This window comes from Miniopterus natalensis, chromosome 2, assembly GCF_054644295.1.
Source record: "Miniopterus natalensis isolate mMinNat1 chromosome 2, mMinNat1.hap1, whole genome shotgun sequence".
In the NCBI taxonomy this organism is placed as follows: Eukaryota; Metazoa; Chordata; class Mammalia; order Chiroptera; family Miniopteridae; genus Miniopterus; species Miniopterus natalensis.
Window position 1 is genome coordinate 22862037 of NC_142082.1, and position 72089 is coordinate 22934125.

At 42.1% G+C, this 72089-nt stretch overlaps 1 long non-coding RNA gene across 1 annotated transcript; it reads right to left on the bottom strand.

Moving 5' to 3' along the window:
• Nucleotides 1-2024: 2024 nt before the first annotated feature.
• On the bottom strand, nt 2025-20304 carry LOC107523947 (uncharacterized). Its single transcript, XR_001601914.2, has 3 exons — nt 20252-20304; nt 10734-10787; nt 2025-2097 (listed from the first exon to the last, which is right to left on the bottom strand). It is a non-coding gene; the product is annotated as an uncharacterized LOC107523947 (long non-coding RNA).
• Nucleotides 20305-72089: the final 51785 nt, after the last annotated feature.

Here is a 72089-nt window from a genome sequence, read left to right on the forward strand (position 1 = left end):
CCTGGCACAGTGCCAACTCTATCACATACCTGAGATACTTCATTTAATCCTTATAACAACCCAGTGACATAGGGACTGTTACTCTTCCCTACAGATAAAGGAAAGTGGGGCCCAGAAAAGTAACCTTCTCAAAGTCACACATCTAGGAAGTGGCGGAACCAGCATTTGAGCCCCACAGGGTCTGGCTCCAGAGCCAAGCACCGCAGGCATGCACCTCGGGGCCCTCTGCATCGTTGCACCCATGGCTGCAGCCAAGAGGAGCCCCCATAGCACTGCCTTGGGGGACCCACAGTGGGTAAACAGTTCCTATATATTCTTCCTAATTCTCACAGTGAGCCTGCACAGTAAGTATAATTTTCCCATTTTGCAGATGAGAAATACAGACGGAGGTCCAGAGACATCAAGTCAAACTGCTAAGTCACAGAGCTTATAAGAGGCCAAGCCAGATGCATCTGGCCCCACAGCCTGCAGCTTTTCCACTGCACTGGATCAGACTATCTGCTCCCAGAGGTTGGTGTCGGATACACAGAGGAAGCTGAAGCTGAACATGCCAGTTTGAGAGGTAAGGATACCCCATCTGTCCAAGAGCTGCCCCTGACCCACAGCTACAAACTGAATCCCAGCCCCAGGCTTTGCTGCTTCAGAGCCTTCCCGAAGCCCAGCCTAGTATCTACAGTAATGAGCTCTGTTATCTGGGACGGGAACACTCGCACTAAGACAGATTAGTGGGGCTGCCGTTATCTGGGCTTAGCTGTCTGTTGGTAGAGAACAGACCCCAAAAGGATTAAGACAGGGTGGGGACACTTTAATTTGGGGAGAGGGACATTGCATGTTCAAGGGGCTGTCAGGGTGACCGGAGTGGGGGAAGCCTGACAGATGGAGGTGGGAGAGCCCAGAGAAAGGGGTGACAAATATAAATTCTACATTTTCTTGGCCCAAAGCAGGCATGCTTAAGTGCTATGAGTTCCCTCACTTCCACTCACAGAGCTTGTAATGCTCTGATCCTGGCTGAAGAACTATATTCCGTCAATATCATTTATTTACGTATCATCATCACTTATTCATCTTCTTTGCCTTCTTCGAAGTACCAAACACAGTGTTGACCCTTTTCTACCCCTACAAGTCTCCCCTTCATGAATGCAGGGACCACTGAGTCACAGAGCACTCTACAAGCAGGCCCTAGCCCAACCTCTGGGACTGTCCCTTTTGTGTAACAAAGCACAGACTCCTTAGCTGGACACTCATGCCCTGGAAACTGAGACCCTGCCCTTGCCCAGTGAGGACTCTTGAATGGGAAAGAGCTGTTGTCCCCTGGGGGCTGCAGCAAGATAGCCACCTCTGGCCCTTTAAAGATACTGGATCCTTCTTGGCGGGGGTGACTGTGGCACTCAGAACTGGCCGAATGGACTCCAGTCTGCAAAGCTCCCTGGTTGAAGCAACAGGTCTTCTGCACCCTCTGAGGGAGCCTTGGTAGGTGCCCCCCTCAAATGCTGACTTCTGCCTCTGGTGTATCCACACCCATCAGACCTGGGAATTGGGTGATGACTACTCACACCTGCATCTTGTCTTATCTGTGACTGGGAATCCAATAAATATTTACTGTTGATTTCATGCCCAGAGATTGTAAGTGAGCAAGTAGGCTTTCAGGAAAGTGTGAACACGATTTAAAAAAAAATCTATAGCTGGGTCCTGCAGAATTATTTGGGGGCTGTAAGTATGGCATATCTTGGGCAAGAATACATTTGGGGATGAAAAGACATGAGGTCCTCCTTTATCACAGCCCCTTCAAGGGTAATGAGGAGGAGTGTTGTATCAGGTAATTACTACCACAAAACAAACAACTCCGAAACTTAATGGGGTCACTCACGTGTCTGGTTGTTGGCAGGCTGTTGGCCATGATGACAGAGGCAACTGGGCCACGTGGCTCTCATCACCAGAAGCTAGTCCAGGCTTCTTCAAATGGTGGCAGTCATGGGGTTCCAAAAATAGCAAGAGAGGACAAGTCCCACTGCACGAGTCTACTTGATTCACCGCAGGCAAAGCAAGTCATGTGACAAAGCCCAGTCTCTGCTTGGCAGGGCAGTCAGAGTCAGAGTGCTGGAGGGCGTGGATCCAAGGAGGGAATGATGTAAATAAATAAATCACCAGGCAGGCTGTCTTTTACTAATACATTCCTCTTACAACATCATCAAGAATATCTCTTTTTTACCTCATTATAATAGATGGTCAATAAATATTTTAACAGATGTGTTAGCAAATAAATACACAATGAAATAAAGAAAAGGAGAGGTGAGTGAAGGAGTGAGGGAGAGAGTGAGTGAATGTAGGTCTAAAACTCAAAGTGCCTAAAGAATATTGTGACCCTCAGGCCTGGAGGAAGATTCTGGAATTTTGAGAAGAAGCGTAAGAAAGACATACAACTCTTTAAGGTACAAAATCCCTAAAGAACACGGTGTTTGGAGAGAAAAGGTTTATGGGTACAGAGACAGGAAACTGAACTAAAATATCAAAAGCCCTTACTCCTCAGACTTTATTTCTTCCCTAACCATAACGTGATTAGTTTCTTCACTTTTTTATTTCAACATATATTTATTGAGCTGCTACTCTAAGCCAGGACTAGGCCCTGTACTCATCATGTTGCCAGTCAGAGGTTGTTCTAAATGCGTGCTTCCCAGGCCTGCTTTGAGGCACACTCCCTGCTGCTTCTCTGTCACAGTGTCACCATCTGCATGGGAGGGGAGAGGCATTGCCCAGCTCCCTCCCTAAACCTGGAGGGCTCCTCAGGCTGGGAGCTGCTGGGAGACTAGGCCCAGATCTGGGTTTCTGGACTGACAGGCTGGGAGCTCCTGGGCGATAAGACCTCTAAGCAACTTTGTGCCTAGAATGTTCTGGACAAGACTGGGAACCATGATAAGCACCTGAGTGATGTCATCCATCACAACCAAATGATCCTATGCCGAGCAGAAAGCAGATATCCAACTGATGATAGTCAACACAGGAAAGCCACTAAGAAAAAGAGAGAAGCAAGACAGGATCTTCTGGGCATCCCCAAGACAGGGCTCCTTGGCCATGCACAAACCGGCCCTCCCCAAGCTATTCAGCCATCATCCTATGACAAAGCCCAGCTTCCCAGTAAAGACAAACAACTCAATCACCTAAGCAGAGCTCCAGCCTCCAAGGAACAAATGGCAGAGGCACAAGCCCCGAGTTGGCCTTTTGGTCCCAGAAACAGAATGAAAACAGAGAAAAATATGGAGAAAGTTTTGACCCCCACTCCCTGCCAAGCTGTATGTGGTACCTACCCATCACCTCCCAGCATCTCAAAGTCGCCCTTTGTGCCAGCTGACTGATCAGGAAGAAGACAGGAACGCTCTCGACTCCCCTGTCCCCTCTCCAAATCTTTCTGGGTGCCCGCTCACCATATCTCATTCCTTCTTCCTATAGGCTTTTGTATCCTTTCTTACACCCCAACTCTGTGTCAACCCCATTCTTTCTCTTCAGCCTTTCTCCCCACTGGCTCCGTCCCTTCACCCACAAATATCCCAACACCTTTCCTAGTCCCCATTAGTCAGCATCATAAGATACCATTGGTAGCTCTTTGTGACACTCTCCCCCAAGCAGACCATCTTCCTAACCTCCCTACTCCTCCCCAGTTCCCAGCATGCAGGCTCAGACAGTGGCGTTTGTCTTTAATAGCTCGAAATAGGAAATGACCTTAACACTGTTGCATGAGGCTTCCTCCATCTTCCTTCCCATCCCCGATACCCACACAATTAGTGGCCAACTTCTATCTGTCACCCTTTCTAATAGCTGAGGATCATCCCTTTCTCTTCATTCCTATGAACATCACCTTCCTTGGATCTCACAAGGACTCTTGTCAGAGTCTTCTGGCCCTAGTTTCTCCACCTCCACCTACCACCACCGGTTTAAATTCATAGCCTATTTGGGACCAACCCTTTTACATTTCTATATTTAATCCTGTCACACTCTCTTAAGCCTGGAAAGATTAACCCCTGTCCTGTCAAATCCTACCCAACCTTCAAGAGTCTGCTCAGTGGGACCTTCTCTAGAAATCTTTCATTTCCTACCCTGCTCCCTCTTACCATCCCACTCCCATGGGCTGGAAGTCATCTCACTATCCTCTCAACTGCTATAGCTCTTTGTGCCTGTCCTAAGATGCTATCACTTTCTGCATTGTGTCCTAGGTGTTCATATATTTTCCTGTCCCCCTTCACACAAAGATTCCTTGAAAGATGTAACTAAGTCCTTTGTATTTTTATATCTCCTACAGAACTAAGATGATTCCATTGAATAGAGTTGTCGAATGAATGAATGAATGAATCCCCCAGCTTTCACAGAAGGCAGTCACAGAGCATCTGTAGCTCTTTGGGCAGGGTCTTTGGGATTCTTGCCCAAAAACAATTTGGTGACTGTAAAAGTATCAGTTGAATTGTTTACCAGAGCTATGTCTTTTGACAGCCGTCTACAACCACCTCTGTATAGAAGCAATGAAATTAAAATCCACTGTACTGAACTAAATTCCTTGAGCAGCCCTATCTTTACCCCACTCCCCACCTCTCCGCCCCACTCCCACATATGGAAGATGGAAAGCTGCAGCTTCTCGGTTGTTCCTATCAGAACTGTAAACAGCCACCCCACCACCCTGGCTACCCCACCCCCAACCCCAGCTCAGCCACTGAGCTCATGTCTTCTAGCCTAATTCATTTTCTAGATAGATGGAGCAAATATCTAGCAAATATTATTTATGACTTTGTGATAAATAAGCCTTTTACAGAAGTTATTCAAGGAGTTCTGGGGAATTTCAAGAATAACTTTCAGCAAGTTTCAAAGGTCGGGTCAGCCTAGGATATTGAGCCCATAGTATTTGCTGTACTGTTCATCTGTTTTGAATTACTGGTCTTACCCAGCTTCAGTCGACTCTCAATGGACTGGCTGTGCTTTAGCTCTCTGGCTGTATTTTATTTCAGTAGTGGGCAAGGGACTTTAATAATTATTATTTGTGCTAGACTGACAGTGGGGAGAGAGAAAATGGATATTAATGAAATTCAAGTTATAGCAGATGTGCTGGGAAGGATGGGTTATACCTGACCAGCCACCACTGCTCATGTACCCCCACAACCATGCACACACATCAGTGGTATCCCCCTCCGTGCAGAGGAGAGAAGGCACCATGCTGAACCTGGCAGCAAAGAGGTGGGGTCATAAGGGCAGGGCTTTCCCAGACAGCCAGGAAGCAATGGGCTAGCCCGGACCCTTTACTAACATACAAATGCACGTCTGATACTCTTGCAGAAGCTGCAAACATAGCTTCTTGGAAGCAGAGACTGTCTCACTCAACTTCGAATCCACGGAACCTAACAATTTGCTAGCACATAGTAGGCACTCAATAAATATTTATTAGATTGGGTTGGATTGGATTGGATTGGATTGGATTGGATTGGATTGGATTGGATTGGATTGGATTGGATTGGATTGGATTGGATTGGATTGGACTGGGTAAGATCAAATGGAATTGAATCCAATCAAACTGGGCTCTCATTTCCCCTCCACTCTAACTGTAGCTTCCTTTCACAAAGCCTTTTGGGTTTTGTTTATTTGTTTTTGTTGGTGGTGGTTTTTTGTTTCAGGGGGATTTTTTTCTGGTTAGCTTATTTATCATGGTTGTTTGGGTTTGATTTTGATTTACCCTGAGAATGAATTTGTCTGAGGCAGAAGTTTAAAGTAGAATATAATGGTTTTACCAGATCTACACATTTCTCCCTAGAAAATTTGGCAAAATTCATTTCCCATTCCTGAGACCTGAGACTATCAGCCTATTATTCTATAAATGGTGTAGAATAAAGAAGTAAAGAGTACTGTCTCGTCTTACACCCTTTAGAATAGTAAAATTTGTGTCGCCCTATTAGAATTTGAAGATGGCTTTTTTTCTGAGCCTGCTCTACTAATTTGAAACTCTTTATTTGGCATATTTCACTGGGCACACATGGGTCCTTAAAAAAGTAATTGGTGAAGTGAACTGACTGCAGAAAGCTGGATTTGTTCACCTCTTTGGCTGTTTGTTTTTAACTTCAGAAGGTAGAAAAACATCTCCCCCTGTGAGAAATCAATCAAGGGCTCCCTTTGTCTTAAGACTGAGGCACATTCTGCTAGATCCCCTTCTTATAAACATCTGTCCCTCTCACTTACATACTAAATATGGCCTGAAGAAATGCTACCTCAGTTATTTTTTTAAATCAAATTATATTTAAATGCACTAGTGGACATTTAAAGAAACACCTCCTGCAATATGAACAACTCTCTAATTTACCTACTAGCAAATATAAATGTTGTCATATTGGGCTTTCTCAAGGAATATTCATCCCTTCTTTGTTCTTTCAGAAAAGACAATTCTCAGCGGGTATGCAGTCTCCTTCCTGAAACATAGAAACTAGGGCTGAGGCCCCAGGAAGGCATGTGCCTATTAGCCAGAGTTGCATGTGGGTACAAATGGGAACCCAGCTCCAAAAGGGAGGGTTAGCAAAAGAGAAAGAGCTGAGATCATCCAAAAGAGGTCATTAAATTATGAGGAAGTGTCTATTTTAGAGGATGCAACAGGATGGAGCAGCAGGGAAAAGAAAACAGAAAATAACAAATCCATTGGGCAAGAGAGATTGAAAACCCACGATGAGGGCCTTTGATATCGTTAGCTCGTATTTGCTCCTGCATCCAGTTCTGTGTTGGGCCAGGTACACTAAAAAGCCCAGGGACAGAGCTGACAGGGTCACCAGCTTGTTAACCTGATGACCTTGGATTTCTGCAAGCCACTCCAGCTTCTGGATGCAAACCCTCACTTAAAACTCTCTGGCCATTAAGACATCCTCAGTCTCTACTTACCCCAGGTTGAAAACTCCATAAATTATCCTCTCTTCCCTTCAAGTCCGTTAATACTCAATTCCACAGGTAATGTGTGTGTGTGTGGGGGGGGGGGGTAGGGCTTCCTTCCTGGGTGAACCCTTCAGGTCTATTTCATGAGGAAGAGCATCCTTTTATTGAGAAGGAGAGAAAAATGAAGACTTCCCCTTATACTTCAAAGCATTTAGGGGCAAAACCTCATTGTGGATTCTGGTTAACTTGTTACTTGACAAACCACTCTAAAACTTCATGGTTTAAAACAACAATGTGTTATCATCTCCCATGCATCTGTTCGCTGGATCAGCTGGGCAGTTCTCTTTTAGGATCCCTCATGGGATTGTAATCAGATAGAAGGGGGCCAGGGGTAGAGTCACCTAAAAGCCTGGCTAGACTGGACATCCCAGACGGTTCACTCATATTGCTGAGAGTTGATAGTGACTGTAACCTGGAGGTCGTGTGGTTGTTGACCAGAGCATCTTCATGTGGCTTCTCACAGTATAGTGGCCGGGTCCCAGGATGAAGTGTCCCAAGAAGCCAGCATTCCAAGACACCCAGGCAGAAGCTGCAAAGGTGCTCATGACCTAGCCTAAGTCCCTGAACATCACTTCCAGCACACCCTATTGATCAGGCAAGGTATTAAGGTAAGCCTAGATTTAAGCGGGGGGGGGGGGGGGGGGGGGGCATGGGACGGGACATGACACGACTCTATTCCACCTCTTGATGGGGTGAGAAGTACGCAGAGAGGGAGGGAGGGACTTGATGGCAGCCAGGTTTATAAACCCTACCACGGTGGTACCATAGTCTTCTCTTACTCTAGGATTCTAAAACCATTTCACTAATTTCTGACACTGTGCTGTCTCTATCCCCTTCCCCTCAAACTCATGATTCCTCAGTTAATGCCTTCTATTAGGAACACATCTTTTGCAAGTCAGTGAAAGGGGTTTGACAGCTTCTTTGTAAAGCCACTCCTAAATTCAGCACGGTAGGTTTTGATTCAGAGAATGGCTACCTTAAAACCACTAGGAAGCTCTTTTTTTTTTTTTTTTTAAGTTATTTGGGTTTTTAAAAACAATTAGAGAAAGTCCATTGGTCTCAATTGTGTCACACCTATTACAGAAAATTTCAGGTGTCCGCACCACACTTTGCTTGGGCTTTTTGTTTAGAAACCAAACAACAATCCAACTTCTGAGGTTCTTTGGACTTATATTTCAGAGTAGAAAGTCAAAAGAAGGAAAAAAAGACTCTGGAAAAAGTGAAAATTCAACTGAAAATAATGATTTTTGAGAGGTGGTGTAATTCTAAAACCTTTCCATTTGAAAGGAAAGGAAAGCTTCCAAGGCATCGAAGGTCTGCAGAGAATAAGTGAGGTTTATACTGAAGCTCCCCACACCCCGGCCTCACTACTGTCTTCCTCTCCCGCAAGCAGGCTGCAGGCTGCAGGCTGAAGGAAGGCTGCCAGAGCAGAAATACTGAGCTGTTCACTTTCTTCTGAAAGAGTAAGCAGCAGGCTTGCCCTGGCCAGGGTGGCTCAGCTGGTTGGAGCATCATCCTGAGCACCAAAAGGTCTCAGGTTCCAGTCCCCACCAGGGCACATACCCAGGTTGCAGGTTCGATCCCAGGTTGGAGTACATACCTGAGGTAACCAGTTGATGTTTCTCCCTCTCTCCTCTCCCTTTCTCTCTCTCTAAAACAAAATCAATAAAAATGAGGATTAAAATCATTAAAAATGGGGATTAAAAAAAAAAGTAAGTAGGAGGCTCTTTACCCAGCCCATGCGATCTGCTCTGAGATTCTGCTGAAATTTCTAGGGGCATCTCTATTCTGAGGGTCTCTCGCCACCCCCAAGAATGACTGCCCTGGGGCCGCATCCACACATGAGGCTAAATATTGTTTGTGTGAAGCCGCTTCCAGTTCCCTGTAGGCTTATGTGGCAGTAAGAGGAGCTAGGAAAGCAGAGGCAGACATTGTTATTTGTACTTTGCCCTCATATATACTTTTTTGTTATCTCTCAGGTGGTGGCATGGTTTGGGCAAAAGAGCACTGGGTTGGGGGGCCAGTGGGCACAACTTGAGGTCTATGCTATTTCTCCGCTAACAAGTTGTGTGGTACTCTCTCAAGCCTCAGCTGGAAAGTGAGATGGTTCTACTACCAAATAATCCTTAGGTCTCTTCTGTCCCCACATTTTCCCTCAGGAAAACTAGGGTGAGGAAGAATTGATGACACAGAAAATCTCATGTAACTAGGCTGCACACAGAAGCAGTTCTGCTTCCCTTGTCCCACCAGGATGCCCCCGCAGCCCCGCAACCATCATTTGAAATGACTTATTTGTCCAAGACCCCTTTTAGGCCATTGTGGGCAGCTGATAAGAAGAGTTTGCAAACTTGAGACCATAGATAAAATCCATAAGCTCTTTTCCTAAAAGGCAAGGAACTGGGTCTGGGGGTTGGGGTTGGGGTGAGAGTAAGGCCTGTTCTCTGAGCTCTGGAGGTCTCTATATTCTTTAGCTCTTAATCATTAGATCGGAAAAGGGGGGAGGGGTGGGGAATGAAGGCAGAGGGGGAGGTAAAGGGGAAGGAAAAAAACTCAACACCAACAAAAAAAAGACAGAGCCTCACACTCAGGTCCTCTGGGACCAAGAACTCCATTCAGAGTTTTCAGAAAATAGGGTCAGGCATGTCTTGTGACCTGAGACCCCAGAGCTCCTCTGTTCCCCATAATTATCTAATGCAGCACTCTCCCTGCCAAATACAATGAAACAATTTGTCAGTTCAATTATCTGTCAGTCAACACTGAGGCCTTTTCAACAGGCCAGCACATGTGTTTGGAGAGCTTGTCAGTGAGGGCTGTCTAGCCAGACCCATAACCATGGAAAATGGAACCTTTGTTAATTCTGGTTCTTAGAAAAGTAAATCCATTCAATTTCTCTTCTCTCACTCTCTCTTCTTTTCTAAATGCCTTCAGTTTGGAATTTGCACAAGGAGCTGAATTGGTCCTGCTCTGAACCTTAAATGACTGGCCAAAGGATTTGCATGAGGAAGCAGAAATTAATTATTCCTCTCGGGGCTTTTTCCCCCTGGTTTTCTGTAATTCTGTGTTTAGAAGTGAGATTACACCCTGCATTAGCAGCAGGATGGGGGTGGTGCAAGGGGGGAGCTACACAGGGGGATGGGGCAGGGAGGTGTTTGCATTTTGTTAGGGCTTCCCAACCAGCGGGCTTCCCTGCCTGCTTCTCCTTTCCCTTCCTGGGCTCTGGTGCAGACAGAGAGGAAACTCCTTGGGGAAAGATCCCTCCGGGGTTCTTCAGATTCTCCACTTGAAGAAGGAAATCCCTAAACTTGTGAAGGAAGCTGGGCCTCCTTCACTGTAAGAGGACCTGGAGGTGGAAATCAGTCTGTGGCTGAATCACAGAGGCCTACATGAAGAAATCTGTACATTCTCTGATTTCCCAGAATAGTCTAACTTGAAATACTCCATCCCAGGGTCAGGCTGTGTGTGAAGCTCCGTTTTGGGCTGGGAATATAAGGTTGCTATAAGACAGTGAGCCAGCAATGAAGACCAAGGACCTTTCACGGTTCTCCAAGGCGCACACGCGTGCGCACGTGCACACACACACACACACACACACACAGCAGCTAACATGCTTTGAAGGTGGGAGCTGGGGGTGGGCACGCACGAGTTCATTCATGGTAGTGCTAGGTTGGCACTTCTACCTGGACCGTTTTTGTAGTGATTTTTTCACATACATTGTCCTATAACAAATAAAATTATAATGTGCTTTAAAATTCATAAATTATAAGTAGTAAAGGTACTAGTGAACTTACCCAAAGTTTATCGTTGAGTAAATGTTGGTGGGAGAACTTTAAGAACTGCCTTTTCTTGCTTAATGTAAATGTAATTGAAGAAAAAAAGAAAAGAGAAAAAAAAGTCACATACATTGAAGTTTGTCCCACTTTAGACACAAATTTTCCCCCAACCTGAGAATCTGTCTTCTCCCCACCCAGCCCCATGGGTTGTGTTCCTATAACAAGCCTGAGGCTGAAATCTTTTACTTTCCCTCCTTCCAGGCCTAGAGCCCAAGAACACACACTGGTGTTTTCCAGGCATTGGGATTCTGTCCCCAGGACATCTAAGAAAATAGATCCCTGTGGCTTTTCAAGCCAAAGTGCATGGTCTCCCCAGGTGCATTAGAGGCCTTGTCTGACCAACAGCACCCCGCCTTTGCTCCCTTTGCTCTCTTCACCCCCCTTCGCACATCCCTCCTCTCCTCCGGCTCCTTCCTTCTTTTCTCTTTCCCGCCCAGTTCCTTGCCTACCTCTTCCCTGTTAGTTCTTTCTCTGTATTGTTTTCTCCTCTTATCATGATGTTCTGCTTCTTTTTCTCTTTTTCCTCTTTGAACCCTAAGACTTTCATAGCCGCCCCCCCTGGCACTGGGTTGTGCACAGAGAGAAATCATCCGTTTTTCTCCCCCCCCCCCCCCCCATTTTATAGGTAAGAAAATATAAGCCCAAGTAGGGAGGTCTTAAATTCGGTCAGGAACTCAGAGGTGAGGCTGCCAAATAAATAAATCAATCTCACTTTCAGCTAGACCTGATCCCAGCCTGGTCCCCTAACGGGGATCCCTCCCCTACCCAACCACCGGGACACACACAGTGCACTTTTCTCCATTTGACTGAGGCGGCAGATTCCTCTAAGGACGGTCCTGGCAGCCAACCTGCTGAGCCCTTTTTCTCCTAAGCCATGAGTAGAGCTTCTCTTAGGCTCCGGAGGAAGAGTCCGTCATGGCAGACATGACGACAGGGGAAGAAACAGCCTTTCTAAAGGAATATTCTGCACATATGCTGGGCCCTACACAATGACTTTGAAAAGCCATACACTCATCCCAAATGTACAAGCATTTAACAAAATTATTTTGAAGTGATTTCATGGGAAAATAAAATTATAGATATATAATTATTATATATAGTATATATATATGGCGCAAAAACATCATATGCACTATTTTCTAGTAACCCCATGTTTTCAATAAGGCCCAGCTTCATTCTTTACTTCTCTCAGACTTATTCTCATTGACTTAGAGAGCCTTCCAAAAATCAGTCCTACCTTTAGTATAGAAAAATTAGCAACCGTTAGGGCAATAAGAAAAACTCCTTCCCAATCCTGAAAGCAATTCCCAAAGCAGAGTATTTCTAGAGGAGCCAAAGTCTAGGCAGGATCAGGAGAACTTAACAAGCATCTCCCGTGAACATCCTGTGTATGATGCTACAGCACTGAGGCAAATGCCGACCGCAAGGCCAGGCCGGAGGAAGGGAGGGAGGGGAGGGGGCGAGTCGCCACCGCCAGCGCGCAAATGCGGGGCTAAGGGAGGGCGGAGTGGTCAGTCTGTTTTCTCTCAATGCCGGGCAGGCAGGCCAGGGCTCTCACCTCCCCCACCTTTCCCCAGCCTCCCTGCTGACCTACTCCCCCTTCCCCCAAAGCCCCCTTCACGTTATTGACACCAGTGTTTAACCTTTCACCTCTGGCAACCTCCACTGTTTGCTCCTTGGGAAACACGGTGACACGGCTGCCCTCTCTCCTGGTCACTCCCCAGAGAAAAGGGGGCAGAAAGAGCCCAGAGCTGAATGAGCCGCCACAGGCAGGGGCTGTGTCTAATCCCATCTCCGGCCCTGCGCAGTTGAGAAGCATTTCCCAAGGAGGGGAGCCCTTGCAAGTGTGGCCGATTCTCTGTCTCTCAGGAATATAGTTTTTCCAGCAGACTTCCTGATTCTCTCATCCTGCCTTTAGATCGTCCCAACTTTTCTTTCTCACTGCCAACTTCCCTCTAAACCTAGGAAACCAAAAATATATATTTGGAGGGAATGACAACTGCCTACTATGGTGAATTCAGAGACTAGAGTCCATCTGTGGAGAAAATGTTTCCATCCAGAAGGAAAAGGAAAGGAGCACCCAGAAAAAATAAGGTCAAGCTTTGAATACATGCACTGCTGTCCCTCTGGTCACTGCAGCATCCCAGAGATGCGGGGGCCTTGGGGGTCTCCCGCCTGAATGCCTGAATGTCAGAGGCATGCCTTTGGGCAGTGGAGGCTTCTGAGTCTTTCCTGATACTCTATACCCCTTTCAGCTTTCTCTGGCTATGATCACAAAATGTCCAAAAATGGCAATGTGTACCATTCTCCTGGATGACTCCACAGTGTGCATATTTTATATACAATTTAATCAGAAACCCAGAGATGATTTGCTGGAAGCAGCCCAAAGGCCAATTTGCCACCCTTCTGGGAAACCGTGAATAAAGCTTTCTGGGTTGTGAAGCAAAACTACCCAAGGAGCAACAACACAAAGATTTAAAACTCACACAACTTCACTGAACTCACTGAGTGTAAACCGCTTGCAACCATTTTACCTCTAAGTCAGTAGGCGTCACATGCATTAACTGAATCTAATAACCTGCTTGTTATTATTAAAATTCTAACTCAACAAAAGTGATAGGCGAGCACATAATATAATGGCCGTTTGGGGGGAGGTTGCCAGCAGCCTGGGAACAAGGAGGAAAGGGCGGTAAAGGCCAGAAGTCACCAAGCTGGGTCTGCTTCCAAGTGCTGGAGTGATAAAGTGGTTATTAATGATAACGATAATAATTAATTTGTAACATGAAAATAAAATAGTGGGCTCTCTTACTCTCAGGTCTGATGTATCAAATGAATGTGTGCAAAGCATTCCACAGATTTACAGATGAGCTGTTTGTACAGACCTTAAGCATAGATTTTAAGAACAAAACAAATGAAAGGTTGTATCGTTTCAGTCTTCAGCGCATAGAAGTAATCATGAATTTGTATATGCTTGAATACACACACACACGCTTACTTATAATAAATACATATGTGCAATGTAGCATGCATATATATACATAGACACATATATCACACATACATAACCACACAAGTCAGAACAAACATTTACTCGGACTCTTGTCCAGCTCTTTTGTAGGTGGGCTCATTGGACTGACCTGTCAAAATGTAGAATAAATATTTGCAGTAGATCTTAATTCATCTCCCTGAACATGGTGAGAGTCCAATCCGAATGGTTTCACGATATTATCGGTATAATCACTTTACATCTCTGTAGACTTTAACTTTGGGGAATCTTTAAATTTATAAAGAGAGAGGGAAGGAAACAAGTATTTCTCATTCTGCCATCCATGTGGCAGTCCAGCCTTTCTTCAGTGAAATGGAAAGCAGCCATAAGGACGACCGAAGAGTGTCATATGAAACTTGAGGTAGCGTCTAAGGATTCTGCCATGGAGAAAATTCGAGCTTTTCCCCACAGATGGCCATCTCAGCAAGTGGCGGGGGCACAATTCCCGTAAGTAGGAAGTGACGGCTTTAGGAGGCCAAGAAAACTAACAGGTGTTTCGACTGCACTTGAAACAGCGAGGGAGCAGGAAGCTGGAAGTTCTGATTTGGGGTGGTTCTGAAGAACAATGGGGCCATTGGAAAGTACTTGTTGGGGCCACTGGGCTGTGAAAGCCCGCTGATAGACATGCAAATGTGAGGGGGCCTGAATAGACTCGGCAAAGCCGGGTTTCCACGGGCTGGGCGGGGAGAGCTTTGGGGAAACAGGCGGAAGCATATGCCCTGAGCCAAAAATAACGTTTGCGTTGTAAGGACTTTTAGGTAGAGCTGAAATGAGCCATTGAACGCTTTTTTTAAAGTGCCATTGGATTCTGAAAAGGCAGCAATAATGCAAATTTGAAGTTTGCCTTAGTTAATTGGGTAGAGGATTCACCAATTAATCATAGAGAGGCAGAAAACGATTACTTGGTCTCACTGATGAAATGCTTTAAAAAAAAATACTATACTCAAACATCTGAATCTGACAACCTGAAAAAAAGAGTAGCAAGGTCTTTTAACCTCTAAAATTCACCTGAGCTGAGATAAACAGCTGAGAGCAGTAGGTTAAGGTTGCATTAACACTCAGCCACGGGTGAGAGAGCCCTCTGGTTCCTGAACCTTGTCTTGGCCTAATCTCTGAGAGGGAAGCCCCAGGGGTCAGCAAAGAGCATGGCTAGTGCCCCATACCCTTCCCAGGCTCAGCCCTGAGCAACACCGCCAGGAAGGAGTGTGCTGAAGTTCCCATCACCGTCTGGAGGGATAGCCGCTAACCTGAAGTCCAAGGAAGGACCCAGGAGGAGGAAAACCTTCCTTCTCAACGCAGATTCCGAGTGTCTGGTATTAAACTGATTATCCAGAATTTTGGCTTGCTGCCCAGCAAAATGAAAATTTACAAACTGCAAATGTCCTTTTTATTATTAATAACATTTTTATTGATTCAGAAAATACACCTGGTGTATTTCTTGTTGACATCTGTTGAAACTGTTTTAGTGTTGTGTATAGGTTCCTGTCCCAAATGAAGGTGTAAAAAGAATTTTCAATAGAAATAATAACGTGTGGATGAGGGAAGCAGAATGTGCTGGATCTGTGTAAAATGAACTGCTCAATTTCTCAACATTTTCTCCATGAGGCTCCCATGCAGTGAAATCATTCTTTCTAAAAGGAACAAATCATTTGAAACGTTTCAATAAATATTTTGACTAAAAATCTATTTCACACACAGAGATAATGGTCTATATTTTTGCAAAGCACATCTGACAACCCTACCCTAGACTTGGCTTTATAAAATAAGGGCCTCCTGAACAAAAGGCTGGAAAACCTCATGGCCTTCCTCCTGATTCACTAACATCCAGGAAACAGAACAGTCATTCCTCTAACTTCCAAGCGTGGTCTGCTTTGTTTGGTTGGATCTTGTTCCCCTTCACCCTGACCTTCTTCCCAAACTTTCTATATCCATTCAGAAAGATATCAAGGGCTGGAAGGCAACAGTCTGGGAACCTAGGAGGTGCTCTGTTGCATCTTAGGAGGTGTAGTCCTCGTAAGTAATTTGTTGTGGACAAGGGGCAAGACAGTAGGTGCCTAGCTGGAAGGGCTTGCAGGTGAGAAGTTCCTAAAAGAAGTGAGGCAATGAGAAGGAAAAACAATAGCTGTTGCCCACAGGCCGAGAGAGAAGAGAACACATTAAAAGTAGACCCAAAGAGGGTATGGGGTGAATGCTAGAAGCAAATCTCAAAGTCCTTTGGCAAGCTCTGAGTCAACACAGCTATTATTCATAGAGATTCCAGAGTAAAAAAAACAAAATAAACCAAATGAGGTCTATGAAAAAATACAGCAGAATGACAGGAAACTCATCTCAAAAATTCAGGGACACCCAGCCGGGCGTGGCTCAGCTGTTGAGTGTCGACCTAGGATCCAGGCGATTGGGATTCGATTCCCGGTCGGGGCACATGCCCGGGTTGCGGGCTCGATCCCCAGTGGGGGGTGTGCAGGAGGCAGCCAATCAATGCCTCTCTCATCATTGACGTTTCTATCTCTCTCTCTCCCTCTCCTTTCCTCTCTCTGAAATCAATAAATATTTTTATTTTTTTTTAAATTCAGGGACAGAACATACTTCCTAAAATTATTTAATGACAGATTCAGGAAACTGATTCATAAAACATTTTGGTATTCTCAAAAGAATGTGCAAACAGAGGCAGGCCGTCTTGAGAATAAAACAGAAAAAGATGAAGGGATAACAAGATGAGGTGAAAATAAATATGATTGAGATAAGAACTGTAAATAAACTCAAAGTATATCATCAATTAAACCAGAGTATAGAGGAGAAGCCTAAGAGAAAGGATTTACGAGAAAAATTATGTCTAGACCAGAACCCACTGCAGAGTTAAGCCCTCAAATATTTGTAATACAAATAAATAATCAAGTGCCTTCTCATGAAAAATGAGAACTGGAACTGAAGCAACAGCTTTATATGTGTGTAAAATATATATAACTAAAATATATTAAAAAGACCAAAAAAAAAAAAAAAAAAAAAGATGTGAGAATTCATGTTGAAGGAATAAATTACATTTTAGGCAAAAATCAATAAGCAATGCCCCACATCTAAAATGTAGTTTAGGATATTTAAATTATCAGATGCAGATAAAACTTCTCTAAGATTCAGGAATAATATATTTTTTTAAAAAGATTACCTTCAAAGGAATAAACACTAGACTGCTTTAAAATTCTATGCTGCAGTACTAAATGTCAGGCAAAAAGTCTACACAGTTTCGATAAAAAGAGGTTGTGGCCCAAGAATTACTCCCAGGAAAATTATCTCCCATTATGAAGGAAAGATATGCTTATATGAGCAAAAAATATGACTACATACAATTTTCTTAAAGAGTCGTAAAATCTCACTGAACTAAATGAGAGCTTAAGAATGGAGGAGTTGTGGTATAAAATGACAGTGAGCTATTACACCAGACGAACACAGGGTTAGGCATGAAGAGCTGTTGCAAGTCTGGTTAAATAACTAATTGCAAATGTTACAAGTTACTTCTAAAACAGAAGATACATAATTAAAAAATAACAATTTAGAAACAATAATCTGATGGTTTCACAGGTGAATTCTTTCAAATTTTCAATGAACAGATAATTCCCATGCTATTTAAACCTTCTCAGAGCAGATGGAAGAAATGGAAAACTTCCCAGTTAATTTTACAAAGTCTGCATAACTGTCAAATCAAACCTAAGAAAGCCAAAAAGGAAACCTAAATGCTAATCTCACTTGTTATTTTAATCTAAAAATCAAACTAAAATATTAACAATAGAATCCAACAGCGTATTAAAAGAATAATATTCTGTGACCAAATAAAGTTTATTCCAGAAATGAAGGATAATTCAATCTTGTCAAATCAATATACATTAATATAATAAGTCAAAACTTGAGGGAAACTAAAAGATATTTGAAATAACTTTACAGTTACTTCTGATTTCTTTTAACTACAATAAACTGGAAATAAAAGCTACTCCCTTAGCCTAATCAATATATTTGTTTTGGATCAGATTCCACTATCATACTTGATGAGACATTAGATAAATCTTCTTTAGAGTTAGAGACAAGATATGGATATTAGCTGTCACCACTGTTAACTAACATGAAAGTTCTAACCCATGCAATAAAATAAGAAAATTATATAAATAATATCTAAACAGCGGGAGATAAAATAAATTATCTGCAAATAATTTTCCCTATCACCTACAAGATCAACTAAAAAAATAAGCAGAATTATTAGCAAGGAAGGTGTGTGATTACAAGTAGGCATATAAAAACTGATGTTTCCTATACACCAGGAAGGAAAGGATAGAAATGAATGGAAAAGAGAATATAGATGCAATAAAACAATAAATAAAATACCTAAGACCCTTCTTAAACAAAGCGGTTGATTTCTAGATAAGATGGTTCTACCAGTTCATGCTTTGATATACCCCCCCTTCAATAATAGATAAAATGTAAAATAGAATACTAGAAAGCTCTAGCTCATTCAAAAATAAAATGAGCAATATCATAGATCGAAACTGAAGAGAAATACTAAAGAGTAAAACCGAAGCTATGGGCCTGCTGGGCTTTCATCCAGAAGCAAGTGACGACTCCAGAATTCAGCTCCTTAAAGATAAAGGTACTAAAAGTGCTCCGGCCAGGACAGGACAGGACAGGACGAGCCAGGCTCACTGCTTGAAGGCAAGAGACAACAGAGTAGTATCTGAAAAAGCCTCAGGGAAAATGATTGTCAACACTGGATTATAACCAGCTAAACTATTATTCAAGAGTGAGGGCAGGACATCTGTAACACTTGCAACAATAAAAATAAATTAAAAAAAAAAAAAGAATCACCATAAAAAAAAAAAATTTAAATAAAGAGTAAGGGCAAAATAGAACGTTTCAGACCTACCCCAAAATTTTAAATTATGTTTAACAGTCCCACAACAAAAGAACTACAAATAATCTGATTCAACAAAAAGAAAAGCAAATGCAGAGGCAAGACATGGAATTTTACAGCTTGACAGATTTTAGAGGGAAGGAGGTGGGGGGGAAGGAAAGAGATTAACCAAAGAACAATATACATATACACATAGCTCAAGGACACAGACGATAGTGTGGTAAAGGCCTGGGGTGGGTAGAGGGGGGAAGGGGGGGAAAACAGGGGACATCTGTAGTAATGTCAACAATAAAAAATAATCTTAAAAGAAAAGAAACAATAGGGAGCACTAAAATGGATAGATTTATCGGTAAAATTAATATTAGCTATATAATATATAGCTATACTATATAATATATACAATTTTAACTATATAAACTTTCTATAATTAGTAATTACAGGTAATTTTTATGTTTGAAATAAGATAAAAATGAAAACTCTAGACCTGAGCTGTCCAATATGGTAGCCACTAGCTAAATGTGACCATTGGGCACTTGAGATGTAGCTAATTTGAGTTGGGATGTGATGGAGTGTAAAATGCACACTGGATTTCAAAAACTTAGTGTGGAAAAAAAAATGTAAAATATCCCATTAATAATCTTTATATTGACTACAAGTTGAAGTAAAAATATTTTAGATATGAGTTAAAGAAGATATATTATTAAAATTATTTTCACTAGCCCAGCCAGGCGTGGCTCAATGGTTGAGCGTCAACCTAGGATCCAGGCAATTGGGGTTCGGTTCCCGGTCAGGGCACATGCCCGGGTTGCGGGCTCGATCAATGACTCTCTCATCATTGATGTTTCTGTCTCTCTCTCCCTCTCCTTTCCTCTCTCTGAAATCAATAAAGATATATTTAAAAATAAATAAATAAAATTATTTTCACTATTAGTTGTTAAATTGGTTACCACAAAATTTAAAATGTGGCACTCAGTAACACTGGTCTAGATTACAAATCAGATGATGGAATGGCAAGACTGGAGAGAGAGGATTATTCTAATGAGTTGTCATCATTAGATAAGTTTTTTGTTAAGAGGGTAAAGTGAATAACTATAGATTTTGTTATAAACAAAATTTATACTTAGTATAAATGTTTCAAAAGAATAGAAATATCACCTCAGTGCTTCCAAACCATCTGAAAAAAAAAAAAATAAATAAGGGGGATTTAGAAAATTTTATCAGTACATCAAAGGAAGGAAATGTAAGGTGCAAAAAAAATGAGAAAAAGAAATAATAAGATGGCAGAAATAAGTCCCAATTTTCAGTAATTATAAAATTTGCGATCTAAACTACTAAATTTGACTTTCTTTGAAGCACATGTACAATAAAGCATCATCTGCACACTGTATTGTACGCCCGTTGGCCCAAGCAAAGTCTCTTTCTGTCCCATTTCCCACCTCCACCTAGTCCCCACTTCCTTTCCCTCTGGCTATCCAGGAGAACATAATTTTTTAATTACACACGAACAAAAATTGAGCATACAAAATTTTAACGTACCTTAGATTTCAAAGAAAGTTTCAAGTGATTTCAAAAAATCAATATGACACAAACCATGTTCTCTGATCTTGGTTCAATTAAACTAGAGAACAACAATAAGATAGTTTTGAAGAAACGTATGTTTGTTCACTGTACAATGAACTCCTAAGTATGAACTCATGGAATCAAGACAAAAATCAAGACAGAAATATTAGAACTGAATAGTAAATGTTCAGTTAAATATTAGAACTGAATAACAGTAATAGTGGTACATATGAAAACTAGTCGAATGCAGTTATATCGAAATTACAACTGTAAAGTCACTCAGCAAAAAATATTTAAAAGATAAAAAGATAATTAGATACTCAACTCACTAAGCAAGACAGGACACCACATCATATATTAAAGAAGAGAGAAGGAGGAAAAGAATAAAGTTAAGAGCTACAGTTGATTAAATAGCAATCATGGCGTCAATACTACTAAATATTGGCTTTATAAACATTTGTAGAACAAAGCTATAAGACTTATCAAGAAAAAAGGGAAAGGGCATAAACAAACAATATTTAAAACAAAAATGGTACAATCTCAGAAAAATAGTGTTTTTAAAATCATAAAATAATAGTATGAATTAAATGCTAATAGATTTGAAAATGTAGATACATTGGACTAATTTCTTAAAAAATAATTAGTTACCAAAATTGGCTTAAGAAGGAACACAGCCCTGGCCGGTGTGGCTCAGCTGGTTGTACCAAAAGGTGACTGGTTTAATTCCCGATCAGGGCACGTACTCCGTTCCTCTCTCTAACATCAATAAAGAAGAACATTTTAAGAAGAATTAGAAAGCTTCAATAAACAAACAAAAAGTTTAAAGAAAGTGAATTGATAATCAAAAGCCTTTCTCTGTAGAAGCACAAGGCCAGAATGTTTGATGGGTGATTTTCCAAAACATTCAACGGACTCTAACAAGTTTTAAAAAAAGAAAAGAAAAAGAAAACAAGTGCATTTTTACTCTGGTATGGTACAACCTCAATGCCAAATGGAATGCTAGTATGACTTGATATCAGATTACTAATCTTAATTAATTTATTAATTACATTATTAGATTAAAACAGAAAATACATAAGATCATTTCAATAGATGCTGAAAAGATATTTGACAAGAGTCAATACCCATTCGTGCTAAAAGAAATTCTTAGGAAATTAGTAATAGGAGATGAATTCCTTTATTTCTTAAGCTATATTGTTAAACATGATACAAAAAACTATTGAACATCACAATTAATGATATAATTTCAAAAGCATTAACAATAAAGTCAAGGGTTAGACAAGGATCTCCACCACCACTGCTTATATTCAACATTATACAGGAGGCCCTGGCCAATACAATAAATAATAATTTAAAAAGAAAATTTAAAACCCCTTCTCCCCAGATGATGATTTTCTACATGGAGAATCAGCCTAAGAAGTTTACAAACTATTATAACTGATAAGAGACATCAATAATATTTTTAAATTAATAATAACATCTCCACAGGTAATTATGAATTTGAGATTATAATAAAAAAAAATACATCCCATTTACAACAGCAATGAAAACTATAAAGAATCTGTGTATATAGCTTATATCAATATAGTTATACAGGCATATAAACATATCAAAAATGTAGGACACAATTATTGAAAAAATTACAAAACATTAATAAAAGATATAATGAATAAAAGACTGGAATAAGTACCAAGTTCATGAACAAAAAGGCTCAATATGATTAAGAAGCTAATTCTACCCAAATAAATCTACAAATGTAATACAATTCCAATCAAAACCCTAACACATTTTTGTGAACTTGATAAGCAGATATAAAATTTATATGACTAGCAAAGGATCACAAAAATATATAGTTACAGTAATTAAAATAGAGTAATATTGCTTAGGGATTATGCAAACTCACACACAAAAAGACCTACACGTACATGAAAACTTGATATAACAGAGGTGACATGATATATGAATAAAGACTAATCATTTAATAATGGGTGATATCCATTTGGAAAATAGATACTACTTTATTCCCCCACACAGCAACCAATTTCAGCTAAATTAAGGCCTAACTGTAAAAAATAATGGTTTTAATTTTAAGTTTTTTAATTAAAAAAGTTTTTTAAGTGTAAAACTTTTTAGGAAATCATTATGACTTCACAAAATACAAATCATAAGGAAAACTGATAAATTTGACCCAAATAAAAGTTAAAACTTAGTATTTTTTCATGTATAAACCAACAAAGGATTAAAATCAGTACTTATAGCCCTGGCCGGGTGGTTCAGTTGGTTGGAGGTTGCCCCGTACGCCAAATAGTTGCAGGTTCAATTCCCAGTGAGGGCACGTGCCTCGGTGCAGGTTCGTCCCCCCGGGGGTGTGCACAGGAGGCAACCGACTGATGTTTCTCTCTCACATCAATGTTTTTCTCTATCTCTCCCTCTCTCCCCCTCTCTCTCTCTCAAAATCAATAAAAACATATCCTCGAGTGAGTATTTTAAATAATCAGTACTTATAAAGGGCTTATAAATCAAGTAAGGGGGGAAATGACAGTACAAAAATGGGCAAAATATCTGAGCAGGCAATTTAGAGAAAAGAAAAAAATAGTCAATAGATGAAAGAAAAATGCTCAAATCTCACCAGTAACCAGAGAATTATGAAGTAGAACAACAGTGAAAAAACTATTTCAAATTCATCATATGGCAAAAGTTTGCAAATAAATGTTGGCAAGAATACGGGAGCAATGGGAGCTCTGGTAAACTATTATGGAGCAATTTGAAAATAATTAAGTTAAAAGTGTAGGACTTCAATCTACATTTATAGATACATATTCTAAGAAAACTCTCTCACACACATATGTGTACACAGAGACATAAAAATATATAAATTGCATCAATGTTTGTAATAGCAAAAAAATAGAAAAAATTTTCATTCACCAAATGAAGAGAAAAATAAATTATGATATATTTACCCATAATTTCTGGTATATAGTAGTTAAATTAACTTCAGTTATATGTATTAACATTAGTAATTCTCAAAAACATAATGTTTTTATTATTATTTTATTTTTGGTTTCAACTTTATTGTATGATATAAAAGTGTTTCCAACTCATTATTATAACAATTACTCATTTATCCCTGGATCTCAGAATAAACTATGAAATCTTAAAACGGGCATTTGTTCTGTTCTTTTTGTTGTGTCTTTCACTTACTGCAGAACTGATTGTTTTTCAGTTACTTTTTAAAAACATAACGTTTTAAAATAGTATTTACTAAATGAAATTTGAGAACATGCAAAATAATACAATTTATTGGCACTTGTTATAGTAGAATCAAAAGATACTTGGAAATCATAAACACAAAATTCAGGAGAATGTTCCTCTCAGGAGGGAGAAAATGAAATCAGGGAAGACTACATAGGAGGCTTCGACTGCCGCAGAAATGTTTTAATGTTTTTGAAAACCTGAAGTAGAGATAACAGAACGTTAAGATCTGATGAAGCTGGGCGATGAGCGAATGGGTGCTTATGTAATATTCCCTGTTGCCGTGAGGAAGACTGCAGTCCTGGGATTTCGAGCCAAACACGGAGCATATGCTGACTTCGACAGGGCGTCATTCAACAGCTATCCAAGTGTGGCCAGGGCCTACCGTGTGGGCCTGAAAAGAATCTGAAGTGGAATTGGGTAGGAAATCAATGTACTGGACCTAAACATGTTGTGAAGCAAACTGGGTAGGAGGCTGCAGACTTGATACAGACAGTAGAGTGAAGTAATAGCGTATCTTAACCTCAGAAAAGCTCAGTACCTTCCAAAGGGTATGGACTCAGTCTCTGTCTTTTTTAGTGACTGTTAAAAACTGACTCAATATGTTGCTGAGTGGCTCCAGAAGAATCAGCTCTAGTGTCTGGTCCAAAATCTCTGGCCTGTAGCAACCTCATTCTACTCCAATCTCTCCCCCAACTGGACTGGGGTAATAACCCTTGTTGGCCTGGAATGGTAGAATTTTTTCATTCCTGGTTGTCTTTCTAACCCTAGGAAGGTTTAGAATCAAATACAGAGATGAGTAAATAAATCAAACTGTCACATTAATACTTTTGTGTTACATTCAAAAACAGGTTCTAATAATCACTGGAACAATCTGTCTGAATTTGGTATTTATGGAGATTATAGGGTTTAAGGGTTTTGGCATATGATTAGAGTTGATTCCATTTTACAACATGCAATTGAGTAATTAATTTTATAGGCGTGAGTTGAAAAGTGTAAGAGACTTTAGCTAAGTTTTTAAACAGCACTGAAATGTTTTTAAAGATTTACTGTATTTATCAGTTTGTTCTATCAGACTTAATAGAGTTGTTCAAGTACTTGGGAAGGCTATGCTTGTCAGAGGCAGTTGAAGTGTTGAAAAGAAAACCAACGTTAAACTTATAAATACAGCTTTAATGACGAAGGAATTTAATCAACTGAGTTGTAATTGGGACTAATTGGTTAAGCCTGTACCCTTTTCACCATGCATTCCTTACACTTTAATCAAAGGAAAATTTTAATTTTTATATTTGACTAATTTCATGAATAGAATAATAAGTTTTGTAATTTGAATTTAAAAGATTAAGGAAAATCTAGTTTTTAAATCTGTAATTCTAAGAAATTACAAATATTAACATTAACAGCCTGCAAATAATCTTTTTCTATGCAGGAAAGCTACCCTCAGGAACGGGCAAAAGCTCCACTGATTTCTGTAAGTGCGCTCATAATGAAATAAAAAAATCTCCCTCACTTTTTTAAAATAAAAAATATGTACAGGTTATCTATAAGTAACACTACAAATATTTATTGGAAATTTTTTAAAACCTTAAACATCAAGAGAAATATACTTTCCTAAATGAAAAATTCAGTATTAAAAATACGTCAAGTCTCCTTAGATTAACATAAAACACTTTCAATAAAAAGTACCAAGATTTTTAAATTACAAAATTATTCTAAAAAATAAGTTTTTAAAAAATCAATAATTACCAAAAATGTTTGAAAAATAAAAGTTCTAAGGAATGACTCACTCTGCCAAATATTAACTAGTATTATAAAGCTCCAGAACTTTAATAAAAGAATGAATCTGGTGCAATAATAGAAAAACAAACCAACAAAACCTAAAAGAAAGCTCAGAAATAAGTATGTGAATATCTGTGCCTTTCTACTCCTAATGTTTCCTTCTGGGCAGAAGATGCTCTGTGGTAATCCTTCTGGGGAAGTGAAGTGACATATAGCTAGTGGTACATTTCGGGGGACACTGGGTTTGATCGGCCTGACTCTGTTCTTCTTCCACTTGGGCCCACGCTGTCCACGGGAGCGGCCATTCGCCCCTATTCCCAGGCCGTGCCCACATGCTGGGAGGGCTGCCTGGTCCAGTGTTTCTCTCAGTGGCTGGGTCTCTCTGCCTGACTCAAGGTTCAGTCAACAGGCGCATTTGACTTTCATACTAAACTGTGTCCTCCAACTTAACCGGTATCAGTAATGAAGACTGGCCACCCTCATCTCAGTCTCCTCAGAGCCAGCTCGGAGGAGAGCGATGCCCTGCAGAAATGCCCATGGGAGGGGCAATGGTCAAAAACATTTAAATCAAGGTTACCTTGATTCCCACTGGAAAGATACAGCCAAACTAAGTATGCCTGATTGTTTTCCCCAAATTTACTAAATAGCAAAGTCAGCCAGCTTCCTCAGGAGTGGAGTGGGGAGAGAGAGAGAGAGAGAAACCAGAAGTATCACGTCAGTGGGTTTGCCCAGCTGGGGATAGAACATCCAGAAAGGAGAACCACTCCCCACGGTGCAATGTTTCACCTCAGTGGGAGGAAGATGCGCCAGTTAATAAAGCGGCGCTGAGAGAACTGACAAACTGATTGAACAAAACAAGGTCCCATTCCTACCTCGTGCCGTACACTCAAAGGAATTTCACATGGGTTAACGTGTTAAATGGCAAGGAATTATGTTACATATCGGTGAGTATATAGGTTAATATTTATCCCACCTGGGGTTCGAGAAGGAATTAAGGCCAAAGAAAACAAAGAAAAAGATTAAGAATTATTATATCAAAATGAAAGGCTTTTTTATCGGAAGAAGCATCATTTATAAAATGAAAAACTAAGTTACTGAGTTCCCTGAGTGCCAGCAGAGACTGAAGGAGAGGAAGAGGAGGGGATCAGAGGAAGATCAAGGAGTGCAATCTGGAGAGTCCTTTTACACCACAGAACTTTTAAAGTCACGAAGACAGGAAAATTGTCACAAAGGTTGCAGTACTACCAAAGAAACCTGCTCCCAGTAATGATGGAGTGAAACCTTTCCTAGACAATAATAACATGTGAACAAGTTACTTTTTAAAACAAGAAACTATTTGAAGAAACTAGTAAATACAAGTCCAAGAAGAGCTTATTCTTTTTTTAAATTGGTTTTTAGAGAGAAAGAAGAAGGTGGAGGGGGAGGGAGGAGGGAGAGAGAGAAAGAAACATTGATTTATTGTTCCACTTATTTGTGCATTCCTTGGTTGATTCTTATATGTGCCCTGACCGGGGATCAAACCCACAACCCTGGCATATCAGGTCAATGCTCTAACCAACTGAGCCACTGGACGAAGAGTTTGCTCTTGAAAGACAACTGCTTCAGGTAAGAACTGTAAGTTTATAGTTTTGATTTTGGCTTGGGAAGGTTTGTGTTTTTGTTTTCATTTTGCCCCAGAACACTCCCCAACCCTCATGTCTCTGAGATTTTTTTTTTAAAAAATGAACCTTACCAACTCAAAGCGTCAGAGGAAAGAATTTAGGGATGGCAGGGCAGTAGAAACTTAGGGAGTCCACCCTTGAAAGACAGAACTGGGTGAACTTGTGAGTTTTCTCCTTTTTAGACATGGTATCCCCAACCAACCAACAGTTAAGGAGCAGAAAGCTGAAGCCTTATATAGTGGGTGTTCAATAAATACTTGCTGAATGGAAATTTGCATAGGGAACCTCCTACATAACATGACCCCGTCCTAGTCCCCAAGGAACTTTCATCCAAAAGAGGAAACGTTGGATACTGACCAACTTAAATGCAAACATTTCTTTTAGTATGACAGTTTAAATATTTTCAATCTATATGTATTTAGTTGTCCCTAAATACATATAGTCACCCTGATGCTCCTTCCAATGAGTAATAATTAGGCCAAGTGTATCTCATTTTTTTCTTCCCAAAGTGATTGTTGGTTTAGAGCCTCATGGAGATGAACTTTAAGTTAATATCTAAAAGATGGAAGGAAAGGAAGACTCTGGGGAGGGGCTAGTCTGGTCTGGCCTACTAGCCCGCCCCACCCTGCTCATCAGCCCCCCAAGAGGTCACTCCTGAGAAGGAGCCCTCTCTCAGGAGGGAGGCCCAGGGCGGTGCACGGGTGACCCAGCGCAGTGACACATTGCAGGGGAGCAGCTGGTGGAGGAAGAGGCACAGGAGGAAAGCTGGCTGCGTGAGGAAAAACAACTCTCCGAGAAGAAGAGTGTCTCCAACCAAGAGTGACATTTGGCACTTGCAAAGGAAGTGGCCATAGACAGAAGATCACAGCTGGTCTGACTTACGTAAAAACAAATCCAATCCTGTTTCTTGCAGCTTGTCTTCTGCCTGTAAACACAGACGAAGTTATCCACAGACGCAGGTTCCAATTACCCCAAGGTTCCAGAGCTCAGCGTGGGAGCCTTTGGAGTGGGCTTCAGAAAGTCACTGGATGGAGTGACAGAGGAGAAGATGACTCTGTCATCCTTCTCACAGGCTTTCCCCAGCAAACTGCAGGGTGGTGCACTGGGGAGGAGGGAGGATCGGCAATAAAGAAGGCAGACCCAGGTGGGGGCGATGGTTAGGGGAATGGGGGCCTGACTCTGATCAAGACAGTAGGAAAGAACAGCTGGAGTAGGGAGCTTCCCTCTCCCAGAACCCCTGGGGAAAAGAATTCTGGTAAGTTGCTCTGGCCCCAGCAGGGTCTGAGTTGCTCCATAAGGACGCGGCCTTGACAGCTTCTTGAGATGCAGGGTGCTGCCAGGCGCATCCTGTAAATCCACTTACTTCATTTGTTTGGCTTTTCCTTTCTTTTCTTTTTTTTCCTATTTTTGGTGGGATGAAAAGAGGGACAGGACTTTAGCCAAAACGACCCATTCTAGATAACAGGAGTAAATCAAAGAGTGAGTGCCGTTAAGTAGCCAGAGCTCATTTCTTACAATTACCAAGTCCAACATGGACCCCCCTCCTTGCTTCAGAGAGCAGATGCACATTTTCACAAGTTCTGCTCAGTGGACAGCTGAACTGGAGGCTGCACGTGTCCAGCTTCAGAAAGAGTAACTCTGCCCACTTTCCTTTTTCCCGCTGGCCCTGTAACTCTCAAGATCAGGTAGGGTAATTCCACAGACTTCCAGTAAATGTGTCCCTTCCTTAGAGATTCACTCTGGGAAATCCTGGATTCCTGATGTGGCACCGGGGGATGTTTTGGTCTCCTGAAGGGAGTAAATGAACCTGCACAAGGTCAGTCCTGGCGGGCTCCTGCCCTTCCCTGGGCCGGAACTGACCTACTTCCCCGCAGGCGTCCCTCTTCCAGGTCTCTGCAGGTTGCTTTGTCCACTTCTACTCCCTCCCAAGGCCGAGGGCTCGGGCTGGCCTTGCTGACGCCCTAAAAGCCCTGGAACTTCAAGGGAGGTTGGGCTGGAGCCCAGGGATCCTCCCGTGTTGTCTGGAGCACCATCTGGTTGGGAGGTTTATCACCCGCTGTTATCTCAGCGTTCCTCAATGCAGCTTAAACCTATTAATTCCTTATCTTGTCATCGCAGACTAAATGAAAGCATCCTTCATTATGCTTCCTTCCTTTGGAACAAAAATCTTTACCTCTTGCTCACCCCCACGTAGTTGGCCTCTGTATGTTTCCAAGGACTCCTTTTCTAGCTTCCTGTGAAGTACTTTGGTCTAAAGAGCCCCTGGGGAGCCTGCCTGGGAGAGGAAAGGCCTGAAGAAAATGAAGACTGGCTCTCTCTCAGTGTGCTGTGTGTGAGGCCCCTGGGTGAAACCCTCCACTCTGAAATGAGTCTCCTGGGGCCAAAGAATCTTCGATTTCACTCTCGATGTTTCAGCCAGGCAGATTTTTGCAACCTCAGGAGCCCACTTTTTAAACCACAAAGAGGTTGTGAGGCGCAACCCAAACAGTGGCAGAAAGCAAGAGTCTCTATGGGGAACTAGGACAGGAGATGAGGGGGGATGTCTGAGACTGGAGGACACTCGGAGGGCAAGGACCAGGAGGGAAGCTGCAATTTTGCTGAGAAGGGTGCTGTGCAGTGAGGTCCCACACCTGGGAGATAAGATTATCAGGCCTGGGTCACCCACCTCTCTTTGCCTCCTTCCTCAGAGTAGCCTGGGAGGTGAAAGGACAGAACATGGTAGACCTCTCTGTGCTTAGAAGGAAAAGGAACTTCTCTGCTTAGCTGCATTTGGCTCATCAATGTGTCATCTCCACAGGCCAATAGAAAGAAGAAGCGCATATCTCTTCCAACTTTGCCTTTTTAGGCACGAGGATACATTTTCTCCTAATCCCCTCAGTCACCCTCCCCTCTGGTCTCATTACCCAGCATTGAGTCATGTGGCCCCTGCAGCTGCCCCTAGCAAATGAAGAGAGATCGCTGATTAGTTAGACCACTCAGGATCCACCCCTGGAGGGTGGGTGGGTGGGTGGGTTCTATCACAGCTCTTTTCTACCTGACCCAGAATTCTAACGGGAAAGTCATTTAATCACACTCTTTCCTCATCACAACCTCTCATCCAGGTCACCGGGGACCCCCTGTCCTAAGGCCGCGTTCTTTCTGACTTCTCAGCGATCTTGACATAGTTGGTCATCCCTCCAGTCTGAAACCCTCCTCCTCCTGGCTTCCAGGCCACCACTCTCTTGGTCTCTTCCTCTCTCGTTGGTCATTTCATCTCAGTTTCCTTTGCCAGATCCCCCTTATCTTTCCAACCTCTAAATGAGAGAGTCCCAGGGCGTAGTCCTTAGACCTCTCTTTCCTTTCTCTTCATTCTGCTCCTCAGGTGAGCTCACCTGTGAGGTAATAAGGCTTTAAATACCATCTTACTGCTGTGACTCCCAAATATTTATCTCTATCGTGTCCCTCTCTCCTTAACCCCAGACTTATAAATCCAACTGCTTAATCAACATCTCCATTTGGATGTCCAATAGGCATCTCAAGCTTTAATGACCAAAACTCCAGCCATACATTCAAAATATATTCAGAATATGATCACATCTACATTTCCACCACTTCTAACTCTGAGTGTCTTTCCTCTGATCTACTGCAAAAGCCACAGCACTCTCTCCTTCTACTCTTGCCTCCTACAGCCAATTCTCCTACAACAACCAGAGTGAATCTTATAAAACATAAGTCAGATCATGTGACTCTTTTGCTCAAAATTCTCCAACGACTTCTTTTCACATAGAATAAAAGCCAAATTTATTAGATATGGCCTGTAAGACCCCACATAATCAAGAAGGCTTGAAGGAAGCAAGGAAGGGGGTGACCTGAAGGAAGTAAGGCAACATGGTACACAAATATCTGGGGGAAAAACCTCTAGTGTAAATGGAGTGAGGAGAGAATGTGCTTAGCATGTTTCAGGAACAGATAGGACCCTACTCTTCTGACTTCCTTTCCTACCACTCCCCTATAATGGGGTTGCATAGTGTTCCTCAAACTTCACATCTATTCAGGACCTCAGAATGTGACCTTATGGCCCCCCAGGCGTGACTCAGAGGTTGAGCGTTGACCTGGGATCTAGGCGATCGGGGTTCGATTCCCGGTCAGGGCACATGCCCGGGTTGTGGGCTTGATCAATGACTCTCATCATTGATGTTTCTCTCTCTCTCTCCCTTTCCTTTCCTCTCTCTGAAATCAATAAAGATATATAAAGAAAAAAGAAAAGAGAAAAAAAAAGAATGTGACCTTATGTGAAAATATAGGAGGCAGGTATAATTAGTTAAGGATTGAGATGCGATCATACTGGATTAGGGTGATCCCTAAATCCAACAACTGGTGTCCTTCTGAGAAAAGAAGACCCACAGAGAGACAAAGAAGAAAGTCAGGTAAAAATAGAGGTGGGCTGAGGTTGGATTATATTGTCACAAGCTAAGGAACACTTGGGGGCACACTTGCTGAAGGGACAGGTTAAGGAAGGATCCTTCCTTAGAGCCTTTAGAGGAAGTGTGGCCCTGCTGATACCTTGATTTTAGACTTCTAGCCTCCAGAACTGTGAGAGAATAAATTTCCATTGTTTTAAGCCACCAAGTTTATGATAATTTGTTATGGCAGCCCTAAGAAATTCACACTTTCCCTCCCTCATTTGGTTCCAGCCACATGAGTTTCCTCAAACTCCCCATGTGGATATGAAAGATGCAATAGGATTACATTGAAATGGCAGGAATCCTGACCTGAGAGACTGACTTCGCCTAAGTCCCTTGACTTAAGCTTCACACATTTTCCTTATAAGACAAGATAATCTCTACATTTCCTCTAGTTCTGAGAGCTCAGAATTCTCCTAGTCTTAAATCAGTGCACTGAGAGCAATTCTCATTAGACAACCTTGGGTCTCTCCAGAGCTACAGGACCTGCCCCAGATGTGTGCAATGGAAAAATGTTCACCTCGTAAGGCAGCTGAATGCCACAGGGAAGCTGCTGGAGCTGGACCAGTCCCTGGAAAGAAATCCAGTCCACATTTGCTTAACAGAACTATTCTTTACAATCCTGTGCACGCTCTCACTATGGTGTCAAGAACTATTCCTAATCAACATCTCTGGATGGGGATGGTCTGGTAATATTATGAACCATTTACACATGGAACCAGAAAATACAGCAGGCCACAAGCTGATTGATTCAGAAACAGGCTTTTTATGCAATTGTATTTTCCAAGAACCAAGCCCTCTGATTGGGAACTCAGTTTTGGACATATTTAATTGAATGGACCTCTTCTAGACCTGCTATTGATGGTTGTCTCGTGTATTCCAACAGCTTGAAATTAGCTTGGGGTAGGAGGGGTGGTAGGTTATTGGCACTTTGGGGCTAGAAGAGAGATCCTCCACCCAGTCCTCTTTTTTTTAAGAGCAAGGTGTCGAGGCTTAGCTTGCTGGAGTCATTTACCCAGGTAGAATGAAAAGGAGCCTGGAAAGAGCCCTGCTTCCATTCCTAGGAGCATCATCTTCCGCTTCAGCCTCAAGTATAAGCTTCCTGCACGTTCTGCTGACTGTAGTGTTCACGCTGAAAAGGCGTCTTTTTGCTCTGGAGCTGTTGCTCCTACCCCACGAATAAAGAAGCTGCCTGATTCTGCATGGAGCCACCTTATGTTTTCTAAACCACGGAAGTTAAGTTTGCAAGATTCTTTTCCTTACTTTTTTTTTTTTTTCTTACGGCTCTTCAAAGACAGAAAACAACAACCATTTCCAATCTGATCCAAGCCCACAGAATTGTTTTTAATTCCATTCATCAGTATCTCATTCGCCCCAAGAGACTATGGGATGTTTCCATATTTACATAATGGGCTCATCATTTTAAGCTCCATAGGGTCCTCTCTGACATGGTGGCAATTATGTTTCCCTGCGAGCTTCCAAGTTTACTGTAAAGGCCAAAAGGGTCTCAGACACCCAGAAAACATACTTTTTATGTTTTTATAAACTCTATAAAATTGTAATTGGATCAAACTTTGCATTCAAAAGCACATTCTTCACAAATATTTTATATGCACATAAAACATTGAGAAAATGTTAACATTATGATCTTAACTGTTTGCACATTGGAACCAGCTAAAAGTTAGGAAAATGAAATCCATCTGCTCTCTTCTTTGAAACCCGATTACTCTGAGAGCATAAAAGAGTGCCTCAGGGGGGTTTGACACTGCCCTCTCCCAACTCCTGTTATCAGGTGACATGGGGGGGTGGAGGAGGGGGTCTCAGCGGGGGCAGCTGCTTTCTGACTCTCTCTCCAAACTAAGGTCTGGCCAATCCAGGAGCCTTGGCTATATAATGGAAAATCCTCTAACAGGCTGGGCAAAGAAGGGGATGGTTGAGTGGTCCCCACAGCCCCAATTCTGGCACCTGAGGCTCCTGAGAGTCATTTCACCTGTCTGGCCTAATTCCCAAGGGCCTGGGGATAGGGAAACCGAGTTTCACCCCAGCCCTTACAGCTTATTTGTTCAAGACTGCCCATTAGGTGATTATTAGCCTTCATTATGAAGTGCTAGCCGCCTAATTAGTTCAAGCTGAGGAAGGGGGTTAGCAGAGGCAGGGGAAATGAGGAAACAATCCGAGCAACAGCTGACATTTGCTTTCCAGGGGAGCCCTGCCCCTCAGCTCCTCTGTTTTATCTGTTAGCACAGCAAATTGGACCCCTCATTATCACATTTACAAAGTGCTTGGCACACACAGGGAGAAATAACCTGGAGATGGAGAGTGTTGGGCGAGAAGCTTGTTCCCCCATCCAAAAAGGACAGAGCCCCAGGAGAACAAAACACATTTCTCTGCAGTCCCACCCATACCTGGTGGGAACAGCCCCACCAGGGCGAGGCCAGGTGTAAAGAGGATTTCTCCCTGGAGGGGGGAGGGTCTCAGGCAGGAAGGATCAGACAGCATGAAGAAACTGTCCTGGAAAGGCCACCAGGTCCCATTCGCCCTCCAAGAAGGAGATTCATAGCCTGAGAGATTATTGAACAGGGCATTTGACTGCGTTGGTGGCAACACAAACATAAAAAGGATTTTCTCCGTTATTAATAAACAAAGTAGTAACTCTCAATTTTCAATATGCATAAGAATCACATAGAAATCTGTTAAAATACAAACTCTGGGCCTCACCCCACCTCTAGAATCTCTCTGAGAGTATGCCCAGGGATCTACATCATAACAAAGGTCAAAGGTATTTTACGAATGACACATTAAGAGACAGTGCAGTAGAACAAATTGTTTAAAAAACATTTCACTCATCAAATAGTCTCTGTTGAGTTCCTACTGTATAAGAAGGTCCAGGACAGGGACCCATAAGGAGTGATCCACATGGAAGTGAGTGGCTGAAATAGGGTAGAGAGCAGGAGAGGAGATCAAGGAACTTGGAGACCAGTGGGTTGGAGGATCTCAGAGCTTACAGTTTAGTGGAGAAAGTCAGTCAGGGTAACACACGATTACTACACACTAGGCCAAGTTCCACACCTGGGCAAGGCAGGTGAGTGGAAACACGTGGGAAGAACCTATAATCCCACCTGAGGGGGTAGGGAAGTTTTCCCAGAGAACAACATCTAAACTGGGAGCTAAAAAAGAATAAGCCATGCAACAGGCATCCAGGGACAAGAGAACCTAGGCAGAAAATACAACTTGTGCATAGTTCCAAAAGTGACAGACAGGTCTTAAAAATGGCTCAGAATTCACCAGAACATGTGAGGCTAGGGGTTGTGAGAAATGTGGCTGGAAATATTTGTAAAGAGCTATTCTGGTTTGGATTTTATCTAAGGGAAATCACTGGAGGAAACTAAGATTACTTTAGCTTTGGTTTGGGTTTAAGAAGAGCAAGACAGAGACAGAAAAGTCTAGTGAGAAGGTTGTTGTAGTAATTTCTCTCCTCAAGCCCCAGTGATACCTGCCCAAAGGCCCTGTCACATTGCTGATCTTCATGAACTGGGCTGGTGTTCAGGAGGTAATTAACCGGTGCAGGGCAGATCCACCACTAACCGGCTTGCCAACTGGCTGGAGCGCCCTCTACTGGTCCAGATATTCACATGCCACACAACTTGAAAGAAGTGGGGAAAGAGAAGGCAGACACATTAATTTTCCTCATCCCTAGTGGGGGGATTCTTGAGGAAGAGTAAGTTATGATAATCCTCTACAAACTGAGAATAAATACACCATTTCCCATTTTCAAGTTGCCTCCAAGAAGTTTCCACAGGAAGATCCTCAGACCTGCCCCTTACTAGGGGCTTCTGTGATTATCTATGAATAAGAGCTTGACATGGATCTCAAGCCCCTGCCCCAACTCCATTCCTGAGTGCCCAGACTCCCCGAGAATCATCTTGTTGTTGATTTAGTGTGCTAAGTTTTCCCCTCCGGTCTCTCACCCTGGAACTATGGGACCATTATTATTAGCATCCAAAAATAAAAAATAACAAGCATAGAGGAGATTATACATTCTCAAAGTCATTTCCTCTCTGTAAACTGCAGTTTCCTCATCCATGAAATGGAGAATTTATCCATCTATTCTATTTCATTGGTTTGTAAAGCACAAACAGTTAATATGTGGAAGCACACTATGTATGATTACATGTAATTGTTACTAGTCAAACTCCTATCTGTGCAAAATGCTGTGTCACACAAAGAAAATGAGAGCCCCCAAATTATAGGAGCATTTAATCCAAAATAAAACACACTGAGAGTATAAAGAAGCTTTAAAATGGTAATACTAAATGGCATTTTCTAGATCTTACAGGAATTGTTCTGTTCATTCCCTCAATTAAAAGAAAGCATGATACAATGGCAAAAAGTCACACAGACTTGGATGTAAATTATTGTTCTACTACTTATTCGTATTGTAACCTTGGGCAAGTTAGCTAATATCCCTGAACTGAAATTTCTTTTTTCTGTAATGTGATTAGGATAATACCTACCTCTTTCATAGGGTTATAAGAAGAGCTAAGACCAGAGTGGGGTGAATGAGGCACTTGCCTAAGGCACAAAATTTAAAGAGGTACCAAAAAAACAAAAAAATCAAGATAAATAACATTTTAATACAATATTTTTAAGAATAAAAATTAATGCAGAGATCTATGATGAACAAAATAAGATCATTGTTACTGATTTTTTCCCTTTTACCATAGTATAGCTCAGCACGACACTGGGTCTGAGTTAATAATAAACTAAATGAGATAATTATGTAAAACCTAGAATAAGGCATGTAGCATAGAAAGAACCCTGTGAATTTCTGATGAAGGGTGGAATTAATGAATGAATGATCATTTGATAACTCTGAGCCTCAGAGTTGCTACAGGAATAAGAGATGATGGCCCTGGCCAGTGTGGCTCAGTTGGGTGGGCGTAGTCCCAGGCACTGAGGGGTTGCCCGTTTGATTCCTGGTAGGAGAGGGCTCGATCTGGGGTGGGGTCGTGCAGGAGGTGGCCGATGGATGTTCTGTTCTAACATCGATGTTTCCCTCTCTCTCCCTCTCCGTTCCTCTCTCTCTAAAAATTAAACACCCTTAAAAAAAAGAGTAAGATGATGAATATAAAGCTCATGTTACATCATGAATAATATTAAATTGTAGAGATTTTTGTTTTATTTATAAACCACTTCCACATGCCTCCTCTCTTTCTTCCGTCTTCATCATGCGGTAGCTGGATGGGTATCATGTGTCCATGTCACAGCTGAGGACTGAAGTGGGTGAGTGACACCAATAACAAACTGGAACTCCTATGCTCTGACTCCTAAAGGCACGCTCTCTCCAACACACTCCACTTTGCCTGTTTGAAATCTCACGGGCTCTATAAAATCATGGATCTGATTGACAGGACTGAGGATTCTGAATTTGACCTTCAGCAGGGCCCTGTGGCCTCCATCTCCTCGTTGCCCACTGCTCAGTGTTTGCAGGGACTCGGGGCCGGATGGACGAACAGTTCCACAGCAATGGGTGGTGACGGCTGATACTCACGGAGGAGGGACCTTCCTTCCCTATTCCCACTTGATCCCGCTGGGGACATCCTGCCAGAGCCTGAAAAAAGGTATGGAAGATGCGAGGTGTGGGACAAGGGTTCAGTTACTCTTTCTGAGGAGGGAGTGAGAACGGGTGGATTAAAGCAAAAGGGGTTCTTGTGAGAAGATGCTGTGACCCCTGGACCCAAGAGAAGCTGACACTGATAGGACAGTCAAAACCCCTGGCCGCTCTACTGTGGGACTGACTGCCAAGTCTGAGGATTACTATGATGAAACAGAGTGGGGATTTTTTTCCTATCAAAATATAGGCACATGGGTAACACAGTCAATAGCATAAAAAAGCTTATGATGAAAAGTCACACTGTCCCTTTCAACCCTGTACTACCCATGGTGCCACTTCCTGGAAACAATCTGTTTTAAAGCTTCTTTCTCTGTTTCTTCTGGTGGTTACCTTATAAAGCTAAAGAAAATGCTTCATTAAAACCAACCACTAAGCTCTAATGTATCAACTGCTAACTACAGTCCATCGGTTGGAGCCACATGAGCAGGGAAGCTTCAACTCCTCACCCTCTCCTAGTCATCTCCTCCCACTGGTTGACACTTATGCTATAATTTTTATTCCTTATTGGTTTCCTTTGTATCTTTAAATAATATAAACATTTATTCTCGTTCCGTCCCCTCCCCACAGTCTCTCTCGCCTTGACCCGGGTGCTGCGAGGGCATCAGCGCCCAGCACTGTCCTGGCTCAGCCACGCTTCACCTTTGGCCCAGGAACTCCGATTAGCTCGGACGGACAGGGCCGCCCGGCAGCCACTCCCGCGCCCCCAAGCTTTGACAACCCTGAATCCTGACAACCAACGAACAGCATTTACATCAGTGTGACCCTGCACATACTGTTCAATTCTGGGCCCAGTAATGTGCCACTGTGGAGAAATATAAAGATGACAAAAAGTCCCTGTTGTCAGGGCGATCCCATCTGGTGATGGGGACAGAAGCTTCAGCTACGTCATTAGGTCCTTAGCTAGAAGAAAAGACACACTGTAGTGTCTCTTTAAGATACCCAGGGAGCTGCCTTAATTTTTAGCTAAATTTGTTGTCCTCCCCTAAATGCATGTCAGAATTTGGAGTCATGCTCCTGTGTGTAACAAATATTCATTGAGTAGCTACTATGGGCCAGGGGCTGGGCTGCAGAGCCCACAGAAGGAAGACAAAACCAAGTATGGCCCCGATCTTATTTAGTGCAAGACATATATAAACAAGTAATCCCACAAATCTATAAATAATATAATACATACTGCATAGTATAATATATAAACATTTTAAATAAAGTAACAAATTGTGATAAAGGCCATGTAGGAAAAGAACTCTAAATGGGAGTTTCATGAAGTCCGTGTGTAAATTTTCTCCATAATCAGATAATCTCACACACACACACACACACACGCACGCACGCACACACCCCACTTTTTTCTGGTATCATTTGTTTTATACACACTTTTCTGCATCTTGCATTACTCACTCAAACATTTCCTCAGGGAAATCGCTCCAAGTCATCTGGTATGGCTGTAAATCTGGGTTTTTCTAATGGTTGAACAATATTTCATGGTGTGGATGTATCATTATTTATTCAGCCATTTCCCCATGGACAAGAAGTTCACTTTTTTCCCGGTGCCGGGCCACTACAAACAATGCTGCAATAAGCATATATGCCCTCATGAAATTGTATACATTTGTATACATGCAATAAATTCCTAGAAGTATAGTACTGGTTCTCAAAGAGTGTATGATATTTTAAATTTAAATGGATGTTCCCAGCTGCTTTCCAAAAGGGATGTAACACTTCACATTTTCATAAGTGTCTTTTACAGACACCCCTGACAATGAACTGAGTCCTTCTTAATTTTGCTAGTCTAATAGGTGTACACCGATACTTTATTACTGCTTTATTTTGCATTTCCCTGATTACTAATGAATTCCAGCATCTTTTCGTATAGTCTTTTACTATTAATTCTGTAAGTTGTCCATGCAAACACACTGCCTCATTTTCTGTTGTTTGGTAAGTCTTTTATCAATTTCTTAGAGCTCTTTATATATTAAACAAATTAACTCTTTGGCATTACAAATACTTGTCTGCATTACAAATACTTTCCAAGATCTATTATTAATCTATAGACTTGGTATATAGAAATGTTTCCTAGACAAACACTTAAAATTTTTATGCAGCCAAATAAGCCTTACTTTTCTTTTATTACTTCTGTGTTTCCAATCTTGGTCGCTACAATCTCCCTAACTCCTATAGTCTATATTTTCTTGGAACATTTTAATGTGGTTTTTTTTTACATTTGTCTTACATTTGTCTTTAATCCATCTGGAATTTATTTTTGTGTTTGATATAAGAATGGGGCCCATTTTTTTCTTCCAGATGGATATCCAGTTATGCTAGCACCATTTATTAAAGAGTCCATTATCTTCCCTCTGAATTAAACCACCACACTTGTCTTATGTTAAATTCTCATTCATTCTGGCATCTAATTCTGGATTTCTAATTCTGTTCCAATGACCTACTTGTCTATTCTTACATAAATGCCATATTGGTTTTATTATAGAGGCTTTATAGTACATATTGTACATGAGGCAAGTCATCCCTATTGTCCTCCTTTGTCATAATAATCTCCATTTTGTTTTTATCTTCACCCGAGGATATGTTTTTATTGATTTTAGAGAGAGGGAGCATGAGAGCAGGAGGAGGAGAGAGAAACATCAATGTGGGAAACATTAACAGGTTGCCTCCCGTATGCGTCCCGTCCTGGGATCGAACCCTTAACCTTTTGGTGTTCAGGGTGATGCGCCAACCAGCTGAGCCACCTGGCCAGAGCTCTCATAATATTCTTATTATTGGATATTCTATATGAAACTTAAGATCTTTTCATCCAGTTCTAAGGAAAAGCCATCAAAGTTTTAAACTGCAAAGATTTATATATCAATTCGGGAAGATAGTCATTTTTATTAAATGACTCTCCCATCTAAGAATATAATGTGCCTCTCTGCTCAGATCTTATCTTATGTCTTGTAGTAAGGTATTTTTATATAAATTCTGGGTCTTCACTTTAAATTATTTCATCATTATTTTAAATGATATAACATTTCCATTTCCATTACTAGGTGCTTACTGTTAGAATAGTGAAAAAATGTTTTTATATAATTAGCTTGCATCCAAGTTCTTTTATTAAATTCAGTAGGTTTTTTTCCTCCAGGCTCCTTGGATTTCATATGTACAATCTTATTAGTCGCAAGAAGAGATGGTTTTACCTACTCTTTTCCAATATGTAGGCCTGTTATTTAATTTTGTTGCCTTATTACATTTTCTAAAAACTCCAAAATGACATTAAATGATTGTGGTGATTGTAGGATCCTTCTCTCTAGTTTTTTATTGTAATTGAAATTGTATTAACACCATATTTCACTTTAGGATAATATTTCCTGTTGCTTTTTGGTAGTCTTTATATTCAAAAGTTTCCTTTTTTCTATTCCTATTTATATTAAGAATGACAACTTTAAACCAATGCCTTTTTGGCATTTACTGTTGTGTTGAGATGTTTTTTCTTTTTTAAATTATTGATGAGTTTATTTGCTGTTCTGCTTTTTTGTTATTGTTGTTGGTTTTCTATTTCAGTAATTCTCCTTTTGTTTCTAGATAGGAAATTCTTTTTAAATCCCTCTTTGATTTTAGTGTTATCTAGGACTGTTTCTTATTCCCAAATAGTTATTACTTGTTAATACCCTTTTATTGTTTATTTCTAATTTTATTCATTCATGACTAGAGAATGTGTCTTATAAAAGTCCCACTGTTTTTTATTTTGATCCATTTTATGAAGGCTTTTAGGAGCATATAAAAAATTGTATGGGAAACAACCTAAAAGGAAGGAAATCCTGCCACTTGCAATAACATGGATGAACATGGAGGGCATTATGCTACGTGAAATAAACCAGGGAAAAAAGACAAATACTGTGTGATCTTACTTACATGTGGAATCTAAAATAAGAAAAAACCAAACTCATAGATACAGAGAATGGATTGGTGGTTGCCAGAGTCGGGGGGTAGGAGGTGAGCAAAATAGATGTAGGTCAAAATTTATAAACTTCCAGTTATGAAACAGACAAGTCCCCAGGATATAATGAGATAACAGTGAAGTTTGCTGCATCGATTAGCTCTTCCTTTCATGAACTATTTCTCTGTACAATGCAAAGCTATTTGATAGCTTTTTACCCACAATAGACCTTTCAAAATTGGAGTCAGTTCTTTCGAATTCTGCCATGATTTACCACCTACGTTTACGTAATATTCTAAATACTTTGTTATCATTTCAACAATTGTCACAACATTTTCACCAGGAGTAGATTCCATCTCAAGAAACTACTTTCTGCTGATCCATAAGAAGCAACTCCTCATTCATTAAAAGTTTTATCATAAGATTTCAGCAATTCAATCTCATTTTCAGTCTCCACTTCTAATTCTAGCTTTCTTGCTGTTTCCACCACATCTGCAGTTACTTCCTCCTCTGAAGTCTTGAACCCCTCAGTTGTTCATGAGGGTTGGAATCAACTTCTTTCAAACTCCTGTTAATGTTGATATTTTCATCTCTTTCCATGAATCACAAATGTTCATAATGGCATCTAGAACCATGAATCTTTTCCAGAAGGTTTTTTAATTTACTTTGCCCAGATCCATCATGACAAGATTAGAAAACCAAGAATTTAATATTGGAAAAGACATTTCTGTATCTTCTGAATTGAGAACATTTTCACGTGGGTGATGTAAGGGGAACCCTGGGGTTCTGATGACTTTGTTCTTTCTGCCTTGTAGCTTTTGTGTATCACATATTCTATGCCTTTTCTTTCTTACCATCTTTCCATCTCTTTGTGTTTCTCCATCATCTGCACTGTGTGAAAATAGCTGGTCTATGTTTGCAATACTCATAGATCACTTGAAAATAAAGACAGATAATCTAGGATTTTTAAAAAATGGAAAAGATTAGACCAATCTGTTTGCAGAAGCTTATTGACAGAATAAAAAATAATCTTCAGGGGGAAAAAACTATGGATGGTGACACCTGAGAAATGAGACACAACAGACAGCACTTGTCAAAGGTTGATACAGATGAGAGAAATTAAAAGATGGTGTCTTTTTTCCTCAGTTCCCTGTCTGAATATGAAAGCTTTCTGAATCCACTTGACATTGTGAAAAATGCCAACTTCCACAAAGTATAACAACTGTTTTTGCAATCTTTAGGGGACTTGGTTAAAACCAGGGAAAGATAAGTTTTCTACGTTATTTAAATAATAATAAAATAAATAAATGATGAAGTCTACCTTATTTAAAGATCAGCAAACTGTAACTCCATTGGTGATAAAAATGTTCAGCATTTTAAAAATGATTAAAGCTAAAATGTGCAACTTTTGAATAAACTGTAGTTTTGATGTGTGGCACTGCTGAACAACTTATACATACTACATTTTTATATTTTAAACTAAAAAGTCACTTCAGGAATATAAAGGACATTTTAAAAGAATTGCTTATATTTTAATCTTCTCAAATTTCCCATTTTGCTTTCACAGCTTCCATTTTTTTCTGAAAATTGAACATCTTTAGAAATCACAGTAAGAGAGCGGTGGGGCTGGAGATGGATCCCACAGCATCCCTACTTCAGGATGAATTTCTCTTTCCCCTGCAGGGTCTTTAAACTCCATGAAAACAAAACAAGACAAAAACTAATTTTTTATGGAATAGTCTGTGTATTCCCCTGTATGTGTGTGTGATTGATTAACTTGGTAACATGATTGTTACTCACATTACAACACCCTGGCCTTTGACTCCAGAGGCTGGGTGTCCTGAGGGCTAGGCATTTCACCAAAACACAAAGCCACTGTGCTGAAATGTAAACAGTCATTTCCCTCAGCCATCTCAGCCTCCTGATGGATCACAGTCACCCATCTAGATAAGAAATGAAAGAGATTTACCAAGCACTTGACAGCCTTCTTGCTGAGGCAAGGAAGGAAGACTTCTATCTCGGGCAGAGCTACTGTAGGCCCATCCTTCTTGTACGTCTCCCATGCTGGCACCAGGCTGGCTTTGGGCACAAGGTGAACAGGTTCTATAGGCTTTAGATCTCTCTCAACCCAAGCCCCTGATGCTCCCTGGCTGTCCAGGTGTCCTTTTCCCCTGGACCCCACCCAGGCCTGCTCTCTGATGGAGCCCCATGCTCTAGATTAGTGGTTGTCAAAATTAGATATCTCATGGGCCAATTCGTTTTTAAAAGATAAATAAAAACAAAGAAACTAACTTGGAGTTGCCAATTGTTTTGTCATATAAGAATCTAAGAAACAAAAAACAAACCTACTATCAACTTACATCACTTCATCTTTTTTTTTTCCTTCTTATTAAATTTATTGAGGTGACTGGTTAATAAGATTGTATAGATTTCAAGTGTACATTTCTATGATACATGATCTTCATTTTGCATTGTGTGCCCACCACCCAAAGTCAAATCATCTTCTGTCACCAGTTCATCTTTCAAAACAGACATATCTATTCCAAAATAGTTAAGTGTGATCTCAAAATTAGTTAATCTTTTAAACTACCCACTTTTCTCTTCATGGATAACTCGCTCCATTGCCCATATTTTTTTTTCTTTTTCCCAGGATAAGTGAAAACAGCATCACAGCCTGGTCCCAATCTGCCCAAGCAGGTTTGGAAGCCACTGCTCTTGATGGGCCTAAATCTCCTTCTCTGCACTCAGACCTTCCTTCTGACCGCTAACCATTGTAACCTGCGGCAGCCATAATAAATCTAGAGTAGTAACTTCAGGCATTGAAGGTCAGTGCAAAATAACCAACATATTATCTTGCACATACAAAGAATTAAGATGAGGAAGGAAGGGAGGGGCTAGGGAATGAAAAGGCACCTCTTGTCTCCACATCCCCTTGGCCCTCTTCATCCTCAGTCTTTGCAGTGACAACCAGCTTCACACATGAATAAAACCAATGGTTATCTTGCTTCAGCTGAAATTCACATTGCTGCTTTCTGCCCCAACTTCTCTGAGCAGGAGAGAACCTGGATGGGTATGTGTCTGTCGGGGGTGAAGCTGAAGGAGAGAATTAACCAGAATAGGAGGTCCAACCCTTGCCAAGGTGGGACTGGAGTCAGAACCATCAAGTCCATGGAGCATCGTCAACTCCAGTTAGATCTGAGCTGAATGGATGCTCAAGGATCGATCCCAGAGAGCAGGCAGGGTGACGTGGCAGTGTCTTGGAAGCAGCAGTGCTTCTCAGCCTCAGGCAAGAAGCAGAAATGTGAACATGAAGGTTGTGGAGGTCAAGCCAGGAGGCCAGAATGCGGATGCAGACACAGCAAGGAGCTAGCAGAGATGAAGCGGTAGGGTGGTCACCTAGCTGACCAGACAGGGCTCAGGGACAGCCTCTACTGCAGTAGAAGAAGCCCAGAGCCAGGCAGAACCAGGCAGCCAGCCTGGCCCTGACCATAGAGTTCACAGGAGCTCCCAAGGCCTCCAATGCTCCCAGACACCAGCTGGAGGGCTGTAGCCTAGGGTTCTCCTTGGATCTGGGGCAGGATTTCAGAAAGAACCCTGTAGTGACAACACCGAAGTAGAACTGAAACCAAGCTATTTGGAAAGACAAGACAAAGAAGCATGAAACCACTAAAGAATAATTTGAAACAGTGGAATTAAATGCCAAAATACATGATGCAGATAGAAAACTGCTGTCTGCTGTGGGCAGGAGACCAGTGGATGCCAATTTCTCTGAGAAGGCTGCAAGTCACTCATTTATCTCAAGGTTTCTATTTCTTGTCTTAAGGAGGAGATGCAATTATGGAATTTCTGGGGTCACTGGCAAATAACATTCTTGAAACTCACTTTTAAAGGGTTTTTTTCTTTCAAGACCCACATTTTGTTACTGAGCTCCCTTTGTGACCAGGGAGTCTTTTGCACAATTTCCAAGGCTTATTCCCTGGGGAGTTCCCTTTTCCCTTTCTTAGAGAGCGGTTGTGGTTGATGCAATGTGCTCACAGCCAGCTGTCTTGAGAAGGACTCGCCTCCAGAGGTCCTGTCCCTGCCTCACAGCTGCCCACTCAGTGACCCAGGTGCGCAGGCACTGGAGATGATCACAGAAGACAAGCCACTGACGCAGCCAGGACCGAGCTGTCAGTTCTGAAGCAGCTTCTCCCTCCAACAACCCGCACATGCAGCTGCATTTCAGCATCAACGGCGGGAATTTCAAACGCCCTGGAAAGAGAACTTCTGTGAGGGGACGCTCCTCCCTTGCTCTTTAAGCACAGTCTTCTTTTAGATTGAAACAATTTAAGAATGCACTGCAGACTCAGTAATCCTTTTCTCAGAAGGAAGGAGACTGATTAGAGAATAGAAAGCAGAAATGGACAAAATCCAAAGAGGACCACTCCCCCACCCCGAGTCAGTGGAAAAGCTAGATCTTTCAATCGAGGCCTCACCCTTTCAGCATTTTCTGGAATGCGATGGAATTATTTCTGAATATAGGTGTGCAAATAGGCATGATCATTTTGAATTTTGAATATTTTCATTTCATACATATAATAAATATCAATACATAAATATATATGTGCGGATAGGTAATAGATGAGATGATAGATAGATGATAGATAGATAGATAGATAGATAGATAGATAGATAGATAGATAGATACATAGATACATAGATAGATACATAGATAGATAGATGATAGATAGATAGATAGATAGATAGATAGATAGATAGATAGATAGATAGATAGATAGATGATAGATAGATAGATATAGATATAGATAGATTAGATAGATAGATAGATAGATAGATAGATAGATAGATAGATAGATGATAGATAGACGATAGATAGGTAGATGATATAGATGATAGATAGACAGATAGATGATAGATAGATAGATAGATAGATAGATAGATAGATAGATAATAGATAGATAGATGATAGATAGATGATAGAGATAGATAGATGATAGATAGATGATAGATAGATAGATAGATAGATAGATAGATAGATAGATAGATAGATAGATAGATGATAGATAGGTAGATGATAAATAGATGATAGATAGATAGATGATAGATTAGATAGATAGATAGATAGATGATAGATAGATAGATAGATAGATAGATAGATAGATAGATAGATAGATAGATAGATAGATAGATGATAGATGATAGATTAGATGATAGATAGATAGATAGATAGATAGATAGATAGATAGATAGATAGATAGATAGATAGTAAGGTCATAATAGACATGTTTGTTTCCTTTACTCATTAGAGCTCTGGGCATAATCTGAGGCTTTGGGCTCAGCCTCCAGCCAACAAGGCCACGGGAGCTCTGAAGCTGGCTGTCTGTCTGGGCAGCAGAATGGCCTCCTGCTGCTGTTCTGCTCTCCCCTCTCCACCTCTCTCACTGCTTTGAGGCCCAGCAGAGCCTTTCTGAGTGATTACAATACTTTCAGCCCACTGGGACAGTCAGGCATTTCTCTCTACTTCTCCATTCTCTTTAGGAACTTCAGAAAATTGCCCAGGGATTGGGCTAACTCCACCCTGTCCCCACTATGGTCTTCAAGTGTCCACCATGCCTTTCAGCTCTTTCCAAAGTTCATATCCATTCCATGACTTCCTGCTAGCTTTCTCCTACCTGTCTACCTTCTCGCTGCTAAAGCCCAGGAAGGACAGTTTCTCCTGTTTGTTTAGAAGTTCTTAAGCCCAGGACCCCCAAGGACAAACTAACAGCTCCAACTGCCTCCCAGGGAGTCCACGCACCCTCATGAAAGCTGAACTCCTAGGAACCTGAGTTAACATCCCAGATTGCCTGAGGAGGGGGTGTAGATCTCTTTCACACCAACACTGCACGTTTTACACCTAAATACACACAGTGTATTCACTCATGAAACATTCACTAATGGCTTACTAGTGCAGGATACACAGAGATAAAGTAGAAAGGCCCACACACCCATATAATAGAGAGAAACAGAGAAAACGAGATTTTAACCAAGGTACCAGCAAGGAAACAAAAGTTAACCCTCCTAAGCCCCCATAACGTAGCCAGCTCCTTTGGCTCTGAATTCTGAGAAGCCAGTTGTATTGGTGCCCTCCCACATCCCCCCTTTCAGCACATTCTGCCCCCGCCTCCCGTGAGCCTACCTCCTGTTCCTTACCCCAGAGCTCTGCCCAGTTAGCTCCCGTCTGCCCATCCCAATAAGTTAAGCTATTTTTCCCTTCCCCAGGGGAATGTTATTTTCATGAGATTCTATAGGGACCTAGGAGTCTTGGCATCAGAAATGTCAGAGACCACTCTCTTCTCCAGCCAGGCAGGCTCCATGAGTTCTTTCTTCTCTCTGCTACAGTTGCAGGCTCTCTGCCTGCTTCCTCTCCCTCTACACCCCTGCATCCACACCATCGCTGGAAGCTGCCCCCCCCCACCAACAACTTTTAGGTGGGACAGAGTCTCTCTCCCCTTCCTTGCCATCCCTGAGTGTGAAATTAAGGACTGCAGGCTAATCATTCCTGGGAAACAGAATAGCCACAGGTCGAGGGTGGAGGATGTCCTAAAATTTCAGAATTGTACACTGGGCTCATGCCTGCAGTCCCTAATCTTCATTTTTCCATCACAAAGTGAAGACCTAAGGGCTGTTCCTCGCCTGGAGCTTGATGTTCGGTTTCGCTGTGCTATGCTAATTTTCTTTAATTAGTTGCCAGGATTTAGAAAGTGAGAGATTTCACATAAAAAATCTGAATTTCGAGCTTCTCTTGAAAAATTGCAAGCTGTGGCCACACTGGGCCCACATTTCCATGCAGCAATGATTGGCAGAAATCGCTGTCCCATTTGGAAATGGAATTTGTCACTCTCGTGCCTCACCAGCTCTAAGTCGGTCACTGGCCGCTAACCATCCACCCAGTTTACTCCACCCACTTAGGACTCTTCCCAGGCCTTTGAGAGCATTTGAGCTCACAGCTCCTGTCCTGGAGTCTTAGGCCATTTTCCCCACTCTTCCTCATGGGAGACTGATTTAGATTACACAGGGTTCTCAGCTATCAGGGCACAGACCAGTGCATGGGAGCAGGACAAACTTAAGAAAGAACATCTTGCCTTGTCTGGTGTGGCTCATTTGGTTAGGTGTCATCTCGTACACTGAAAGGTCACCAGTTCAATTCCTGGTCTGGGCACATGCCCGGGTTATTCGCTCAATCCCTGGTAGGAGACATGCAGGAGGCAGTCAATCAATGTTTTCCTCTCACACTGATGTTTCTCTCTCTCTCTCTCCCTCTCCCTTCCTCTCTCTCTCAAAATCAATAAAAATTCTTTAAAAAGAAAGAACATCTTAACAATTAGAGAGGCCTGCAATAGGGAAGGCTGTCTTGGGGAAAAGTGAGTTGGAGAGAAATTCCAGGCTCAGGCAGTATATTAAGCCCCTTCTGACCTTGAAGTGTCCATTGCTATCAGACAAATGCTCCAAGAAATCAAAGGAGATATCACTGACAGCTGGAAGACCTCAAAAGAGGGGAGATCCCCTTAGAGCCTATAATAGCAGATAACAGTAGTTTCTATTTGATTGTAGAATCGATTAAAGAAAAGTTTGATTTCACTTAATTTTCACAGTGATGTACTCCCCTAACTCACTCTGCTGAGGCCACATCAAAGCTGAGTGGTGAGGAGGAACCTGGCCCACTCAGGTGGTGAGGAAAGCCAGGGCTACCCCCACCCTCAGTGGGGCAGCAAACCTAGAGTTAACTCCCTTCCTCCTCCAGAGAGCAGCTCCTTACTGCAACTGGAGAACTGGAGGTGCCCTTTGCAAACAGCAGAATCAAAGTGGGAAAATCACAAGGCAACTTTTCTGGTTTCAACTTGTCCCCTACAGGAAGGAAATAGATTTTAATATAAGATCTAAGAGGCAACATGTTTAATAAACTGCAAAAAAAAAAAAAAGTACTTTTGGCATGATGCTAACATAATGAGCTTTGGGATAAAAGGGGATTTTTTAAAGAAAGTTAGACATGAATCCAAAAGGGGGCTGGAATCTACCTCCCACCATCCCACCAAAATGCTCTCTAAGCAGTTGGGAGCAATCACCCTGACTCTGTCACAGATACCATGCAAAAGACAAGATTAAAGGCTTTTCCTGCTCCCTTTCCACCCAAATGGAAAAGTTTATTACAAAAACTCTTTGTGCAAGCCAAGCAGTATATAGTCTCCTTGTGATGGGACATCACTTAGACACTGACAAATCCCATTCCCCAAGTTGTGAGGCCTCTAGCAGGCTGTGCAGGGAGTCAGTCCCAGAGGTCAGGAATGGGAATATTTTATTGTGTCCACCCCCACCCCAAGTGAAGAAATATTTCATTCTCATTCTCCTTAACCCAGTTGGAATCTAAAGTCTAGACAGTTTTCAGACAATAACCATTAGAGACAGCAAAGGGGAATACATAGGCCTCCCAAAGATAAGCGGGCACTGGGCTTGTCTAATGTTTTCTGGGAAAATCTCAGAAGGCCCCTCTGATGAGGGAAGAGTCTCTGACAGTACATTCCCAGATGCTCATACATATTTTACTCATCCCTGGAGCCCTCACCCAGTTCCTAGAGCCATGGCAGGAAACAGTTATCCTCTCCCCAAAACTTGTTCAGAAACAAATGCAAAGACAGTCCATGGGAAAGCAGGGGAGTGTATACCAGTGTCCACCGCAATCTCCCTTCATCTTTTTATTTAGCAAATATTTATCAAGTGTCTACTGCTCCTCAGGCATTTCACTGGACACAAAACTGTACACAAGCCCAGTAAAGACCCTGTTCTCCTGAAATTGAAATTCCTGCTGGAAAGTTTGGCAAACCTTCATTCAGAGATGGGATGATATCTACGGTGTACCAATTTAGAATAAAACTTTGAGATGTGAGTCTCACTTTACTGCTTATCCCCTCAAGCGTCCAAATGCCCTGCCTTGTTTCCCATGTCCACTGTGGCCTGGGGCTCACAATATGTCAGTGTCTCCATTCCAGATAGCAAAGACATTCCTTTCCATGCGATCTCTGACGGCAGAGACCACACCCTCCATCTTTCTCCACACTTCCTCAGCACCACGCATGGTTATGGCACAAAACAGGTGCCCGAATAATAGTTGAATAGTTATTGATTAATCAAAGAAACTTACAAGCACTGAAAGGGGTACCTACACCTGTCAGCTCAAGGGCTGTTGTAAATGCAAACGTGATCTTTCTGCCTCTGGGGGCAGGAGAATTTGTGCTGGTCTAACTCTGTTCCCTTTAAGATCGACCAGTTTTGGCTGAAGCACTCACGGTCTTGTGTGTAACATGCACTCCTGAAAAAGGAACAGCAGTTTGACCAGGTCAGGTCAGACTCCAAGGCGGCTTTTATATGGTTACATTGATGCCACTTTTCTCACAGGGGGAGCTGGAAACTCTATCAAGCCTCTGATCTGATACCAGAGTCTAATTCTAAAGCTTCCCTGGGTCAGCAGCTAGGGCATACATAAGCTCTGGGAAAAGAAAGAAAACAGTTTCCCTGAAGCTGGAAAGAATTATGTGCCTTTATCCCAATGCTTCTATGCCTCTGATGAAAAGACTCAACCCTGAATCTCAGAGTGATCGCCTGGAGCAAAGGCTTGAGAAAGATTTCACCTCTTCTCTTGCCAAGATGTGGCTTTTAGAGCCTGGGTTGCTGATGAAAATGTCAACAGTGTTCACATCAAGAGGAAAACGATTGTTCCACTCGACATTCCAATAGATCAATGGTGGTCTCAGGCACCCTTCCCTGGGCCAAGAGAGCACAACTTCCCTTCCCCAGCCAGAGATCCAATGTGGTTAGTAGGGGTGCCTGCTCCAAAGAGGCTGAATGAGGAGAGAAGTTGAGGCGGATGGTGCCCTCTCTCTCTCCTGTAGGGATCCTTAGAGAGGCATCTGGTCTTGGCTCCATATTCTGAGTCTCTCCAATGAAAACTTGGAATCTAAGTTTGGAATATGACCTTCTTCCAAGATCTCACCAAGGACAAATTAAACTTGGTTCCAAAGGGCACCCAACTGGACCAATCCCAAATGCTATGGATCTGAATGATGGCAGAATTAACTAGTGAGCAGTTACTGTCCCTATGGGGCTAACTAACCCTACTCAGCCCAAGTTAAAATATAAATGAACGCTTGAGGGCTAACGGACCTGACTGCCAAACCTTGATTAAGAATGAGCTCGTAAGACTAGGATACTGAATGTGCTATAATAGCTGAGCTGGTCTGTCTCAATGAAAGGGCCCACTTGCTTATTACCATTACTAATAAGGGAGGGGAAAAATGTTGAAAAGCAGCAATGATATAATCATTAGCTTTGCAGTGATTCTGGAAAAGGGGCAGATACTTCTTATAGAATTAGCTATGTTCTTCTACAGAATCATAGAATCATCTAGTTGAGTGATTTCCAAACTGTGCTGTGAGAACAAGGAATTCCAGAGAGATCTCGGGACCTGCTTTAGCCGAAGTAGCTCCACTTGCATTTATTGACTAGGACTGGGGCTCTGACTAAGATTTGTTTAAAGAAGTGGTTTTGCTGTTTGTACCGGATAGGACTCTTTTAATCGCCAAAGACAGAGACCCCAATTTACACACAAAAAAAATTTAGGCAAAAATAAAGAAAAAGTTAAGGCTATGGGCTTCCAGCACAGCTAAATACAGGGTCTTAAATAACATCAGCAGAACTGAGGCACTCCCGGTCTCTTACCCTGCTTCCTAATGTGTTGGCTTTTTCAGGCAACCCTTCCCATGCAGTGGCAAGGTTCAGCTTCCCCTGGTTCGTCTCACAAGTCCAGCAGTTCTCTTCCCTAATGGCTCTCCATCAGTTAGGATCAGGTTAGCCTGCCAAGTAAAAGGAAACTCAAAATGACAACCATCTAAGCATGAAGTTTATTCTCTCTATATCAAGAAAGCCTAGAGGTAAGCAGTCCAGGATGAATGATTACTCCACAGTCATTAGGAATCTGGACTTCTTTTCAGTTGCTTTGCTATCTACCATAGGTGACTTCTAATTCATAGTCTCATATGGCTGCTTGGGTTCCAACCACCTTGTCTGTATTCCAACCAACATAAAAGAGAAAGGGAATAAAAAGGCTTGCCTCCCTTCCTTTAAGAACACTTTGGAGAAGTAATGTATGGTAACCTCCTCTTCTGTCCCATTGGTCAAGTTTAACCATATGCCCACAACTAGCTCTAAGGAAGGCTGGAAATGCAATCTTTATCCCTTGCACTTATAAGCCCAGTTTAAAACTGGTTCTACTAGCAAAGAAGATGGAGAAGATGGATATTGGACTCTCTGTTTAGTGCTCTTCCTACTTCTGCTTAATTGCTCTCAGCCATCCATCTGGTATGTTTATAGAAATGTGAAATTTGAAGTGAAAGGTCTATAATTTACGCGATATTTGGCTAAACACAATGAGTTCCAAAAAATTGCTTCATAATTTTTTTAACTTTTATGACCAAGATTGGAGATTTACTTACCCCATGGACATAGTTACATAAATATAGAAGAGAATAGCTTCCTTGCTTTCCCTCTGATGTTTTCTAACCAGCGTGCAGCAGTGTTTTCAACGACCATGAGCAACCTGTCATCTCAGCATCTGAGAATACGTCTCCCTCCCTCACCCATCCTTTCATGAGGCTGCTTGCCAAGCACTGGTAAACAAAGATGAGAGACGGTCCTTTCCCTCCAAGGGCTCACATTTTTATGGGGAAAACGAACAGGTGGACAGATAATTAGGTAACATGGGAGAAGTAGGCCTGCGTGCTCAGGATGTCAAGGAGGGCAGAAAGAGAAGGGCCTCACTGTCCAGCTTCACAGGGAGGTAACACCTGAGAAGCCAGCCAGGAAGGAAAGGGCTCGGGCACAAAGATCAGGACATGCAAACACACGTGTGCCTCAGAGGACTACACGGGGTTCTGTATGGAGCTCAACTGTATGTGAGGGGCACGGGGGAAGGTAAGATAAGAAAGGGGACAGAGGGACAGATTTTAAAGGTCCTTGTACACCTTGTACCTAGACCGAGGAGAGAGAATGATTTAAGTTATTCATCAGTTCAAAATTAAAATGCAATTTGAGGCGGATAAGTGCTAAGTCACCAGCCAAGTTCCAAAGGGAAGGAATCCTGTCTTTCTGGGGTCATTGTCCTTAAAATGCCGGCTCTGCACCCAGCACTCAGAGGTGCAGGAGAGAGGCAAGGTGGAGGCAGAAGAAAAGCAGTTGATCCTCATGATAAGCAGATCCCATTTTTGTGAATTAGCCAACTCCCTAAAATGTGTTTGTCACTCTGAATCCACAGCTCAGTGCTCGCTTTCACGGTCCTTCAGGAACGTATGCGCAGGGGTGAAATATCTGGGTCGCCCTGTGTGCACGCTCCCAGGTGAGACTGAACAAGACAACACTCTGCCTTCTTCGTCCATGCTTGTTTCAAATGTCCCGAGGTGCCACATTTCTGTGCTTTCTTGTTGGAGTTTTACACCATAGGGCACCATAGGTGTCCCTTTTCTTCTCTGTGCCTCAGAGGGACATGGCATCGGAGGCTGAGCTCACCTGGGCCCCCCGCAGCCTCTGCTAGTGCCTCGCTCAGAGGTCCACATCCAGCCTCGTAAACAAAGGACACAGGCGGAAAGCCCTGCCCATGGGTCGCCCCCAGGTCAGGTACCAGGCTGTACTGACTGGAAGAGCAGCCGGCAGCGACGAAACAGGCGGAAGAGAAAGAGAAGAGAAAGCACCTACATATGCCAGGTGCTATGTAGGTGCTGGGGTATCAGATGTCATCCAACCCCTCCCTGGAGATAATCCCCGCTGCACAGATACGGAAATGGAGACTCTGGAGAGTCAGTAACTTACCCAAGGTTACAGCTATTAAATCGAGAAGGACGCTTCGACCCCATGCCCACTCGGTGCCCGTCCGTGGACTATTTCTACCTCATCATGTCGTCTCTACTTTGCTCCCACAGAAAAGTCAGGGCCAGTGACAAGGACTCAGTGATAAGGGCTGTGAAAGTGCTCCGTGAATTATTAAAGTCTGCACAAACGTAAGAGGATATGATGGTAAGAAGCCCCGAGGGGCTACCTGCAGTTTGTGAGCATCCCAGGATCTGGCCGTACCCAGCGCTGCTGCCCACAGGGAGACGGCTGGGGCCGCCCTTGCTTCTGCTGCTCCGGGACCCAACTCCTCAGTGGAATTTGATTAGGGTTAGAATGCGTGAAAAGCCCTGCATATTAGCATCTTTCTTTTCCATCCTTGCTTAGTACAGGTTCATAGTCTTTCCCAGTCACCAATTTCATTCAAACCAAGACCTTATTGGGCCCCTATCCAGCAAGGTCCAGGCTAGTTAGTCTTGGTGCCTGGTGCCTGGTCCTGGTGTCAGCACTGGGTACCTTGCTCCTCGGCAATGGGGTTTCCCTAACTTCAGTGTGCATCCAGGGCATACAGCAAAGCTTTGCCCTGGATTTCCTGCTTTGGGCCCCAGTTCTCCACATCATCACAAAAGTCTTGCCTTGAATTCCTCAGTAAAGAAGCTTAGACATGGGGTGAAAGCCTGGGGAGGGGGTGGGAAGAAGGTGGAGGGGGGTCAATGGGGGGGGGGGAATGGGATATCTGTAATACTTTCAACAATAAAGATAAATTTTAAAATATATTTTAAAAAATTTTTAATATAAATAAATAGATAATTAAGCTTAGAATATAGCCAGGAATATAGAACCGATTCATGGATCCACAGATCCCCCAAGAGCAACTTTCCCAAAGATAAATGCAGGAACTAAGAGCAACCATCAGAGTGACCAGCAGGATGCCTGAACACTGACACCCCAGCCCTGAAGCCTGAGAATGCAATCAGTGGTGTGGGATTCCGAGCTTCACCATCCACTAGCTGCGTGACCATGCAGCATTCTGTCAGTATTCACGTATGTATTTATTTGAATTATTATGCAATGACATAATAATAAAGCTATCACTTGTTGAACTACTATATTATGTATGCATGCATTACATCTTGTTATCTAATATTAAGTTAAGGACAAAGATCAGACAAGTTAAGTGTTAAGTAACATGCCCTAAGACACAAAGCTCATAAGTGGTAGAGCTTGACTCAGAACCGAAGTTTTTGATTCCAAAGCCCATGTTTGTTTCCATTAGCTGTGCTCTTTTCTTTCATTTTAGAATGCGAGTTCCTTAAGGACAGGGTGTGTCTCCTTTGTTTTGTACCTTCAAAGCCAGAGTAAGCTTTGAAAGGGAAGGGGGAGGGGGGAGAGAGGCCTTAGGAGGAAGCCCACACTTCCCAGGCACACTCTGCAGCACCTAAGGCCTCCTTCAAGCAGAAGATGCTCCTTGACAAGGTCTTGCAGCCAAGAGACATAGAAAGGACCACAAGTTCCCCTCTTTCCACCAAGTTCCACCTGCCTCCTTCTAGTCCTCCCAACACCCTCCCTCTATCCCCAAAACACAATATCTTTGTTATATATATTGAATGAGCTTGCTATAAACATTGGACACCTGGAGTTGGGGGGATAGTTCTGAGGCTAAAGTAGGTTTTCTCTAAGTGCTCTGGCTGGTTTGTCAGGGTGTCAGGCAACACACAGCTGATTTCCGAGAATATCAGACTCCTTCGCTCCCTCTCGGCCGCCTGTGCACCCACACCTTCCCTTGGTGATTAGCTCCTAGCTAACTCTTACCAAGTGGCACCCTGGAAACAGTGCTCTAGCTAGTCTATGCCTTTTGGAGTAAGGTAAGAGGAATCTCCTTGCTCCAATGTTTGGGTTAGCAAAAGCACCCTGGAAGGACATGGGTAGCCCCACCGTGGAATGTGTCCAGAGCCCTGGAGGCGGTCCAGGTGCTTGGGGAGCTAAGACATTAGTCCCTGTCTGACTTCCATCTCTCTGCTTGGCCCTGGCGTTGGGAGAGATTGATTGAGCCCACGCCCTCAGGATGGGGCAGCAGAGTGGGAGCAGAGAGGGGAGGATGAGGCAGACAGATGGGGTGTCATGGGATTAGCCAGCTTGCCTTCGCCAAGAGGGAATTTTGAGGGGGAGGGAGCCCAAAGAGAATGAAGCCTCTGCCCTACTGACCCCTTCCACAGCAATCAGCAGAGGGGGCAGGATCCCTCTGATACCTACGCAATTAAACAGATGCAGCTGTGGCCAGCACGCGAGACCACTTTCTTCTGCCAGTGCACTAATGGGCCCTAAGTGGATCCCAGGTTCTCAGCTGCCAAAGGGAGGTATCTGCCAGCATTTCAGGCTGTTCCAAGACAGAGAGGAGAATAAATAATGAGGATGGGGGGGGGGGGTCTCTATTTTTCCAATGCAAACTAGAAAGAAAAGCCAAAGCTCCCAACAAAAAGTTATCAAAGAAAAATTCGAAGGCACACATGGAGCAAAATAATATGAGAACACAGGGTAAAAATACTGGCAATCAATTAATCACTGGCTATCTTATTGACCAATTCATTTGGTCCCAGAGAAGAGTTAGATTAGCGATTCTCAATCAAGAGAGGTATACACACACACACACACACATACGTATATGCATATACGTATACATATATACATATACATATATACATATACGTGTGTGTGTGTTTTAATTCTGGAAAGTAGGAGGTAGCTTGAAAACATTCTCTGTCTTCCTCCCATACTCAACTGCAATAGACCACTACTATATATAGGTGTTATAGAAGGAAAAAGTCTTAAAAATAACTTAGCACCTCTAACCTCAAGGAGCTCAAACTGTTATTAGAGAGGCCAGACTTCTTCATCTTAAATCATAACCACAGAGGGCAGAGAAAACCCAGAGATTTATTCCCTAGGTTGTTTTTTAAAATGTTTTTATTGATGTTTTTAGAGAGAGAGGAAGGGGGAGGGAGAGAGAAAGAAGCATCAATGTGAGAAAAACATCGATTAGTTGCCTCCCACATGCACCCTGACCGGGGATGAAACTGCAACCTGGATATGTGCCCTGTCAGGGAATCAAACCAATGACCCTGCATTGCACAGGATGACATCCAACCAACTGAGCCACACTGGCCAGAGCAGTTCTGGGTTTTAAAGATAAGAAACTTAAAGTCCAGATGGGAAGAGACTTGCTAAAAAACTCATCTAGTTTTGCTTATGAGAAAAAAATATAGATTTAATATAAGACAGAAGAGAGCCTAATCCTGAACTGATCATTTCTACAGAGTACACAAGTGTGAGTGTGTGTGTGTGTGCACGCGTGTGTGTGTGTGTGTGTTGTGTAGCACAGAAGTTAGGCTCAGTGTGCTATGACACAGTGGTGTGTGACCAACCTTCGAGCTATTGCATGCAATTGGGATCAACATGTAAAATGTATTTTTATAACAGCAATCCCTAGGATGCTGAGCTGAGAGGATCATGGCATGGAGCCAGGTATAGCCTGGAGTTGAGTAAGAGTCTGAAGTACTACCTGTTGCCTGGACTTTCCCAGAGCTTTATCTCATTAGTAATTCCAATGACACAATCAGTACAGGAGACAGTTCTATTCAAATAGCATTATGACACCAGAGGGTGGCCAAAAGGATAAGGCAATATGAGTGAACAATTTAATAATTCAATACCTCCAAGAGGGCTGCAAAAATTGTAAAATTCAAGAGAGAGCCAAAGACATGAAGAACTTGTGGCCCATTTACTAACCAATGGGGGTGCTCAAGACAGACTGAACCACAAGGCTTCATTGAAAGGCCATGAGATATGGAGAGAGCAGAGGCTGAGAATGAAGAGTACCCTTAGGAGAGGCACCAGGTGTTCTCCTGGTTTCAATGAAAGTTTAACTACTTTCTGTATATATATCAGACTTTTTACTAGTTCAGATGAGCTACCTCCAAATTAATACAGGTAGTGGGACTTCTTTATATTTAATATTGTTTTCATCTCTTCAAAGCCCTTCTCCTTCCCCTACACTCAGTATTTTCATTTGGTCCCCTAAATTAGAATTTAGGTAGTTGATGGCTCATGTAAAAATACATTTGCTTTAGATACTTCTCTAACATGATAAAGAATGTATGTATCAAGCCAAGAGTTAATGACATAATAGAAAAACATCAGAAACATTGTAATTTAATTAGACTCAAGCCCCACCCCCTTCAGGATGGGCTGGACTTAGTGACTTTCTTCCCAAGAAGTATGAAAGGGGATATAACTATCTTTACAGGGTAGAAACCTGGCAAACGCCACCCTGGCCAGGTGACCAAGTTTCACATTGCAGTGACAGGTCATGTTGATAGCATATACTCCCTGATATGATGTGATAAAAATGAAACACCACCTCTCTAGTCTTCTTCCCAAAAGCAATAGCACAGTCTAATCATGAGGAAATATCACACAGATTCAAACTGTGGAGTATTCCACACAATACTTGGCTATTGCCCCATCCAGAACAAGGGAGACCAAGAAACTGTCACAGATCAGACTGAGACTAATGAGACATGACAACTAAACGCAATGCGGTATCTTGGACGGGATGTGGAAAGAGAAAAGGGATATTTGTGGAAAAAATGGTGAAATTCAAATAAAATCTAGAGTTTAGTTAATAGTAATATACCAATGTTGGTTTCTTAGTTTTGATGATTATGTAAGATGTTAATAATAGAGGTGTGGGGTACACAGAAACTCTCTGTACCATCTTTGCAGCTTTTCTGTAAATCTAAAATGATTCCAAACTAAATAGCCTTCAATCAAGAACTAGCCAAGTTAATTCTATCCACTCAATGACTATCATGAAGTAGTTAAAATTAATGAGTTAGAACTTTATGTACTGATATGAAAAAGATGTTCAAATAAATTTTTAAATGAAAAAACTAATCATGAAGAAGTCCACACAACATGGTTACACTTATGTAAACATGCAGACACAGGTGTAATGTTTAATATATGCTTTCTAAGACACAGAAGAAGCTATTAACAGTGTTTGCCTGTTGCAGTAAACTGGAGACCTGAGAAGAGAGGAAGAGAGGGCTTTTATTTTTCATCTTACACCCTTCTTCGATATTGAAACTATTGACCATGAGCATGTAATTGCTTTTATTTTTTATTATGAAATATTTATGTATTGGTTTTTAGAATAAAAGCTACTTAAAATGTGCAATAGGAATTTAAAAAATTAAAACCTTATTGGCATATCATCAGTTCTTAAAATATTTAACAAAGTTAAAATAATTGAAAAGTTATAATTAGTTCATTAATGTGATATGCTATAAATGGACAATCAATGTTACAGGCCAGTGAGTCCCAAAACAAATCAAAATATATGTATTTGGCATAAGATGAAGGTGGCATCTGGGAAAATAAATGACCAGTAATATTGGGATGGCTGAACAAAGCATGAGGGGAAAAAAAGAAAGTTTGAGCTCTGCCTTATAACTTATCCAAAATTCCAAGTATATTAAAAAGTTAAATATAATAATGACTGGAAGAAAAAGAAAGGATTGGAAGTAAATAGATTTATAATCTATTACAAAATAATGATAATACTATATAATAGATTTATATGATCTTAAGATAAAATTTTTCTAAGCTTAAACCAAAAGCAAAAAGCACAAAGGAAAGACCAGTAGATTTAACTAAATAAAATGTTTACACTTCTGGGTTGTTGTCTTTTAATTCTCACCCGAGGATATGTTTTTATTGATTTTAGAGACAGAGAAAGGGGGAGAGAAAGGGAGAAAGAAACATCCTATACACCCAACCTAGGTGGTGCCCTGACAGGGAATCCACCCTAAACCTTTTGTTGTATGGGACAGTGCTCCAACCAACTGAGCCGCCCTGCCAGGGCACACTTCTTTTTTAGAACAAGAAGAAGAAATAAAATTGAAAGGTGGACAAGTATATGCAAATAATATTTTCAATGTGCATAACAATAAAGAGCACTTAGAAATATCAAAAGCAAAATATAAACATTCCAATACAAAAGTAAACAAAGGATATTAGTTGGCAATTCACAAAACTTTTTCAAGGGTTAATATATATATGTTTAGCCCGGCCGGGCATGGCTCAGCGGTTGAGTGTCAACCTAGGATCCAGGCGATCAGGGTTCGATTCCCGGTCAGGGCACATGCCCGGGTTGCGGGCTGCAGCTGATCAATGACTCTCTCATCATTGATGTTTCTATCTCTCTCTCTCCCTCTCCTCTCCTCTCTCTGAAATCAATAAAAAATATATATATTTAAATATATATATATATATATATGTTTAAATTTTCAGTGTCCTTAGTAGTCAATAAAATGCAAATTAAAACTACAATAAATTAGTATTTTATATCTATCCTATTGTACAAAATATTTATCAAAGCATGGCTCACAATAGTAAAATATTGAGGAAAATGTTCAAAAATAGGGATTAACTTAAAAACAAGAGGACAATTTTATTCTATAATTTATACGAAAATGAGGGGGCCTACAATAGTCATAATCATCTTGAAGAGCAGCCATATTAGCTGTATTTAGAACTATTTCTTTTTTACAGAGATCTCTAGAACAAATACAATAGACTATTAACATTTGGTAAATATATGGGGTAGGAACATGGGTATCACATTATGATTTGCATTTCTATATGTTTGGAATATTTCCAAATTTTAAAAATCTCTAACAAAAGTAGACTTGCTCTCAGTATAACCACTTTAAGGACTAAAAATGGCACCAGCACATTATCAGGTAATGTACACCTAGCAATCTGACCACTACCATTTGGTTGCTGCCAATGGAGTGATGAGACTAATGACCTCCAAGGACCTTTTCAACACTAGAAAGCCTGATTTCTGTGACTATAAAACTAGAATTCCTGAAACTGAAAAAAAACTTACAGTAAAAAATCTAATTTTTGAGGGACAATGGTGAACCTGTGTTTATGTATCTTACAAATATTTCCCCAGGTGATTCTAAGATGCTGCCATAGGTGAGAATCAATGTTGACAATCCAGGACCCATCCCAGAGCAGGTGAGCATCTCTCTGGTCTGGTCAAGTGGACTTTGTGCAGAGCAGAAAGCCTGAACCCTGAGCCGACCTCCCCTTCTTTCCCCTCCTGCCCTATATGACAAGTGTAAATGTAGGTGACCAATGTGACACAGCCCAGGCCCAAGGGCCAGGCTGAGGAGAGGTTGCCTTTACAGTACCAACACCTGACAGATCAAAATCTGAAGCTGGAGACTGTTTACACCCTTCCCGTCATTTTTCTGCATTCTGCTTTGCTGAAAGGGTGCTGTCGCTTTTCAAGGGTCTTTTTTTTTTTTTAAATTTATCTTTATTGTTGAAAGTATTACAGGTGTCCCATTCCCCCCCCCGCAATTGACCCCCTCCACCTCGCTCCCACCCCCTCTCCAGGCCTTCACCCCATCATTGTCTGTGTCCATGGGTTATGCATATATGCATATAACTTCTTTGGTTAATCTCTTCCCACCCTCCACCCCTCTTCCCTCTTCCCTCTGAAATATGATTGTCTGTTACATGCATCAATGTCTCTGGATCTATTTAGTTCATCAGATTTTTTTGTTTATTAGTTTCTTGTTAAAGAAGACCCTTCAACATTTCCTGTAGTGCTGGTCTGGTGGTGATGAACTCCTTTAGCTTTTTTATCTGTGAAGCTCTTTATCTGACCTTCAATTCTAAATGATAGCTTTTCTGGGTAGAGCAATCTTGGTTGTAGGTTCTTGCTTTTCATCACTTTGGATATTTCTTGCCACTCCCTTCTGGCCTGCAAAGTTTCTGTTGAGAAATCAGCTGACAGTTGTATGGGTGCTCCCTTATAGGTAACTAACTGCTTTTCTCTTGCTGCTTTTAAGATTCTCTCTTTGTCTTTAACCTTTGGCATTTTAATTATGCTATGTCTTGCTGTGAGCCTCTTTGGGTTCCTCTTGTTTGGGACCCTCTGTGCTTCCTGGACTTTTAAATTTATTTTTTTCCCCAGGTAGGGGAAGTTTTCTGTAATTAGTTTTTCAAATAGGTTTTCAATTTCTTGATCTCTTTCCTCTCCTTCTGGCACCCCAATACGAATGTTGGGCCTCTTGAAGTTGTCCCAGAGGCTCCTTATGCTATCTTCATATTTCTGGATTCTTTTTTCTTTTTGCTCCTCTGGTTGGGTGTTTTTTGTTTCCTCATGTTCCAAATTGCTGAATTGACTCTCAGCGTCCTCTACTCTACTGTTGATTCCATGTAAATTATTCTTCATTTCAGTTCGTGTAGCCTTCATTTCAAATTGGTACTTTATTATGTCATCGATTTTCTCAATTATTTTCGTCATACTCTTACTAATATCCTTGAGCATCCTTATAACCATTATTCTGAATTCTGTATCTGTTAGTTTGCTTGGATCTATTTCATTTAGTTCCTCTTCTAGAGATTTCTTCTGTTCTTTCCTTTGTGACATGTTTCTTTGCCGCCACATTTTGGCTGCTTCCTGGTGTTTGTTTCTATGTATTAGGTAGAGCTGCTATGTCTCCAGGAATTTGTAGAGTGGCTTTGTATAATAGGTGTCCTGTAGGGTCCAGTGGCTCTGCCTCTCCAGTCACCTGAGCTGGGCCTTCTAGGTGCTCCCCTGTGTGGGCTGTGTGCACTGTCCTGTTGTAGTTGAGCCTTGGTTGCTGTTGGCGTCACCGGGAAGAACTGACCTATCAGCTGTGAGGACCAGCTGCAACTACAGCCAGAGATCTGCTGTGCTGGAGACACGCCTATGGAGCAGGATTTATTTCAGTGGAGCTTTGGTGTTCATCGAGTGCTCCCCTTCGTGTGTCACTTGTGGATGTGGTAGGGTTGTAATCCAGCGTGGTCGAGTCTGACCACCAGGTGCACTGTTTCTGGAGCCTCCAGGGAGGTGCAAAGTCAGCCATTGCCAGTGCCTGGCCCAGGGCCACCCAGCATGAGCTACACAGCAAACTGCAGATGGCTGCTACTTGTGCTGGGCTTGGAAGTGTCCAGGAGAGGCCAAGCTATGAGCCAATGCAGGCTGCCACTAGTGCCAGGCCTAGGGTCGCCTATCAAGCCATATGGGGCCCGCTGCTGCTTGTTTGAGAGGTTTTAGGAAAGTCCTAAGCCTGAGGCCGGAGAGGCCACTTGCACAGAAAAGCCCCTGGAAATGGCCTGGATGGGCTGCAGGTGGGGAGGGGAGGGGCCTCCGGGAATCGAGGGGCGGGGCCAAAGGTGTGAGTCAGGTGCTGGCGATTCAAATATGGCGCCTGCCTGCCGGCTGTGTGCGGGGAGGACTCGCCAAAGGAGCAACAGCCTCTGCCAGCCCTTCTGCCCGGGAGGAAACTACCCCTCCACCTCTCGCCCGGATCTCAGGCAGGTTAGTTCCTCCCCGAGTGTCCCAGGTCCTTTCAAGCTGCTGCCCGGCGCTGGGCTCAGAGGGAGCGTCCGAGTGAGTCCGTGCGCGGCCCTTCAGAGGAGCTGCTGGGGCTCCCGCAGCCTCCGCGACCCTCAGGGACAGTCCCCGCTGGTTTCACAGCCCAGAGCTGTGGGGACATCTCCTCCCGGCCCTGGAGCCCTGGGCTGGGGGCCCAGTGTGGGGCTGGGAACCCCTCCCTCCCCCGGGAAACCCCCACCGCTGAGATTCCCTCCCGGGTTTCAACTGTGGCACCGGGTGTGGGCCCTCGGCGGCATCTCCACAATCCAGCCCCGATCCGCCCGCATCTCCTCCCCTCCTACCGCTCTCGGTGCTTCTTCAGTTCCCTGGTTGTGGGGCTTCTGTTCAGCCAGATTTCAGGAGGCTCTGAGTGATGGTGGTTCCATATTTTAGCTGTAATTTTGATGTGTTTGCGGGAGGCGGCGGGTGCAGCTGTTACCTGCGCCGCCATCTTGTTTTCCTCTTTTCAGGGGTCTTAAGGAGGCCGTATTGACACTTGTTATGCTAAACAGAAGCATTTCAGGGCCCAGAGCAAGGACACACACAGTTGGCTGCTCACTTTCATTTAAACTGTTTCTTATAATATCATTAGATTCAGAGTCCATTTATCTGTAGCATATGGATTTCCCCAACATATAAACCATCTCCAAACTAAACCATCTCTCAGCAAAAGCTATTTCCTATTACAGATGTTATTTCCACCTCACTCCATAACAGATTGGAAGCATACCATAGCAGGAGAGACAGTAAGATTATGTAAGGGCTTGGAAGGGTGTTGTCGTGTCATGCAGACCCTTAATACCCAGTGTGGTCTTCAGACCAGCAGCATAGATATCACGGAGGAAACCATTAGAAATGCAGAGTCCCAGGCTCCCCCCGGACCTGGTGAGCCAGAATCTGCATATTCATAAAATCCCCCTGTTGATCCACATGTACATTTATAGCTGAGAATCATGGGTCTTAAATTCATAGTGCACTGGAATCACCTAAAGCATTGTGTTTTTGTGTGTGCGTTTTTAAAAATATATCTTTATTGATTTCAGAGAGAGGAAAGGAGAGGGGGAGAGACAGAAACATCTATGATGAGAGAGTCATTGATCGAGCCCGCAACCCGGGCATGTGCCCTGACCGGGAATTGAACCCCGATCACCTGGATCCTAGGTCAACGCTCAACCACTGAGCCACGCCCGGCCTGGCGAAGAGTTGTTTTTTAAAAGAACTTTAATGTCTTGTTCCCACCCCAAAAGATTATGGTTTAATTGATAATGAGATCCGGCCTGAGCAACAAGATTTTTAAATTCTAATGTAAAGCAAAATGTGAGCATCTAGGCCGGCCACTTCTCTTTCTGCTGAACAAACTGAAATCTGGGGAGTTAAGTGACTCATCCAAGGTCTCATACTCAAGACTCAGACTGGTTTTGACTGCATGACAGCAGGAGATCTGATCTGAGGTCCATGGTAGAGACACAACCACTAAATTGTGAAGTATTTTTTGTTAGTGTCTGTAGTGGGTTGAATAGTGTCCCCACAAAAAGATATGTGCAAGTCCTAACCTGCTGGTTCAGGACCTTATTTTGAAATAAGTTCTCTGCAGATCTTGAAATGATCCTAGATTTAAAGTGGGCCCTAAATCAAATGATGAATATCCTCATGAGCAGGGAAGGCACGGAGAAGAAGGCAATGTGAAGATAGAAGCAGAGATCAAAGTAAAACGTTTATAAACCCAGGAACACCAGGGATTGCCAACAACCATCAGGAACCGAGAGAGAGGTGTGGGTCTGTTTCTTCCTCAGAACCTCCAGCAGGAACCAACCCTGAGACTCCTTGAGTTCAGAATTCTGGCCTCCTGAACTGTGAGAGAATGAAGTTCTGCCATCTTAAGCTACTCGGTTTGTGGTGATTTGTTCCAGCAGCCTTAGGATACTAACACAGCCCCACTCCAGCTTACCAGCTTATCTAGTACCAACATGGGCGCTCCAAAAAACTGTGTCTGCATCCAGCCCTGAACCCAACAGTTCCTGCCAAGCATGGCAGCCCAGAGCACGCCTACTGCTCAAAGGCATTCAAGGGCTCCCTGTTTCTAGTGAAACTAATGCTTCATGGCCTGTCATTGGCATAGGAGCCCTGGCAATTTTGTTTTCATAATTTTGTATTCTTACTCTTAGAGTGAGACTTCCAAGTTACATATGCTGCAAAAAACAAGAAACTTGTATCTGCCCCTGCCTTAGCTGGACAGTCAAAACACGCTGTGACCCAGCCTTAACTTATCTCTCCAAACTCCTCTCCCACAGGCCACCTAATCGAGCCCTCCCCTTCTGTGCTCCCTGAACATGCTGCAGGCCTCCCATCTTCTAGTCTGCGCCTCTGGCCACTCCTCTGCTTCTCTGCTTATCTAAGTTTTGCTTTCCACAAGCTAGTTCAAGGCCAATTCTGCTTAGATAGTATTTCCTTACCCTCCCCCAACCCAGCTGATGGAAATCAGCTTTCTCCTGCAAAACTCTCTACTTTATATTGCTATTTCCTTATTATATATTCATCTCCCCTATAATTGGCCAGTTTGTTTCCCCAAATCTCCAAGCACTTGGGGAAAGGGTGAGAGAAACAGACCTCCTAGGCATGACCCACTCAGCACCTCCATCTCCTTCTCTTTTCTGCATCTCCCAGATCTATGATTCCAAAGTCTCAGCCCAAATGGTAATCCCAAGGCCCCCACACGTTGGGCCAGTCACCTTCTTAGTCTCTCCACTATTGCTCTCTTGGTGAAGTTTGCATCCTGGGTTGCAAGGAAACCTCAGTATCTATCTGCACATCCCAGGGCTATCTAGAACTCCCCCAAAGGGTGGGGTCTGGGCATCTCAAATGGGAGCATACACAAAATCTAAATCTATACTGCATGTGAGGTGAGAAATGAGGCTCCACCACTGCCAGCTCTGTGTCTCCAAACCAGACGGAGGACATCTGGATCCTGGAATGGACACGCCATCTCTGAATAACTTCAAAAGGAAAGATGGCCTAGATAGCTTTACAGAAGGCATTTGCTTAATTAGCACACTTGGTTCCTGTAAGAACCAAAGAATTTCTTGTTGGCCACATCACTTTAATGGATAGTAAAGGAAAAGATGACCCTGGAAAGCTAGAATAACTGGGGACACTTGGGGTGACCTAAGCAAAGATTCATTTGTGGTCACTTGTGAGCTAGACTGTAAAGATACAGAAAATGAGGTAGAGATAGCTAGCTTACACTTTGCATTTCTTGTGCTTCCATGGAATTCCCTTAACGATTTGGATTAGAACGCTTTCTTTAGCCCATATTTATCAAAATGACAGTTTGCTCTTCCCTCCTGCCCCCCACATGTCAACCTCCTCACAGATACGCATATTGGATTCTCGCTAATCGTCCTCTTCTCTGTGGGAGTGATCCTGAAATGTTACAGTCTGCCTCAGTGGATAAGTATGAATGGCCCAGGAGGAATAAGTTTAAATTATTACTGTTCAGTTATTTATGAACAGTATGCCCCCATACTGTGACAGCGTAAGAGTGCAGACTTTGCTCTCAAGGTGCAAGTGAAGAGCTCACAGTCTAGTGGGGAAATCTCACACTGAGTTGCCATCATTTTGCATCCACATGTCTGAGTGCTATAAAAGAGATATAAATCATAAGTACAAAACACTTTGGAAGCACAAAGGAAATAGCAACCCACTCGATCCCCATGGACGAATCAATCACGTTTTTCCCTAAACCAAATGTTCATAGAGGGAAGGGAAGTGGAAGATATAAGAATTATAGAAGAATTACATGATTCAGAGACTGACTGGATCACTGATGTGGCACAGAGTTAAAGTTTATTTCCGAATATAAGAGTTGTGTGACAGGAGTTCAATGGTTTCTAACTTTGGTCTTGGTTAGGATAATGAATATTCTTGATATATTGAGTAAAGGTATTATACTTGACCCTTAAATAACATAGATTTGAACTGTGAGGGTCTATTTATGTATGATTTTCCCCCCCAATAAATATAGTCAGCCCTCCATATCTATGGGTTTCACATCCATGGAGTCAACTAACCGTTGGATCAAAAACAGTATTTTCTATCTGCAGTTGAGAATCCATGGATGTGGAAGGCCAACTGTACACACTGTTCTATGACATTTTATATAAGGGACTTTAGCATCTGCAGATTGTGATACCCACTGGAGGTTCTAGAACCAATGCCCTATGGACACTGAGGGCTGACTGTAGTTAAGTTTTGGGGCAGTCAAAAGTTATATGTGGACTTTTGACTGCACAGGGGGTCAGTGTCCCTAACCCCCACATTGCTCAAGAGTCAACTGTATTCACTATCAACTCATAACTAAGTAGAGGGATTTTAATTACCAAGAGGTCAGGGAGTTAGCATGAGTACATGACTGAATGCTTGAGAAGTGACCCTGGACAATAAGAAAGTTGCCCGATTAGTAAAAATTCATACTCCATTCAGCAGAACTGAGCTTGTATGAAGTATAATCACTATGAGTTAAAACTTTTTAAAATTAAAGTCCAGTTTCTGTTCAGGATTCAGAAACACAGAATAGCAAAGACCTAAGATTTGGGAGAGAACACAGGCCAACAACAGCAATAAAAAATATGAATTAAAATAGCAGTGGATTGTAATTCCTACGTAGAGTCTAGTATCATTTTAATTATAAGTACGAACTATGAGGTCTACAAATGATAGTGGTAGACAGTGTGAGTTTTTATGCAGGGTTTAACATTAAAAGTTCTTTGCTCAGCTACTATGTTCAGTGATAACTATCCAAAGCAATCTTACTTCTATCCCATATTAGTTTTTGCTTTGATTTTGACACACTAAGCACTTGAAGGAGGAAACAAACAGATATTAGCAGAAGGATGACAAAAGGCTTTGAGAAGGAAAGTTGGGGCTTCTGGAATCTACCCTGAAGATTCAAATCCACAAATGTAGCTTTATGCAACCTTAAAGAAATAAAGATCTCTAATGAATGGATATGGAATGATTTCCAAGATCGTCATTAAGGAAAAAATCAAGAATAATGTAAATGGTATACTTAGTACATAAAGTATACTTCCTTTTATAAAAGAAAAAAGTGGGGGAAAGTGTAATATACTTCTTTTTGTGAAAGAAAAGGAGACATGTATGCATTTCTGTTGTTGCTTCAAAAAGAAGCAAAGGAAATAGAAACCAAAACAAATGAAAATTACTGTCTCTGGGGGTCAGAGGGCAGGATGTGGAATGGGAGGTAGAAAAGAGATCAAGGATTTTCCAAGAATAAATTTTATACTATTTTGACCTTTAAACTTTAGAAGTATTTTACATACTCAAAGGCTAAAATTAAATCAAAAAGGAAAACAAAGCCTACAACCTTAAATGGAACACAAACAAAAACAACCTAACTGGTTGTCAAATTAACATCACTATATTGTAAGAGACTGTACTATTTTGAATAACTTCTGAATACCATACCCTGCACATCTTCAACAGCTCTGCTCTCTCTGTACAACTATATTCTGAGGATAAAAAGCCCTGCAAGAAAATATTAAACTTCATTTGATAAATGAAGTGTTTTTAATAGCACTATTGTGATTATAATCATAAAACTATATTATGTATATTACAAGATAAAGAAAATAAGTTAAAATAAGTTATTCTGTACACCAAGATTTTTCAGAATAAGAGAGCAGAGATACCTACATAAAAGAAGTGAAGGAAAAAAACCTATGTATTTTTTCTCCACGAAGAAAATCTACAAAGTTAGATTAGATTGGGAAATAGCAACATAGACTCATTTTTAACAATATTCTTTCCTAGCTCAGGTCCACTGAAGGCCCTAGAAAGTACAACAGTAACAATGAACATACCTACCCAGCACCTGAATCTTGGTTGATTTTTATTTGAACTGTGGTAAAACACACATAGCATAACATTTACCATCCTCACCATTTTTAAGTGTAGAGTTCAGTATTGTTAAGTCAGATCTTAGTTTTTAATACCATTCCCCATTAAAAGAAATCAGGACTCTGAGAAATGGCCGATTTCAGGTCTGGGTCAAGAAAAGAGTGAAGAAGAAACTGAGACATCATAATGTGTCAGAAAGCAAGGAAAGCACTCCAAGGCGATTCAGGTCAGATCAGGACACAGGAGCCAACCTGGAGGCACTCCCACTGTCTAAATTTGGGTAAACTTAAGCATCAACAGGGACTGTAATTTATTGTAACATATTAAATAAATAAAATGCATGGGTCTCTAGTGATCCTTAAAGAAGAGAAAAGAGAGGGTAAGGTGGCCTCAGAGGAAAGCTTTTCTTTACAGAAGACCACATAATAATGAAGAAATGATTGAAGAAATATACTTACAAAATCACCACTCTGCAACCTCCAAAGTAACCAATGAGTCAGTCAAGACTCATCAAAAGATGTTAAAGCCATTCAATGAGATGCTGTTGGGAACAGGATGTACACAGGGGGCCAAAGTGTCACCCCTCAGATTGCAAGGGTGGACATGTACCTCAAAATTGCAAGATATTTCAGTCACCACCCTTAGCCAGGTGGTCACGCACAACATCATTACTAGGGAACAACCAGTTACTGTGTGTCTCCTGATGTGGTGCAAAATGAGGAAAACAGCATCGCCTAGGATTTATTCTTGCAAAAATGTTTAACCTGAACCCAATCAAGCCCTAATTCTTATTTTACAGGAAATCCAGGGGATAGAGGAACAGGTTAAAAACACTATATTCTATGAAATACCTGAACTGGACTCCTGAAAAAGTCATGTCATGAGAAAAAGAGCAAGTGATGGGTGGGACTATTCTAGATTTTTTTTTTTAATCTTCACCCAAGGATAGTTTTATTGATTTTAGAGAGAGAGGAAGGGAAGGAGAGAGACAGGGAGAGAGAGAGAAACATCAATAGGTTGCCTCCTAAAACATGCCCTGACCAAGGATGGAACCTGAAACCTTTTGGGCATACAGGACTAACATTCAACCAACGGAGCCACCAGGGTCTAGATTAACCAGAACTAAAGACACAAAAACCAAAACCAATGTGTTAATCTCAATTAAATCCTGGTTTAAAAATAATCAACAAAAGACATCATTGGGATAAATGGGGGAAATATGTTTGTATAAAATTTTTATTTATATATGTATGCATGTATGTGTGTATGTGCTCTATATCTACAGAAGGAGAAGGAGAGAGAGAGAGAGAGGGAGAGGGAGAGGGAGAGGGAGAGGGAGAGGGAGAGGGAGAGGGAGAGGGAGAGAGAAAATAATATAAAATGGATAAACTGATTACTTTGACTGATCTCTCTGACCAATCCAAAGCCACCTGACAGGTGACTAAGGGACTAGATGATATGCCCAAGAATGATGGGTTGGTGTAGTCTGAGCTAAAATAATCAGTGTTCTAGAATTGGGTCTCCCTTCTAACAGAAGCTTGGAGAAAGTCCCATTATTTCTCAACTGCCCTTTTCATAAAATTGAAATTAGAATTGCCAGCCTTACAGAGGAACTCTGAGGCTTCACCAGTTAACATCTGTAAATATTGTAAGGCTGAGAAGCATTATGAAAATCAGATGTGCAAATACTCACACATGAGTGAGGTATGCAGAGAAGCCAGGATGGGTCTTCCACACATCAGGGTGTGGGTGTTCAAAGGGTTTACTACAAGTGTGGCTCTTCTGAGGTTCTCTTTGGAACTTGCCCTTCCCAGGGTTTGACAGGGGAGTGAGACCCCTGCCAGCGGCACATTTACCCTCAGAGGGAGGCCACGTGATGTGGGGAAGGAGCATCGAATTACAGGGTCAGAAGACCGGGATGGACATTCTAACTCTGCCACAGTTTTGGCCCAGAGCCTTTGAACCCGCATCTGGAATAAGTAACCCATTTTCTCTGTGTTGGATTCAGGGTCATTTTGTTTTATCACAAGTCTTGGCTAGGCATTAACCAAGGCTGCATAGTTTAATTAAATATATATCAGAAAATGTGTTTAAAACTAATCAGTTTATCTTTCTAGCTTCCCAAGGACCTCAGCCACACTCCAGCCCTAGTACATTATTATTACTATATACCAACTACAGAACCAGAGACTAGAATAAAGGATTTCTATTTTTCAAGGCACTTTGATAATCATCATCTCGGTTGATCTTCCCAATAGGCAGAGCAGAAAATAAATGAATTTTGGAAGTTAGTAAACAGAGGCTCAGCCTATCCTGGCCAAGGCCACATAAGTAGAACATTACAGAGCTGGGAACAGAATTCAGCCCATCAGTCTATGTGCCACCATGGTCCTGGGCCTCACAGTGCCTTCCTTCCAGCATCACACCTAGTTCTGATCTCTACCTAACCCCCAAACCAAGCCCACTCTGTGAGTCAACAGCCTGTCCAAGCTTCCCAGCTCCCAGGCTGTCCTGGGAAGCTTCAAACCTTCTGGAGACTGACCAAGACACGTATAGGCAAAAAAATGGGGCCATCATCAGTGTGTGATTGAGATGACAAGATTCCATTGCCCATTTTCTGCCAAGTTCCAGCCTCCTTGAAGTCATGGATCAAAACCTTTTGTGTGGAAGCACAGAATGCCAGGTCAAGCAGAAAGCTTGGAGATGGCCTAACCTAGTGGTTCCCAAATCTGGCTTCCCACTGGAATCTGCTGAAAAGTTTGTTAAAAA